The sequence below is a fragment of the Perissodus microlepis genome, chromosome 22 (assembly GCF_051167445.1).
Source record: "Perissodus microlepis isolate ML-2025 ecotype Zambia chromosome 22, ASM5116744v1, whole genome shotgun sequence".
NCBI lineage: Eukaryota > Metazoa > Chordata > Actinopteri > Cichliformes > Cichlidae > Perissodus > Perissodus microlepis.
The window spans coordinates 17,047,859-17,119,947 of NC_140481.1; the positions used below are offsets into that span (position 1 = coordinate 17,047,859).

Here is a 72,089-nt window from a genome sequence, read left to right on the forward strand (position 1 = left end):
CTTATTTTTTGGTTTATTAAGCTACTTAACACTCACCTATGAATTGATCATAACAAAAAAAAACACCTTACTCAAAGGGCTGAATGACTGTTGTCTGTATTCAGGCACTTTGCTGCTAGATGCATGTTGCAAAAACTTTCCATTTCTTTAGTTTAATCTGTGAAAAATGGATAAGGTCACACAGTTTGACCGCCATTAGATTCTATTTTTTGCACAGATAAGGGGATTCCCCATGCGATATTAGCTGAAAATCTGATGTGTAGTGAGTTCTTCAAAAAAGGGAGGAAACTGAGGATAAAAGAAGAAGCAGTAAACCTAAAAAACTATCTATAGCAGATGAACATTATCTGGAAGTCATGTCCTTAAGAAATAGGAAAAAAATTCCAGCAAAGACCTGACACTGCATTTTGAAGATGTATCTGGCTCTTCAGCTGATCCAGCTACTGTATACTGAAACCTCATCAGAATTGGTCTCAGTGGGAGACTTACTGTCAAGAAGCCATTCTTATGGAAGTGAAACATGGAGAAAAGACTAAGGTATGCCAAATTACCTAAGAACTGGACTCCGTGGACAACATGTCTTTTCGGGAGTGATGAATCCAAATTTCCATCCAGGGGGCTGGAGCCTATCCTAGCTGTCCTAGCTGTCCTAACTTTCAGACCTGGACAAGTCACCAATTTCTTCCAATTTCAACACTGAAGAAGTGTGAGATCATGATGATAGAGAACAGAACAAAAGATAGCCAACATCCAAAGAAGTGGATGTCCTTCAGGAAGACTGAAGAACTATTCCTAAATCCTGTGCTGAAGAAACTGCAAGAAAGCATGTCTAATAGAGTTCATGCTGTGCTGCAAGAAAAGGGTGGTTATTTCAGCCTCACCAGTGTACAAACTGTTTTTGCCTTCATTGCTAGATCTCACTGTGCGTCTTTCCCATTAGCAAAATATAAAATACCATGAAATAAGGGGTGACTCAAAACTTTTGCCCAGTAATTTTAAGAATCTACAAGAATCGAAATCATTATTATGTAAAAAAAAAAAAAATGTTGAGCCTGCTCAGCAATGCCATTATTCAGTCATGTTTTGTGGCAACGCAGTGAAGAGGCGGGTGGTTGTGCATATTTGGGCACGTATCTGTATGCCTCTAATTGTTTACAATATGACCTTTTCTTGACTTTAATAAGCTGCCCCCACTTTCATGGTATGCTAATTGCAAGTAGCTCATCTCAACTCCGCGTTGCCCACCACATTTTCAGTTTATCAACATATGATGCAACATATTTCATATGTACCCCATTCCAACACCAAAACCCAAGGTCACATTTTAATTGGCTGCAGTGTAGCTCTGATACTCTCATGTTCCCAGTAATGATGGGTTTCCGAGCTGAGCGAATTTGTAACCACCCTCTTGTCACTTGAGTCATCGCGCCCTGTGCAATCCTTTGTCTGCTAGTCTGTACAAGGCATAACCAACAGACAGCAGAGCTTTTGAAATGCAGCAAATTTGAAATGTAAAAATGTTCCCTTTTTTTGTGTTTGATTAATGCCGCAGACCACACACTGTGTGGGGGAGCTGTGGAATTTTTTTTTTCCCTTAATAAGCACGTTTCAGGTCAAAACAGGCTGTTTTCTTTTCATACATATTCATGTTGCAGTGTCTGTGAAAACAGGCATGTCTGAATCATCATAGCACATCACAAGGCAAATGTGTGTGGATGGTTACTTCAAAGTGAATGTCATTTACTTCCCAACAGAAAATCACTGAAAATTATATTCATTATCTGACTCTAACAAGCTTTCGGTTTTCCAGTTCTTCATTACACTGCTGTGTGAAATCATTCCTTTTGGGTTTTTTATGCACAGTTCAAACAAATCTGTAGCTTGAAACTTTTTCAGAGTTACATTACGAACAGACACTTCATTGTCCACGTAGCTGAGTTAAAACTTCCCCATGAATAAAACAAGGTTTAGTCATAAATTCATGCATTTCAACAATAAGAGCGTCTGCTGTGCGCAGAGACTGAGGCACGCCATAGAGAGAACGTTTTTTATCTTTCTCCAGCAATGCTTCTGCCATGACTCTTGGACAATAAAGGAAGCACTGGAAAGTATGCTCCTGCTCCGGATTACACATTCCACTTTCACTTTGAGATATCTTATCTTGACAAATGTCTTTACAAACATGTTTCTGACTGCTCAAGCCTATATTAGGCATTGAATGCTGTCCTGTATACAGCAGATGAGACAAAGACACCAATCTTAAATACCTGGTACGCCACATTAAACAACAGATTAACACAGATGACCCACAGAACTGCTGAGTTATCACTGCAGGAGCTTCAGGACTTGTACAGAGTCCACATGTTAAAGCTTTCCTGACTAATATTTGTCTCATTCTCACCGCAGTCCCTGCTGTTTTTGGATTAACTGTATTTTCACTTTTTAAGTAGCAGTATAACTCTTGTCAAAATGTTTCTCTCGGTTATTTGTAGAGTGCTGTGTTGATGTTACATTAGATAACACCAGTCAGGAACTGAGGAAGAATATATATAGAGAGGGAGAGACAAATTTGGGTCCACTGTGTCTTCACATACACTAATACTTTAAATTCAGCTGTTTTCAGTCATATTGCCACAGGTGAGTAAATTCATCATCTAGCCGTGCAGTCTAACTTTACAAACAATGCTGTAAATGATGTAAATGGAGTGTGGTGCTGTAATTCGGTTTGTGAAATTTCTTCCCTCCCTTAGAATCCACAATCAGCTGTAAGTGGTGGTGCTGCAAAGTGGAAGTGTTCAGGAGCCACAGCAAGTCGCCCATGAAGTGGCAGACTACACAAAGTTACAGAACAGGGTCACCCCTGCTGCATTTTTAGTATTTTATTTGTTTATACAGCAGAGATGACACACAGTAATATTTAAACAAAATACAGCTGATGAAATATGCATGGGGCTTCTAGCCACAGCTAATTAGCAGATCTGAGGCGCAGTGTGTAAAAGTCACCACTGCATAATAACCCAATAACCGGGGACTTCTGGACCTCCTCTGGCATTAACACCAGGACAAAAACTTTTCACTGGAGCTTCACGACGTGGGTTTCTGTGGCTGAACAGCTCCCATGGGTGTAAAGTGTAGGTGGCCCAGTACTTTTCTGTATGAATAGGTTTCAGAGTAGGTGACCTGCTCTATATCATGACAAGTCACAGTCACCCTCCTTTTTTAGGTGCTTTCATGTACATATAGGTAAAATCTTCTGAAGTCAGAAGACTTTCCAGTGCACCAACATGTGTCAAAATAATAAAATGAAACCATCTGCTTGGCATTCCTCATGTACAAATAAAGAAACACCAAAGATGAATAATTAAAATAAGGAACAGCTGCAATGATTATAATCATCACCAGTTGTTATTCCCATTTTAAAGTATAGCACAACATATTTGCTTGTATAATAATATAATCAAATATACCATTTGTAGTTGATTTAACATTCATGACTAAGTTTAAATATGCACTTTTAATATCTGTATATAAATATATTTCCTATACAAAGGTCTCTAACTTCACCCCCCAAAACCTTACACCGTTTAAATTTGATCTCTTTTTGTATCTTTGCATCACTTACACTGCTCCTGCTGTTTGTAGGAAGCTCCCTGAAAGTCCCAATCTGCAGTCCCACATGCATGTGTGCAAGTCTTCAATTTGCTTTTTTAGGTATGAGGACACAGTCATGGGAAGACAAATTCTTAGTAAATAGTTCAGGTGATGAGGGACGATAGAGCTGGGTTGGTGAACATGCATTTTCAGTGCACTGTGAGTGTACAGTGGCACATGCTGAAACTCAGGTTCTTTTCACCACATGTATTCCCTCAGACTTATTATACAGGATATTGTAGTGGAACCCCACAGTGGCAGTCTGAACCTCTGTGCTCCGGTCACATTCCAGACATAATCTGTCACCATTGGCTTTGAACAGTTTCAGCTTTTTCTACTCAAAGCTGCTGTTTGGTCTCTGAGTCGTAGCTGAACACTTCACTTCTTGACACCGGTGATGATTTGTGGCACGAACGTTGGGCAAGTTTGACACAGACGTCAGTGTTTGCTCGGTGTGGAAGTTTGAGGTCTGTGGTAAAAACGCAATGCCAGCACTTCATGCCAGCTGAAGTTACAGAACTTATGAGTTGCACAGCATCTTCTCTCTTTTTTTGGCAGTTTAAAACAACTGTCAGACCAGTAACATATCACGGACCATCCAGTTTTAATAAATTGAGTGAAAAATTACTGTACATATTTATTGTAACATAAAACCGCTGTGCTGCTGACTCTGAAGGCAGATGTGTGCGTCTGATCTGTGGCTGCATGGAACATTACATCCCATCAATCATTTAGTGATGTAAACATCCCCTGAGCATAACACATTTCCAAATGCCCTTCACAGAACGAGCTAACGGAAGGAGGAGAGACAAGAGAGAATAAATGCAGGAGGAAGAGAAAAGACAGATGATAACCAGAGGACGGTCAAGAGACGGAGTGAAAAAGAGAGAGACACTGAGTCAGAATTAAATATCCTGACTGAGGAGTATACAGGGATTTGCCGAGTATCCTGCTCTCCCCGTGAGAGGATTTGTTTGGGCTGGACAGGATACATGGGGGTACATCTGGACAGATTCAGCTCAGATCTCACTTGTGGGTCATTTCCTTTAGGGACAGTTGATTTCTGAACTTCATCATGAGTCACTGTATGTGGCTGTAAATGTATAAGCTGATTTGTTATTTTCTAAGCGTGTAAAAACTTGAGCATCCTAATAGTCATTAGTAATATAATTGAGCTCAGTAAATTAATTACTCTTATCTGCTCAAACACAGCAGTAAAAGAATCATGCAGGTTATACATTGTCATAGTGACGACTCTATCACCAAACTGTCCATAACAGTGATACGCTTGAGGCCTAGATTTGATTTTCTGTTTATTAAGTGATTATTGAAAGTGTAGCCTAGTAAAATAAACTGATTCACAAAATTGTTATTTTTGTAAGTTTAATGGTCTAATATTAAGCTTTATTGAGCTTTTAGAACTGCATGATGTGACCACTGAAAGACTGATGACCTGTCCAGGATGTAACCCGCCTTTTACAGGTATTACTTGTGTAATTACTTGTATTTTATTATTATTTGTGACGTTGTGCTGTCAACATTCAGGCCTGTGTTACAGGCATTTTTTAACCACTTGTAGGTGCGGATTTACCTTTCAACTAGACCGCCATCGAAATGCTAGGTGCAATTCCATTAATGGCCACTTGATGCTGGCGAGTGAGTCCCCAGTAACTTCAAGACCCAACCTCAGCTGCCATATTAATAGATTCACTGACTGGTACAAAACAAAAGTTTTGGTCTCTTTAGCTAATTATATCCTTCATTACAACTGTACAGAGGCTAAATGTTTTTATACTCCAGGCATTTTCATTTTATTGAGGCTTAAAGCCACCTCTGTGTGTGAACACAGCAGCTGTAGCCGGGCGTTGTCAGCCAGACCTCACCTTGGACTGGGCCTCTTGATCTTGTAAGTGCTCTTCGTGCTTTTTGTAGCATTTTAATTAAATTTGTAATACAGCTCAGTGAAGCTCTAGCATTTTATTCATCTGTTGCTAAGCACTAATTGGACAGGTGATTCCCAAAAGAAAAAAAAAGAATATAAATAAACGACTTGAGGTAGCCAACAATGAAGCTTCAAAATGCGGCTTCACAATCTAATGGCTATGTCAAAGTTGTTAAGTCCATCTTTTATGTACAGTCTATGATCAACACTTCAGACTGGCAGCCAAGTAAAGAATAAATTCACATAGTTCAAATTCAGGTGTGCTGACATCCTTTTGACCTCTAAAACTGGTTTAAAAAACAAGGGCCTGTTTACACTCACATCGCACAGGTTGCAAACATCCTAACTCTTTACCGTTGACTAATTTAGAATGGTGAAACACAAAACACAGTAACATTGTTGCAATGACAGCTGGATGTCATCATAACAACGATGTTGAAATCAAATAAGATACAAAATGTAGACAACTGGAAATATAGTTTAAAACCCTCCAGGCACCATCGCAGTTCTTTGTTTATTTCTTTTATTGTGAAAATAATTTATTGTGTGCATCACATAAATCCATAACGTTGTCGAGGGAGCTTCACTATATGACTTCACTATATGGCTGTTTGAGTCTGAGTTGACTTGCACAGGACTGGACATGTCAAAGTGCTTGTAAAACTTGAGAGAATGAGGTGAGCGTTACACGAGCTGTGCCTGTGGAGGTAAGATCAGCCGATCATGGTGGTCCATTTTACAATCGGTGTCATTCTTTTATCACAAGTTTCGAGCAGGCAAGAAGGCGTTACATATCTTTTCTCGTATATTTATGTCTGAAGCACCTGGAAATTACAAGAAGAATGTAGTTTGTCTTTTAGTGTTTTGTTCCTTCTCCTCAGTCCGGCTGTTTCCAGTTACCTTTCAACCGGTGAATAATATTTACGCCTGAAAAAGACGAGGATAACTTTCCATCTCCGACAATGTTCCAGGAGCATCTGGCTTGTGTTAGAGGAACTTCATTGTGTGTGCATGTGTGTGTGTGCGTTGAGAATGATAATCCTAAGAGAAGTGTATTGTTTCACTGTCTGCGTTCTCCCACAGGGGAAGTCAGCTGCAGTGAGTTGCACATGCATACAAACCACAAACTATCCCAACCAAAATAGCAGAGAAACACCACATTTACACACACAATGGACCTCCCCAGTCTGTGTACTGTACGTGTAGGAAGGAGATTCTTGCTGTGCTTCCTCTTTTTCATGAATTCATATTCACAAACAAACACACACAGATCATTCAATGGAAAATTTGTCATTGATACATGCAGCATACCAGTACAGTCTGTGTGAATGTGTATATTCTCCTGCTTGTACTAGGAAGTTGGCCCTGATCTTCCCCTCATCGGGTCAGTGAACCTTTTGTGTTTTAAACCCAAGCACTGACTATGAGTCACCACATAGTATCACATTTATGAGTGAGTAAGGATTCTTGTTGATATCATTCAAACAAACAGAAAGTTTAGTGATGCCGCTGACCTGAACTTCTTCTCTAAGGATTCACATGACGTGTTTTTAACTGCCTTCTGTAGCAAGTGATATTTTCATTGACCTCTGACTATTAAAAAAGCAACAAATCAAGGTTACATTTCTAAGGTCATAATAAGACCTTGAAAATGGCATGATGTTGCATGTGAATATGCAGAATCTGTATGAAAGGAGCTTTCTGGGTTTTGTTTGTGGTATATTTGGTACTATTGACACAATTATTTTGTGCAAGCATTGGTTACACGCAATCAGTCCATGACAGGATGTGTACTAGTAAAACTAAGTTGAAGTTTTAGGTGCCTACTAGCATTTTCAAATGTGTTTGCGTCTAAATGGGTGAAAAATGAACCTAAGTGCCTGAAGCTTGCGTTCTATTTAATGGCCAGTAGGAGGCAACAGTACAGACACACAAAAAAAGTTTGATTGTGTGGAAATCTATGAGAAAATGATCTTTTGATTTCCTTGATCTGTGACCTCAGTAAACACTTCCCTGAGGAGTTTATGTTACCAGTTGAAGGTGTCAAGTCTTATTCATGATAAAATGATGTTTGCTTGTTTGTTTTTTCTTAAATTAAGGTCCAAAAGCAGGAAAAAGTGGGAAAACTTTGAGGGGCCTGCTTTTTAATTAACAAGTTGCATATATGGTAAATGGCCTGTATTTATATAGCGCTTTACTAGTCCCTAAGGACCCCAAAGCGCTTTACATATCCAGTCCTCCACCCATTCACACACTGGTGATGGCAAGCTACATTGTAGCCACAGCCACCCTGGGGCGCACTGACAGAGGTGAGGCTGCCAGACACTGGCGCTACCGGGCCCTCTGACCACCACCAGTAGGCAACGGGTTACGTGTCTTGCCCAACTGTCCAAGCCGGGGCTCGAACCGCCAACCTTCCGATTACAAGGTGAACTCCCAACGCTTGAGCCACGATCGCAGATCGCGAGTACGCAGCTTTTTTTCATTCAGATCCACCTGTCATCTATCCGGCTGTTTCAAAACACCAGGATGGCAATGGTAAAAATGCTGAGCTCAGTGGGGCTTTACTAGTCAATCGGCAATCTACCAGTAGGTACCGACTCTGGAGCAGGAAGTCTTCAACCAAATATCTCCTGAAGTAGCCCTAAAATATAGGCCCCTGCCACAAAGACTAAGACAGCACACTAGCCAAAAGCTCCCAAGCTTTTACAATACTAGTTAAAATTACAGGAGCTAGCAGGTTAATTAATTTAAAAAAAGAGAAAAAAATAAGGGAAAATAAGGGAGGCTTTTTATCTCTTTTCTCTGCTTTGTGCTTTAAGTTGACCAGCTGCTGGGGACACCTTCATATTTACTGCACAAACACGAGGATGGTATGTTATTTTACACAGATAACTCCCGGGCGAATAGATGACTAAACCTGTTTCCAGAGATGACACAATGTTGTTTTAAGCATCATGAAAGATTCCTTAGAACACAGTTCAAGTGAACATTCATTTACAAGCTGAAAAAAAAAAATATTGATTTCATTCCAGCATTTTTCGCTTTGGGTTTTTTTTTTGTTTCTTTGTTTGTTTTTTGTGCACGTGTGTAATCATCTCTTGTTTTTTCCAGTGATGGCACGGAAACCTGTCATAGCCATTGCTTCTACGTAACTGTTATTGTGAAGAAGCTCAGACAGCATGATGAACGTCAGCCCACCAAAGAAATCTTCTGCTGTTCATTGCTGCTTCAGAGTGTCAGCCCTGAAGGACTGCTAACACTGTCTACCCTCTGGATTTGTAAGGAGTAATTAGCATTGATAAATATTCATCGCAGATGTGAGATGATTTGTTTCATAATCTTCTTTGAGCTGTTTGATTTTCTTTGATTAAATGGTTAGCTTGAGTGATAGTTTTCAGCAGAATTTGAGCAGCTAGGTGAAGAGATCCCCGAGAAGCAGCTCTCTTTCCCTCCTCCTTCTCTCCACGCCATGAAAACTTCACCCTTTATTTCCAGGCAAACCTCCATGCAGGTTTGAGCTGTTCTCTTAGATATACAGCCAGGCGCGGTAAAGAATAATAACATGTCAAAGACGCTCACACCACCACAGACCACAGAAAATGGAACACGCCTCGGGGTGGATAAACGCTTCAAGATTTCTCGCACTTCTCTTGAATTTAATAAGTGCCCCAAACCCCCTGCCTACTGCTCAGGATCAGAGGACAAAAAGAGGAGAGAAAGAAAACAGTACTGAGACACTATTTTCATGTTGACCTTGCTAGAAGATAGCAGTACAGTTTTGTTATTTCAGCTACTATGAAATATATCCCATGGCTGCTTGAGACCACCAATGTAAAAACTTAAATTGCATTTGTAGGTTTTTTGTTTGTTTTTTTGTTCCTGATGAATCTCCTGGGACATGGAAAGTAAAAAGAAAGATTTGCTCAGATGGAAAATCACACAGTTGTTCGTGTTGATGTTGATTAGAAAATCAATTCCCAGGAATTCCCAGCCCAGCAGAACTAATATGGCTTTAATCTATTGCTTGGTGTACTACAGGGATTACAGTGGTGCTTCAGGACCAGGATTTAGTCTTTAAGTTATGTGCATGTCAATTTGCAAATGCATCACAGGAATGTGGTAGCTGCTTATTGCCAGTAAATACCTTCACTTACCTGAAGTAATTATATAATGTAGGTACAGTGATCTTAAAAAGAGCTTTTGGTTTTATTTTAAATTAAATTTTAAGACAAGATTCTTGTACCCCTTCTTTTCTTGCAGCTGTTGGCTTACTTTGTGATCTGTTAAAATAACTTTTGCTAAACCCTCACAAATCTCTTGTTCAGTTTGTTACACCGCTGCTCAACCAGGATTTAAAAGGACCAGATCAACCTAACCCCTTCAGAATTCACCCTGAGGGAAAATGACATAACACTAAACACTGAGGGAAAATCAACACTAAACACTGAGTCACAGCCTGGTAACTTGCCTAACACCTAAGCCCTGTCTCAACACTGCGGCGCAAACAAGCACAGCTCCTCTTCAGCTCGCTGAGCCACGAATAGAACATTTCTGTCCTAATTTGCGCGATGGCCCTGTCACGACTACATTCACCGAGTGCCCCATGCAGCCTGTTTTTGTTGCAAGCTTGAAAGGCAAAAATGAACTCGTGAACCAAAAACCAGTATCAGAAATGGGACACTTGCTGTTCGAAGCACTAAAGCCCAAAATTGGTTTTGCACTCTCACTGATGCACAGACTGAAGCACATTTTCAGACTGCAGTGCAAAGTAGTTGCAGATCCCATTCACAACATACGGTGTATTTCTGTAGTATTCTTTCTAACTCAGAGAAACCAGCTCGCACGACACGCACAAACCTCGGGGTTGTTAAAGCGGCAAGGCATGACAGATCACGCTGCCTCTCCATTATTACGTCGTGTTACGATTAATAATGCATGTTTCCTGACACCTTAATTACCTCCGCCCACACCCTATACACACACACACACACAAACACACACACACACGCACACACCAACCTTCAGTCAGCACGGGCTCTGTTAACATTAACGCGCACGCTCTTTCCCTGTGAAGCGAGCACATCAACAGCACCCATGATGAACAGTGGATGAGCTGCCTGAAGTATCTGCAGCTGTCTGTCCCTGAACACACACTGCAGGACATGCTGCTCACTCGGCTGTCACGCATCCATAGTGATCCCATCACACTGACTCAGTGCTCAGTGCAATGAAGACAAAACCTGTTTCCTGCAGGTCTAACTGACTGGTTTAAATTTGGTGCAGTGAATCACCATTCAACAGAACCTGTATGACTATAATCTCAATGGGGCCTCTTGACCTAGAGGCTGAGATCTGTAGAAAAAGGTTATGTCATGGAAGTGTGTACGATGTTGGCATTTACCCAGTCTGACACGCTTCAGTTTAGAGAGTTGGAAGAAAACTTTGTTAATTCTGCATTAATTGCATTTAAAATTGTAGTGATGACTCAGTTCCTGGAGCTCTGTATTAAGGTTGAGTCTTAATTTTTCCTGTTCCTGGTTTTACATCATGAAAATATGAAGAGCCATCAGCCTAAGAGGCAATCATATCAGACTGGATTGTGCTTTCATCCTTCAACAATTTTGTAGCCTTTACTTCCTCAGTGTTACAGTTTTTCTCAGTCGCTTTGGTGCGTTTCTCAGATCAGAATTGAAATTCTCATAACTATTAGTTCAACCTCCACAACACTCAGTCATTTGTGCACATCACAGTAGCAATTTCTCCTCTCTCTGAACAAACTGCAAATGATTTTGGACATGAATCAGTTGCTTCCATACATTTCCCTGCTGCTTTCTGACATTTCCATTTGCTTATGTCATGTCAGTCAAAAGTAATCATACCTATGGATGCTGAATAGTCGTTCCCAATAAAACTAATAGTCATACATCCATTGCTTGAGTCATCACACACAAAATTGTTGAACTAGTTATCACATGCCAAATATTGGCCATCTGTCAAGCAAATCCTATACCTTTCTGTATCATTTTTCCTGGAAATGTCTCCGAAATTGAACAATTGATCTCAGGTGAATCACAGCTGTCACTCATGAGGTGGCGTGTGAAAGTTTAGTTGTAACCAATGACAAACAACTTGTTCACTGTCAATTATGGATGAATCCTGTGAATCCCCAATTGGCAAGCATATATAAACTGCGCAGGAGCTAGTGTGTACCATTTGTACACTTCTGTGACACAAAATGGAAGGTCAGCACCGTGGAAGAGGGGTGAGGATGCGGGGAGGAAGGGGAAGGGGAAGAGGGAGAAGAGGCAGATATAGGCGGATTCCTAATGAAATAAGGGCTACAATTGTGGACCATGTTGTCAATCACGGCCTCACCATGGAGGAGGCTGGTCGAAGGGTGCAACCCAATATTGGAAGAACTACTGTCAGTTCAATCATCCAAACATTCCGTAGGGAAAACAGGTATGCAAACAGTAATACACTGTACTGTACTGTGCCATCTCAGACACATCACATGTTACTGTACTGTATTTGCAATTTCACAAAAAGTTCACTCTGCACCACATAGGATTGTAAGACAACCTCGCGGAGGCGGAAGAGGGCCCCTTTTTACCCCACAGCAAGAAGAAGCCATTTGTGCAATGGTCATTGCAAACAATGCAATAAAGCTGAGAGAAATACAAAGCGCTGTCATAGAGAATCACACGGTATTTGGCAATATTGAATCTGTTTCAATTTCAACAATTGACAGAGTACTCAAGAAAAATGAAATCCACATGAAGCAATTGTATAAGGTGCCATTTGAACGAAACAGTGACAGGGTGAAGGAGATCTGTCACCAGTATGTGCAGATAAAGCTGGTCTTCTATGTTCTGCACTGCAAACTGTGTTACAGTATTTCGTAGTTTCATGCAGTACACTTGCAATTCCACAGCACATACTCTACAATGTGTTTTACCAAATGCATGCATTACTGTTTGTTACTGTACACAGGCATATTGTGACATTGCATTTCTGTCTCTCTCTAAAGCGTGTACTGGAGCTGGAAGCCAGGGAAACACTGCACACATTCATATATGTTGATGAGGCAGGTTTCAATCTGGCCAAAGGCAGAAGGCGTGGAAGAAATCGCATTGGACAGAGGGCAACCACTGAAGTCCCTGGTCAGCGCGGAGGGAATATTACCATGTGTGCAGCCATCTCAGACAACGGCGTCCTCACCCATATCCCCCTTCTTGGTCCATACAATACCCAACATCTCCTGACATTTTTAGACACTCTTTACAGGGACCTGGTCCCTGAGAATGAGAGAGGTGGAGGCCAACTCAGCAAGTATGTTGTTGTCTGGGATAATGTCCGTTTTCACCACTCCCATCAGGTCAGAGAGTGGTTTGCAGCACATGACAGACTTCTGGTTGAATATCTCCCTCCATATTCCCCATTCCTTAATCCAATAGAGGAGTTTTTCTCTGCCTGGAGGTGGAAAGTTTATGACCGGCATCCACATGAGCAAATGGCCCTGCTAGCAGCCATGGATGCAGCATGTGACGACATCACAGCAGGGTCCTGCAGAGGATGGATTCGCCACTCCAGGAGATACTTTCCTCGCTGCATTGCGAGGGATAACATCTGTTGTGATGTAGATGAAAATATGTGGCCAGACAGACAGGAACGTCTGGATGTGCCAGAATGATTTACTGTACTGTTACATGTGCTGTTTATTGTTCACATTAGTGCACAGCTCTACCAAATGGGTGATTTTATGTTTACATGTATTCTACAGTGAACAAGTGACTGTAGCATATTTTTCTTTTGCACAATTCTGTAGGATTACAAACACTTCTACACAATGGAAATGTGAAACGTACGTATTCAGTGTCTCAGTTACTCCCAAGACTCCCATAACATCTACAGTGACTTTACTGCACATTTCAGATGGCTGTACAGGTAGGCCATAGTGCTGTCGTCAGCATTTTCAGGTGTCACCAATTGTTTTTGCAATGGGAAACACTGAAATTATAAACTGTCATAGTGGAAACATGACAATGCCATTTGACTATCTTGTTCATAAAGATGGTGTCAAGACTTTTCATTTTGATGGCACTGACAGTTTCATTGACATGGATACTTGCTTTTGAGGTATGGATAATCAATTCTGTGCATGTGACGTGCTTTTGCAGGCTATCCACTAGGTTTTGCAGTTTGCACTAATTGTTTTGGGAAATGCACTAACTGCTGTGCAAATGTTAATGGTGTTCTGAGGAACGCACCAAAGCGACTGAGAAAAACTGTAAATGGTTGTTTTGTCCTGGAGACCAGTTACTCACTGGTTGAGTATTTCTTCATTAGTTGGCAGGTGGCTGCTTTTAGTTGCTAGGTAAAAACTGTTCACAAAGAGAAAGCTGTGGTGTCTGTCCGATTGCGCCTGTAACCCATTGTCCAACTTTGGTATGCTGACTTGTTTGCAAACACCAACTAACTAATGCTGGAGCAGTAGTGAAAACTGTGAACACTGTCAGCCATCTGCTAACCACTGGGCAACCAGTGAGGGCATATATACTATTCCCTAGTAACCAAACGCAGCTAGGGGTTCGCAAAACAGGTCTCTCGGCATGTGTAACTGAGGCCTTTTGCCTGTTTAGATAGATAGATAGATAGATAGATAGATAGATAGATAGATAGATAGATAGATAGATAGATAGATAGATAGATAGATAGATAGATAGATAGATAGACAGATAGATAGATAGATAGATAATGATGTAAAATATCATAATATACAAATTCATTCGCCTCTCAAGTATAGGGAGTTGTCCATACCCAGGGGCACAAGAAGCATACTCCTCTCTCTTCTGTTCTTACATACCATCCATTTTATGTCATACATTCATACATAGAACAGCATGTTCTACCCAGACAATTTAACCTCACCTGAATCTACTAAACTGACCCTTTATGTAGTGATTTTCTGCTAGAGAAATCTTGATTTGCATGTAGTAGACTAAAGAACCCTAAAAACCAGGTCAATTGACTCTGTTTCATACCCCCCACCCCCCCCCCCCCCACCCCCCACCCCTTCTGTGTTCACTTCAATTCAGTTCAGTCCAATTAATTTTATCAATCTAGTGCCAAATCACAGCAAAATACACCTCAATGTGCTTTATATTGTAAAGCAAAGACCATACAATAATACAGAAAAAAAAACATCATATGACCCTCTATGAACAAGCGACAGTGGGAAGGAAAAACTCCCAGGAAGAAACCTCCAGCTGAACCAGGCCCTGGGAGGGAAATCCCAGAGCCAGCATCTCCAACCAGACGTCTGCTGTGACTGGTTGGGGGTGAGGGCAGGGAGACAGGACAAAGCACGCTGTGGAAGAGAGCCAGAGATTAATAGTAACTAATGATTAAATGCAGAGAGGTGCAGTATAACTATGGGAGCATTCAGGGTCACCTGGCCCAGCCTTAGCTTTAGTTTGTTTTTTTTTTGTTTTGTTTTTTTTGTTTTTTTCGGTTGCTACAAACGGGACAGACGTGACTGGGGGATAGGACAGGGAGAAAGAATGAAAGAAAGAGAGGGAGAGAAAGAAAACCAAAGGGGAGAAGAGACGGTGAGAAGGGGGGGAAGAAAGGAAAAAACAAACAAACAAACAAACAAACAAAACGCCTGGATCACCTGTATGGAGAAAAAAAACAGAAGAGAAAGAAAACAACAAAGAGCAACATAATAAAAACAGCACCATCACAATAAACTAGCTAGCAGTAGATAACAGTAGATACTAAATAATAAACGATATTGTGCAGCACGCAAGATAGACAGCGCACAATGTGCTTTGAGGCAGCAGCCAAGAAAGGTGTAGTCCGCGTCTGTGAACACCCGTGTGTACACCTGTGTGCATACCTGTGTGGATCAGCATGCTTGTATTCCAAAGGTTTCTCCATGTAACGATCTGCTAGGGAGTGTGGGGAGCCATAGCCCCGTCCACCAGGGTATGAAGCAGGTATGGAGGAGATCCAGGCCCCAGATATCCAGAGGCCCCAGAGTACAAGGACCCGAGGAGGACCACCAAAGGGGGGGGGAACCGTGCCACCCTCCTGGGAAGAGCTGAGTAGAGCCCCAAACGAGAGGTCACCCCGCAGCTACGGAGCAGAGGCCAGAGGGGGTTGCAGTGGCGTGCCCGCGGGCTCTGCCGGCAGCCAGCTGTGCCAGAGAGGACCGAGCTTCAGGCCCAGAGGCCAGAGGCCTGAGGGCATCCCACCCCCCGGAAGGAGCCCAGCCGGGCCACAGGCGCCCGGCCCCGCCAATCGGCCACCAGGAGTGAGCCGGTACATGCATGAGCGCCCAGCCCCAGATGACAAGGACCACCAACACACCAACGTCTGAGGGCATCAGCCACCGGCAGGGAGTGTGGTGAGGGGAGATAGGCCTCCGTACTTTAGAGGGCCTGAGATGTACCCAGAGAGGTTGAGTCTAAGACCCAACCTGACATATAGACACAGACAAACAGGCACACGCGGACACAGACGTGCATTCCCACCCCCATATGCACAACCAAATACTCGGCACTCACCCAACGTGTAGACAGACACAAATAGACACTGCACAGACAGTCGCACTCCCCAAACATACTCTATATCCCAGGTCCAGGTACCCCCGCCCCCAGAGGGGCAAGCCGCACCTAGACCCAGGAGATGTAACCCTTCTCTCTGGGGTGGAGGCAAGCGGACCACCTCCTTATCTGCAGTAGCAGGGAGGCCCCGCATCCCAGACCCCAGTCTGACGGCCAGCACCTCCTCCCAGCCCCCCAGCCCTGACGGCTAACAGAACCGGGGTGAGTGAAGACCTCAAACCTCCCTACGCCCGCTCATATGTAATGTTGTTGTGTGCTGTTCTAAAGTGCATTTAAAACTCAGGAGAGCATGGTACTAGCTTCCTCTCAGAGAGCAGCACGGCTCCTCCCGAAAACCCTCAGTGTCTAAATGCATTTAAAATTGAGGGTAGGGCACCAGTGCCAGAGGTGGGTTGGAGTACAACGACCATCCTCTGGATGCTGTAAAACGTGCCCACCCCCAAGGCCCTATATGTATGTGTTATGTGAGAGTGTGAGTAATGTGGATGTCTAGGTTGCAGAATAAAATTGAGGCACAGGTGGCCAGAAGGGGACAGAGGGGGAGTGCCTCCCCTGCACCCTGGTGACATACCTGCACCCCAAGCCCTGCGTGTGTGGGTGGGTGTGGTAGAGCGGGAATAGGGAGGCAGCTGAGGATGGGGAGGGAAGAAAGGGAGGGGCAAGCGGCCCCTCCCTGGGGCCAGCTCCCCCGCTGACCCCAGTAGGCACCCCCACGCTCTGGAACCCACCAGGGCAAGGGGGCCCAGGCCCATCCGGACCAGGGCCCGCAGCAGCAGCACTGCCCAGCCCCACAGAGTCCGGGGCAGCCCACCCGACTCCACCCCAGAGAAAACTGCACCCACCCCATCATCCAATCATCTCCCAAACTACACAAGACAATAGACACCCAGGTTGAGTTCATTCTCCCCCTCTCCTATATCTCTCCCCCCACCTGCAGAGTGAGCTCCTGTAGTGAGGAGACCACCTGCAAAGATGTAACAACCTCCCCACCAGTTAGAGAGCCCCCTAGTTGGGCCGATGCACCAGAGGTCCCCTGCACTGGGGCTGAGTCCCCCTGCACCCACCCGCCCACTGCTCCGGCGACACAACAGCCAGGACCCAAGCCCCCAAGGCCCGGCCAGCACCCCAGACCGGGGGGCGGAGCACCCCCAGACCCCCAAGCCTCCACGCCCGTCCCGGACCCTCCCAGGGGCAGCCAGGCTACCAAGCCAGTAACCAACGTCCGCCAGCACAGACCCTCCCCCATCTCCGCTGTACGCAGCCACAAGGAAAACACCATCCAAGAGCCCCAGAGCTTCTAACCAGGTCATGGCCACAGCCCCCAGGTTAGGCCCTCCAGGGAAACGTCCCTAGGGACTCCCCAGACGCCCTAAGGCCGTCCCTACCCCCACATCAACCACAATAGCGAAGGCAGGACCAAACCATGACCCCCCACCCCCACTAGGTGATGAAGCCGATCAAAGGAGCCCAAAGGGATTGATCAAATGTGATGGCAGAGGTTGTATCAAGACTAATGTGATCTATTAGATGGTTTTTATATTGGTTAGAATTAAGATTATTTTTATTTTTCCAGTTAATGAGGACCATTTTCTTGGCAATGCATAGGGCCGTAAAAACAACGTGGGCTGTGTTTATTTCTGCAGTGACCTCATCCAAGTTGCCCAGCAAGCATACCAAAGGGGAGGCTGGAATGTTACATTTCAGACACTTTGATAAGTCTTCACATATCTCACGCCAAAATTTCTGAACTGGTGGACAGAACCAAAGAGCGTGGACGTAATTGTCCGGTGTATTTGCTGTGCAGTGTGAGCAGTTGTTGGAAGGCGTATAGCCCATCTTGAACATCCTATGACCAGTATAGTGCACTCTGTGTAATATTTTGTATTGTATTAATTGCAAACTGGGATTTCTGATCCATTGAAAGGTTTTTAAGCATATCTGAGACCAAAGGTTTGGGTCTAAGTTGATTGATAAATCTGCTTCCCATTTTGCAATAGGAAGGGATATTGATTCATCTATTTTAGAAAGTGTTCTGTATATTTTAGACAATAATTTGGGGGGTTTTAGACTAAGAAATTGTACCACACTTGGTGGTGTTTGTAATTCAGCTTCACTGGGATTAAATTTCTTTTTTACTATGGATTTAATTTGTTGATATTCCAAAAATCGTTTCTTGTTGATCCCATATTGTATAACTAGTCTGTCAAACGAAATAAAGTCTGTTCCTTCCAATATATGTTCCAAGTATTTAATTCCTTTGCAACTCCAATCTGAAAAGTTTATCATATTATTGTTTTGTAATATGTCCGGGTTGTTCCAGATAGGTGTACGTTTGCATGGGATTAATGAAGACTCTGTCATTTTTAGAAACTCCCACCATGCTGTCAGAGAAGAGCTAATATTGATGCTTTTAAAGCATTCATGTCGTTTGATGTTTGAGCTGATAAATGGTAGGTCTGAAATTTCTAGGTTATTACATAGTGCCTGTTCTACATCTATCCAAGGTTCATCTAAGAGGGTGTGTTTAAACCATCTAGAGATGAACTGAAGCCTGTTGGCTAAAAAATAGTGATTAAAGTTAGGCAGATCTAATCCTCCTTTATCCTTGGTCCTTTGTAGTGTTTTTAAGCTGATACGTGGGGGTTTATCTTTCCAAAGGAATTTAGAAATGTACGAGTCTAGAGATCTGAACCAATCTTGTGATGGCTTATTTGGGATCATTGAAAATAAATAGTTTATTTTTGGCAAGATCATCATTTTTATAGCGGCGACCCTTCCCATGAGTGATATGGGTAAAGATTTCCATCTAGCCAGGTCGCCTTCTACTGTCTTTAAAAGTGGGATGTGGTTTAATTTAGTTAATTCTGAAAGTTTAGGAGAGACATTAATACCTAAATATTTTATATTTCCACATTGCAGTGGGGAAGGAGAAGAATTACGGAAGGAGCAATTAATCGGAAGAACTGTTGATTTCGACCAGTTAATTGAATAATCTGAGACACTTGAGAAGGAATTTATCAATGCAATTACCCCAGAGATATTGGTTTGTGAGTTTTGGAGAAAAAGTAACACATCATCTGCATAAAGGCTGATTTTATGTTCTATATTCTTACATTTTATGCCCTTAATTGTTGTAGCCTGTCTAATTGCTGCTGCTAATGGCTCAATAAAAATTGCAAACAGTGAAGGGGAGAGTGGGCATCCCTGTCTGGTGCCCCTCAGAAGAGAGAAGCGGGAGGATGTTTGGTCATTTGTTCTGACACAAGCTGTTAGGGAGTTATATAATATTTTTAACCAGTTTATGAAACAGGGTCCAAAACCAAATTTATGTAAAGTTGCAAATAGAAATTTCCAGTTAACTCTGTCAAATGCTTTTTCTGCATCTAAAGAAAATATTATGGTTTCAGTGTTTTTACTGCATGAGTAGTCTATTAAATTAAGTAATCTACGTGTATTTGTTGATGAGTGCCTACCTTTTATAAAACCAGTTTGGTCAGGATGAATTAAAAGGGGGGTTATTTTCTCTAATCTCTTTGAGAGAGCTTTGCAGATTATTTTAAGGTCTACATTAATAAGGGATATTGGACGATAGCTTGAGGGATATACAGGGTCTTTGCCTGGTTTTTGTAAGAGACTGATATTTGCAGAGTTCATATTTGGTGGTAGTCTACCATTTTCTTTGATTTCCTGCAACATCCTGTGAAAAACTGGTGCCAGAATTGTCCAGAATTCTTTGTAAAAATCTGTTGGAAAACCATCTGGACCTGGAGCCTTATTATTGGGCATACTTATCAGAGCTTCCTGGAGTTCACCTGGCGTCAGTGGCGAATCCAGTGCCATTGCTTGGGTGTCTAATAATTTTGGAAGAGTTATGTTGTCGAGAAATTGATCAATTTCGTTTTTAGATGGGTTTATTTGTGGTGTATATAAAGTTTCATAGAAATCCCTAAAAATTTTATTTATTTTTTTAGGATCATATATTGTATTCCCAGATAAATCTTTAACAGCACATATAGTTGTTTTTTCTTTATTGATTTTTAACTGGTTAGCAAGAAATTGTCCGGATTTGTTACCGTGTTCATAATTTTGCAGGCGAAGTCTTTGTACTAAGAATTTAGTCTTTTTATTAATAATTTCATTTAATTCTAGTTTTGTCTTGCGTATTTTGTTTAATATTTCTTGATCTTGGTGTGACACATAGGCTTTTTCTAAGGATTTGATGTTTTTCTCTAGTTCCTGAATTTTTTTGTTTTCTTCTTTCTTCTTATGTGATGAGAAAGAGATTATTTTACCTCTCATCACGGCTTTCCCTGCTTCCCAGAGGACAGATGCTGATGTTCCAGGAATGTCATTAAAGCCTAAATATAGAGTCCATTCTTTTTTAAAGTATTTGATAAACTCTTCGTCTTTGAGCAGTGATGTATTAAATCTCCAGTTTTTTCTTGGTGTAGTATTATTCATCTGTATTAGTGTTAAAGATACAGGAGCATGATCGCTGACAGCTATAGGATGAATCTCAGTGTCTGTAATGTTACTCAGCAGTGAGCTGCTGACCAGAAAATAATCCAGACGAGAGTAGGAGTGATGGACATGTGAGAAGAAAGTATATTCCTTACTATTGGGGTGAAGGGAGAGCTTTAGTTAGTTTTAAGCCTAATCCTAAAAATAGCGAGAGTGTCTGTCTATGTAATCCAAACAGCAGGGAGCTGGTTCCACAGAAGAGGGGCCTGAAAGCTGAAGGCTCTGCCTCCCATTTTACTGTTAAATACCCTACAGGTAAACCAGCTGCCGGTGAGCAAAGTGCTCCACTGGGATGATGTGGTACTATGAGGTCTTTAAGATAAGATGGGGCCTTATTTAAGACCATGTATGTGAGGACAAGGATTATAAATTTGATTCTGGACTTAACAAAATCCAAAGTGTTGTAAGTTTGGAGTCATCTCACTAGAGTGCAAATTTCTAGGGAGGTTATCCACATCGCTAAAGTGTGCGGGCTGATGGATATCTAAAGCTGAGATTATTTCAGACTATTTACAACTTTATGCAAGTCAGCAGAGTCTATTTTTGAGAGCCACAGTTCACATCAGGAATAGCAAACTCCAAATGTCCATTTTCTGTCTGTGTTTTTTATGAACATAAACATAACCAACACCTCCAATCCTGTGTCACTGGCTGAAAATCTCTGACTGTTGCCAGGCTTTTTTTTCCTTCTCCTCTTCCTCCTCCTTCTGCCCCTTTATGACTGTTTGAATCATGCGTTCAATATAGAGAAGAAACATAACAAGGGAATGCTTTCATTCATCGTGTTATTTATAAATATAGATGAACGTCTGACCATGAAATGCTGAAATCACTGAGGAGCCTCAGATGCTCATGATAATATTTTAGCCTGGCTGACTACATGGTGCACTCCTTAAGTGTACTGTCCACCTTATCTGATATGTAACCGGTAGTGCTGCCAAGAAAAAAAGGAAACACATGCTAATGTAAACTGTTGCAGACTACTGTCCGCTGGTCACTTTTCATTTTCTGCAGCTTGAGTACATATATACATAAATATGTGTACGTGTGTTATATATTAGCAGAATTTTGCTGTACACATACGAAGAATAATGTCTACACCTCTTCTTCCAACTCTGTAATAAAAGCCTAATTTGCAGCATGCACATGCAAGTTTAAAAAAAAGACTTTATAAGACATTTTATAATTTACAGTAACAACAATATTAAGTAATAACATTTTGGCGCTTCCACGTTTGGTTATTTGAGTGAGCAGATCTCATAGATCAGGTCTCGTGCAGGTTCTGAATGAACTGTTTCAGGCTTTGTTCCGGATGTTTCTTGAGATTTAATTTGCCCCAGTCGGCTCTACAATCTCCCCTTAATTAGCAAGCTGTACCGCCACAATTCACCGGGGACGAACGCCTATGGATCCATTCCTTTGAAAGACTCGAGTGCCAGTTTCACTAACATCATGTGTACTCCTTTATGATGACATTCTGCCATTGAAACTCAAATACAAACTTCATGAATGTTAACCCACATTTTCAACATCCTTTAAAACTGATGAAATGCCAAGAAACGCGGGGCCTAATTTTCAGCAGCCACACAGTCTGCAGTTAATGGAGCAATGCTCGGCTTTCATCTCTCTCCCGTGAGTTGTAGCGCAATCATATCATTAAAGGCTCTGCGTTAGGTAATTTGTGGAGTGACAGGTTGTTGTAGCCTGCTGAATGGTAAGTGCGTTTGTATACTCCCAGACACTTTTGTCTTTTCCTCCTGAATGGTAAGCGCGTATGCGTACACACAAACAAACACTTTTGTCTCTCCCTCCTGCTCCTCGCTTCCTCTTTCTCCCGTTGGCCTGGCCCTCGTACAAGCAGTGTGTTCCAATGCATGGGAAATAATTGGCCATCCCTTTCATCATAGGATTATAAGAATAAATCTCCTTTTGGAGCAGAGAAGTGCTAACAGTCATTGAAATCCTGTTACATGGGGTATTATCCTGCAATTAATTGCTTTTTCCAAACGCTAAGCTCCTCTCTCCCCCTCGTGTTCACACACTTTGATAAATTCACCACTGGTTGACTCACTCTGGAAAGAGGTTGGGGGTTAAGGGACTTGTAGAGGGGATTGCTAACAAATACGAATCTTTTTTTTTCTGTAAATCTGTCTCACTCGTTCACTTGAAGTGTCATTAATGATGATCCAGCCTCTTATGTTTTGGCTGGAGGATGCGCTTTGCACCCTCGGTTATTGAAATGAAAAGAGACTTGAGGATTTGCTCACTTATGAATATAATTTTGTGCAGGTATGTTAAAAGCGAGCTACGTTTTTGAACAAAAGCCACGGCTTATCTTTCATCACGCCGCACAGAGGAGATTAATGATGGTTGACACTTTCATGTGCCATCTTCTGAGGTGGTGTTTGTAAAAGAATATTTTTAACACGGCCAATTTAATAAATCAAAGCGAGTGACACCATGGGGGAAAGGGTACGAGTGGGAACACTAAGAAAGGACAAGTGAAGAAAATAAGAGGCATTTACATATTTTTAGCTACAGTCTCTATGGTCTACCAGTGGGGCAGGCCACCTCAATCGTTGATGCAACCATAAAAAGAATCTTAATGGCTCTGCTGATCCCCTTAACTTTTCTCACCTCAGTCAATCACAGTGTAAAGCCGCTGTGACTTTATGGTAACACAGAGGCCGTCAAAGCAACTGGAGTGATAATTTTGACTGATCTGTAATCGGTCGCCTCTACTTCCCTACCTCTTTTTCCTTTTTCCTCAACTGAGCGGACAAATGACGCGATTCACTTCTTGTTTCCTTTCGCTGTGTTTTCTCATTCCACTGACAGTGACATCATGGACTCGGCCTGTCTGAGAAAAGGCTACTTGTGCAACCTCAATGATGGGCCGGTGACAGTATGGTGGTGACGTGTGTGTTTTGCAGCTACAGCACACACACACATGCATACACAACTGTCATTCACTTCCCATTAACAACAGGAAACCCCTTGAGTCATCCTGGAGTGGAACTCTGAGAGTAAGACGAGCTATTTCAGTGAAATCATGTGTTGAAGAGTGACTGATAAACACAGAGTTGTGAAATTTTTGTTCTTGGGACCTGAAGGGAAGTGAGTTGATCTTTTCAAATGAAATTCTGCTGATGTAGGGCTGAAGGAGGGTGCCTGATACATGTGAGTTTTCCAGTTAAATTGCGTTATGGAACCAAAAAAGGATAACTGCGCTGTTTCGCTTTGAGTTTAGTGGGTTACAGTGGGTGAACGTAATTCCCATCTTCTCACACAGTGCACTTCTTTCATCTTCAAAGTCATTTTAGCCTCTTATGTGTAAGATCTTAGGATGTTTAAGCTATTTTGTGTTTGTCTTGTGTCCTTATTAGTGCTGCTTATATAGTCACAATAGAAATTAATCAGCTAGTTACACCAGCCTGCTTTCAACTAGAAGCATGTGTTTATTGTGTTAGTAGAGGCTGGGTTACAAAGTTACTCATAAGGATTTTTAAACACCAATGCATGAGTTATCTTCTCAACCAGGTGAACTAGTTAATGGAAAAGGCTCAGAGGCCAATTAGCTGGTTAATAAACAAAAATTAATTAAAAATAATCAAAGAAAACCATACAAGGCAGAATGGATTAATGTTTCAGGTTGCTCACTCCTAGTTCTGACTCTACCATCTGCATGTTGCATTGGACCAGGTAATGCTTTTTCCAATCTTCTGTTGTCCACTTTAAGTAAGCCTGTGTGAATTATAGGCTGGTCATTTTCTTCTGACCTCTGATATTAACAAGACATTTTCATTCAGAGAACAGCTGCTTAGTGGCCTTTTTTGTACCATTCCCTGTAAACCCTAGAGTTGGCTATGTGGGAAAATCCCAGTAGTTCAGCAGTTTTTCAAATAACCAGGCACCAGCAATCTCACTTATACTCACTTTCTTCCTCATTCTGGTGCTCAGCTTGAACTTCATCAGGTTGTCTTGACCGTGTCTGAATACTTAAATGCATTGAGTTACTGCCATGTGATTGGCTGATTAGATATTTTCATTAACGAGCAGCTGCCAAGGTGTACCTAATTAAGTGGCAGGTCAGTGTACATATAGAATATAAATATATTTCACTGCATTCAAAAGTTACAAAGTTGTTGGGCTTTTTTGTCCAAAAGACTTCATACATCCTCAGTCACATCAAGAACGTCTTTACGATTACAAATTGATCAGCAGTCAAGACAAGAGCCTATAGTGGGCCATGATTCGGTCCACAGGCCATATGTTGATAAGTGATGGCCTACATGGTCACCAGATCTCAAACTGGTTAAACCAGAAAAAACTGTAGACCAACCATGCTATAGCTAGTGTATCTACCCATCATATAATAACCAAAAAACTTTCTTTGCTCAAAGCAGAACTCATATCAATAACCCCAGGTTATGTTTACTACACTGAAAGGTCTGAAGAAGCCATTCCCAAGTATGGTCAAATACTACACCTGTGCTTTGGACAACACACTGCCCTAAAAGTCATTTCTGGATTTACACTGTTGGAGATAACTCCATGCCCCACGAAACTGCTGACAGGTTATTGCCTCAACCTCTAAACATGCCTTTTGCACTGCACTTCTAGACCAAAGCCTACTTGATTCTTCTAAATATGTTTATAGCTTCTGTTCAGGAGGGTTACGCATCCATCTTGATAACAGGTCTTGCACTTACTGCAATTAACTCCTCTGAATGTAAAATAAATTTTAAACTAAAACAATGCCTTGCTCCTCTTAGTTTGTGCAGGTTATGAGTGCTTTGTGACAACATATCAGTACTATTTGGTTGGAAATTTGAAGAAGAAAAATCTTATAGGTTCTCAGTCAGGAAGATCATGGCAGTCTTGAGTGCTTGACTTGAAGGCCACTGAACTTGAAGACGTTTGTTTTCTCATCTGAGAGTCTTCTTTAGTTCTGAAGACTGATACAGAATACCTCTCATGGATCTGTCACCTTGGAGGTGGTCTTTTTATCAGACTATCAAATTTTCAAAAAGAAGTCACACCTTGGCTCTTGCAACCCTAACAACTCAGGTGAGGACATGGTTGGTGACTCTGAGAACACAGGGTTAAATCCTGGGACTCCCCATTCAGCTGGTAAAACTGAGGAAGCACCTTCATTTGCAAGGTCTTCAAAAACCTATAAACAAAACCCAGATGCCTTCAACTCAGGCTCTTAATATTATAAAATATACAAAGAAAAAGCATTTAAAGGAACTTCCTGCCTTCTGAACCACAATAAAGATGACAAAGCATGTAGGTTTGCTTTGCCAATCATTCATTTACAAGAACTGTCAGCCACAAAAGACATATTAACATTAGATAGCACTTCGTGTGAACGCTCTGTGGACAGCAGATGAAGAACTGAATTTTTCAGCTTAACTTTACAGCTTCTCAGAAGACCTTTGGGGAAGTATTTGTGCTGAGTATGTGCAAATATGACACCTCCCCTCTGTGAGAACAAATGTTTTCAATCACAGGGGAACAGTGTGTAGGGGTGTGTTCCAATGTAAAAACAATTAATGCTATAAAACCTGAGCTGAAAATATTGTAAAAATTAAAAGGATGCATGAAACCTAACCTGGGATTGAATAGCACAAATATCTGTGCTGCCAAGGAGCCAGTGAGTCTAAGCTAACCTACCGTGTCTCAGCCCAAAAGATCAAAGAAAACGTGATGGACAGATTGGGATAACTAACAAGGACGGCAGAAATGTTTGGCCAGACTACAGTCTGGAGTCCTTCCACATGAAACAATCTCCATCTCAGCTCCTGGTCTGATTGATTGTCCTTGAGGTCAGTCTAGGTTGTAAAAATATAGAGCATATTCAGTAGGAATGATTATTGCGGATTGATGGCTAATTTTGGTTGGGACCTCAAAACTTGAGTTCATGCAGTTCACAATCTGGGAGCTTATGTGAGAATATGCACTAGAAAAAAGGAGTACTGCATGCTTTTAGACCAATTTTTTTTTGTTTTAGAGGCAGAATTTTTATCTTGACAGAATAGAAAGGCAATAATTTTTTTTATTATAAGCATGCAGTTTAAAATCCATTGGCCCACTTCTATCTCCCACACTCTAATTCAGCATTCATAGCAAACTGTCAGCTGGCCAGAGAAACAATGGTAATGGCAGACAACCAGACATTTGGAGAAAACAAATTCTACTTTGCAAATGTCATAAAAGAAAACAGGCTGCATGATACCAACAGTGGAAATGATGGGCTTGTGAAAAGACTCATATAATGTCCCTACTTCCTTCTGCTTCTTCCAGATTTACAAGAATAGGATCCAAGTTCAGCTGTAATTATACTTAACTGATATCATGAAGTTTGTGAAGTTGTTACTTTGTCAGAGAAATACAGATCAGCTTTCCTTTGCTGCAGAAGAGTTTTTGGGGGGAGGAGTTTAAGATTTGCGGTGCAGTCACTAAAATCATTTGACTAATACTTAACAATGATAATAATTTTAACAATGTTAGCAAATAAATGCATACTACCAACAACAGATGAAAAAAAAAAATCTAAATTAAAAGTGAAAGTTTCACATTTGGGTCAGTTCCTGTCTCAAAATGTCAAACTTTACAGTTGAAATAAACATGCTGGGGAAAAAAGGTTTGGGGCTTTACATTAGATAAATATGCATAGAAGATTCAAAATATTTTTAAATCATAAAGCTTTGCAAAAAGCGGTGTATCACCTTTTAAGTGGGTGCTTATCCAGTCACTAGCTGTTTGCTAGCCTGCTAGCTTGACTGATCTGGAGCTCCCATTTTTTCACTGTCGGGATGCTTTTGGAGCAGTTTTCATGCAATTAACTGAAAAGGATGTGAATAGTTTTGTGTCAAGTTTAGTAACAGTGCTTCGGTGAATGTTCAGTCGAAGTTTGTTTGTTTCTCTGCAATGCATGAATGGACTCTACGGGTGCACCTGGCTAACCAAGTATGTGTTTGCTTGTCAGACATGGCCAAACATGCTCACATCTGTCTCCGAAAAAACCGAATAAAAAAGATTAATGCTAAATTACTTAACTGAACTCAACAAACGTGCGATAACGGGACAATTTCTGTGGTGTTACCATCAAGATAGCTAACAGATGTTTCTCCATCAATTGCATGAAGTCAGGTTATGTTAATAGACGCTAGCATTCAGTGCAGTGGGTAACACATAGCGCAGAGGTTCTTCATTCAGATCCTGGCTGCGGGGCCTTTCTGTGTGGAGTTTGCATGCTGTCCTTGTGTTAGTGTAGGTTACCTCCGGGTATTCTGGTTTCCTCCCACAGTCCAGAGAAATACATGTTAGGTCAACTGGTGATTCTAATTTGGCTATAGATGCGAGTAAAGTGCAGTGTGTAACGCTTTTTTGGGTCAAAAAAAGAAAGAAAAAACAGTTCTAAATAAAAACAAATCTTTAATCTTTTTTTAACATATTACAAAACTAAACTAAACTTAAAAAAAACACACATGAAAGAAGCATTCTCACTGTTTACTCATCATGTTTAACACAGAAACTGATAACATGTGGAAGATTTAACAGTTTTTTTAATTATTATAAAGCATCTAAAGTATCAACAGAAAGAGGTAGCCTAAAGCAGGCTGAGCTGATTCTGGTGACTATACATCTAACTTGAGTTACTGTCTCACATCTGCAGCTCTGTTAATTGCATGTGTCTGTGTACGTTGGTAAAACTGAGCATGAATGAAAAGTAACCCACAGTGATGCCTGGATGTCAGCCAGATCAGACTTGAACTATTCTCAGAGCAGATCAATTCACAGTCTCTCTTTATTTCTGCCAGTGGTGAGTGACTCAGCTAATTATAACAAGGAAGATCATTCCCTGAATAATGTTTTCACTTCTAGCTCACTGGCTACTCAGTAACACTCCTACTCAGGCACCGTATACATGCACATACCCACACACACCATGAGGCACACACTGGCTGACCGGCTATATATACTGCTACAACCTGCTGTTCGGCAATAAAATCTATATTGTGTAGTCCACAGCCCACATATCTTGATGTGACTTTGCGTGATGTGATTCCAGCGTGAACTCTCAGTTACACTGATACAAAATGTGACCTTACATGCGCACACAAGCTTTCTTTAATCACAGCCAACACAAATAAGTCAGCTTTTCCAGTATCCTCCTAAACACCGTGTCACGCACAAACAGACTCCAAACACACATAATCACTTTGATGTCACATAACAATAAACCTTCAGTACCTCTGCCTCCCATTCCCACAGTGACTGCTCATCCTGTTTGTTCAACTTCTTAAAAAGAAAAAGAGGGAAGGCAGAGAGAGAGGAAACCTGTTCCCGTGCCTGCTCAGCAGCATGACAAAGACACTTGCTCACAGAGACACGCATGCATCAATCAGTTGAGTGAGTCACCTTTTTCGTAGGACGACCACTGCGCAAAGAAAGAATGCAAGGCCTAAAAATAACAGCCATCATTCCTATGGAATCTGCAGCTCATCCATGTTTGGACAGCCTGCAGAAACAGGTTTGCATGACCTTTTTGAATCAAGCTGTGCCCAACCGCTGTGACCCGGTTAAGTGTGTGACATGTTGTGGAAGGAACCGTGTTAGAGATGTGAAAAGAAACGACTGGGAACGGCCTGCTTCTGATTGGCAGGATTGGCCGCACTAAAGAGGTTTGACGGTGCACACGCGTACACAGGCCAGCTGGTGCTCTGTGTTTTCAGTGAATGCTCAGTGAGCCTCTGCTGCAGCCACTGTGCTCATTCAACATAAAGCAGTGGAAAAAGAGAACTCTTGCGCAACACGCACATGGTCACGCGTGTGTACACACCCCGACGAACGCACACAAACATGCACATTTATAATTGCCCAACACGACTCGTCTCAGTGCTCATCACAGGAATGTTTTTCAAACTATATCCTGCACTTCACCCTTGAATTCTTGACGGTCCATCGTTCGCTTGATTATTATTTTTTTCAATATCATTGCATAATTCCCACAAAGAATTGCACAGCATTTGGCTCCTTTGGTAGGGGTGCTTGATGTACAAGTGGTTTCACCTTAGCCCGGCTGCTATGATGTTGTTTACAGAGCCAAGCTGGCATATTTTTCTGTGAGTTCTTATAGCCCAACAAAACTACAGCTTTACGGGGGTGAGTCATATCCACAGACCCAGCATGGGAAAATATCATGGTGTTGTTAAAGCCAGAGTTCAAGCTAGCACACTGAAGCTTTTTGTATGGGCTGGTTCACACCTGAAGCCCAGCGTTTAGAGAACAAACAGTTCCGGTGCCACGCAGAGGTCTGTGGAGAAAATGTTACAACTGGCAATAAAGGGCAATAAGAGCCGAACACTAAGGAACAACTGAGTCAGACAAGGTACTTCAAGGATTGTTAATTATTGCCTAAAACATGTGCATGCTTGATGTGGCAGCTGATAAGTAACAGATGATTTCTTCACTCCTCTCATCAGCTCCTCAAGTTCCTTTGGTATCAGCAAAAAAAACTCTTATGGGGGAATTTGAAGATTCATGATACACTGGTTAGGAAAAATAAATAAATAATGTTTGAAGCATATGCTCACGCAGTCGTCTGAGAAAGCTAATACAGTGGGTAGTGTCATCAGAGCCTCGCTGAGCAGGATTGCTCAATGGTTGTGTCACCAGGAGGCTGGACTGGTCGGGCGGAGTGTTTGAGCTCAGAGCTCAACATCACTGGAGCTCACTCACTCTCAGCCACTCTTTGAGTGTGAGGCGGTCTCTCTTTCTCTCTGTGTCCTCTCTCTTTTTTCCTCTCTCTCTCTTCTCTCTCTCTAACAAACACTGACTCTGGGCTATGAGGGATCGGGTTTTTTATCCTCTCACCAAAAGTACACAGACCTCAGAAGCCACGAGCACTCGCTCTACAGAAGGACGTCGATTTGGATTATTACCAAAATCCGCTGAAGTTTCTTTTATGTGTCACCAGTGCTGAGTCTTCTACGGAGAAATGGAGATCACAGTTTGTAGCTTATTTTAACCGTCAAAGGGAGCATCTAAAAGCAGACGGAACGGACCTCGCTTCTTTTCTTTTTTTTTTTTTTGCTTTCATGGTGAATCGGCCTATCAGGATGAACTTGCAGTGGAGCAGCCGGGCACCTTGCATCCGCGCGGGGAGACTCGCGCACAAGCGGCTTGATTCAGACGATCAGCCGCCGGCCAAATGCGCCCGGCTGAGCGCCGAGGCTGGGGACACGCAGGGACTCCTCGGCACCTCTCCCGGATCCCCGGTCAGCCCCGGCTTAACCTCTGTCCCACCGACTCACCAGGGACCGTCCAGCATAGGATCGTATCTACTTCTACCTCTGGCGGACCGGGAATGCATGCACAGCGCGATGAACACCGATACTGGCAATGAGCTACTGTGTAAGGTATGCGCAATCCAGTCATTGTGCAATTTCTTTGAATGAAGGATGTTTCAAGACATCCCATTGCCCAATACCCTGTCTGACATGTCATCCGTATTTGGCTGACTTTTTCACCAGATGTCATTCTCACGCGAAATGTGTCACGATTTCCGTAATAAAAGTCTTACTTCATTGTATATATTTTTTATGTTATTTTTTTAAATGTCTGAAACTGATAAGGCTCCTTTCATTTTTACACGTCGTGAAAGAGCAGCCAAACCCTGTGTTGCCTGTTTTGTACTGTGGAAATTCAGCCTACCATACTGAAGCCCACCAATCCTTGGCACCGGTGCTTCGCTCTGTGTCTGTCAACTGGGCTCATTTGCATACACGTCACCGCAGTACGCCACGCTGTGACACACAAAAATGCAAACATGTGAGGCAAAAAAGGCTCTCGTGATAAGGATCTTTCCCGATAAGGACAAGGTCCTCCACTGTTCCAGATCTCTGTTTATTTTGCATGATAGACCTGCAGGCGTTTGGCTTTGTTGATTAATAAAGTTAATCGCTTCACGCTTTGATGATTCATTTGTCACGCGCTTGCAAAAGCAATGTATTGAGCTGGAATCAAAGCATATCCCAAGCCTTTTTTATGTCGCTGCCAAATTTTCATGGTTGTTTACTTAGATGATCATTAAGAACACACTGACCTATTGCCTCGTCCTCCTCCTCACACTCACTCTCTCTCTTCTCCTCCTTACCCATCTCTCTAATTTCCATCCTGCATCCCTCCTTTTCCTCCCATCTTTCTTCCAGGTCTTTGATATGGGGGTATACCAGGAAAAGATCAGAGCCTATGGTATTCTACCAGCACACAAGAATGTGGCCGGCATCAGGGATATCATCCTCGGTGAGCGCAAGGCCTACGTGTTCCTGGATAAAGACTTTGGGGACATGCACACTTTGGTAAAGAGCTGTCGCCGACTAGACGAGGGACATGCCTGCAGGCTCTTCCGTCAGGTGGCCCTGGCCGTAGCCCACTGCCACCAGGCAGGCATTGTGCTGGGTGACCTGAAATTACGCAAGTTTGTCTTCACTGATGACAAAAGGTGAGGATTTAAAGTCCTGCTGCAGCGTCAGATTCACCTGTCACGATTCTCGAATTGCTCTCAGTCCTTAACACTGATCTCAGCTATACAGATTTATTTGAATGCTCTCAAACGTCTAGTGTAGTGGCACATGCCAGTGAAAACACAGAGCGAAGACAGCAACAGCTGATACACACACAGGCCATGTGTGCAGATATCAATGTGGGCACAGATAGAGTAGGAGGTTCTGTACTTGTGGAGGCAGACTGCTTAGCTTCCCAGATTTTCGCCCTCTCTGTCTGTCTCCCTATTTCACTCTCGATGTGTCTCTTTGTATGCAGTGTTGTGTGTTTGTTTTGCATGCTTGTGCACAGGCAAGCATGTGTGAATGTGGTGGGTGGTAGTTTGGCAGAGCTGCGAGACGAGGCTGCTGAATGAGAAAATCATACCTTCTGTGGTCTATATCTTAGAATGCATTTATTACTCATCATTTATTAATAAATTACATCATAGCAATGCTGCAGGATAACTGGTGTGTCCAGCAAGATTTCATTCACTTACATCCATGAAGTAGTATGCTTTGAACCTGCTCCCACACACACACACCTACACACACACACACACACACACACACACACACACACACACACACACACACATCTAAATGCCTGCATCTCCCAGTGCCAGATATAGTTCAGGAAGATACACAAAATCCATGCTTGCAAAACTGTTTGTTGCCTCTTTGCCCTTGCGTCACTCTCTTTTCTGTAAGCGTCCACTGATCCCCTCCACCCCCCCAATCCAGCTCTCCAAAGGGCCTTTTTCATGGAGACTTTTGAACAGTAACATTCTTCAGTCATGACCTCTGGGTTAGCTGGGTTACAGTCGATGAATGAGAGCAGACAGCCAGTGAGAGAAGTTGAAGTTAGTCGCGTCCCTCTGATAGCTATATGGCTGCAGAGCGATGAGTCACTGTGTATATGGGCAGAGGGGAAGAGGGGAGGGAGGGGGGTGTTGCACAGCTTTTTTCTTTTTTTCTTCGTGCGTGTGCATGTGTCCGTCCATGCATGTTCGCGCATTCAGAGCTGTAAAGCTGCGGTCCATTGCGAGTTCAAGTGGCTTGTTGCTGGCAATTCAGTATTTCGTCAACGGAGCGACGGCACTGCAACATTAATGTTGGTAGGCTGACCTGCTCGACCCGTGAAGATGTGTGGTGACGGCATCTTTTTTTTCTCATGCAGACTTCTCTGTGCACTTTTTGTGGTAACATTTCAAAGCGCCACTACAAAAACAAAAAAAAACTAAAAAGCATCCTGTCGTGACTTTGAAAAACTAACCTGCAGGCTTTGCTGATAACATTAAACGGCTCTGTGACATAATGGAATTTGGCGGTATTCGTTTCCAGAAAATCAGCTTTGTTCACCCTGAGATCACCTCTTTTGCTCTTTTGTCCAAACACAGACAGACAACAACTTAAGGCTCACTGAGCTCTTACGATTCTGCATGACCTCATTTATTCCGTCATCCATTCCTCCAAAATTCACAATCAGGCATCTTTCAAACCCCAGCGCACAAGCCGTGATGCAATGTCCTGGCCAACAATGCAGCGGCCGAGCCAGCGACAGAGAAAGTCACAACATTTTGACAAATGCTAGCTGCATTCGCATACACACTCGCACACACACACAGACATACACAGTGCAGTTGGGAGAGCCAGTTTAGGAAAGGTGACTAGCACTCTGAAGCATGCAGAGCTTCACAGTCAGGCCAGCCTTCCCGTGCGTCACTGATGTGGCAACAGCCATTTGAGGGTAATTATGGGATGGCTGGCGCCGCAAGTGTGGGACCCAGGTGCAGATAGCCTCGGCTCGAGAAAGAGAGAGAGAGCGAGAGAGAGAGAGGAGGAGGAGGAGAGGAGATATGTACTCTCAACAGTAGGATGAGTCATTCTCTCCACCCCTCTAACTCTCTCTGTTCTGTTTCCTTTTCTGTCTCCATCTCCTTTCTCCTCTCCTGACATATCTCCTCCACTATCTCGCTGTTTAAATATCATTTGCTTTTCCGTCTTGGTCCTTCTGGCTGTCACTCTTTTCATCCTGTCTCCGTGGCTTTTTCTTTGTCTGCAGTCAGTTCATCTGACATCTCAAGTGTCTCACTGGGGCTAACCCCCGAGACTGAGATACAACAGAACTCTTTATGTGCACTTCACGTGATAAAATCCCCTCCAGTCATTATACACAAATTAAATTAGAACTAAAAACAGTCTGTATCTGCTGCTGTAAAAAGAAAAAAAAAGTAGAAAAATGCATGACATATTTTTTTGCCCATGGAAATGGCAAAAGTTTCCCATCAAATGTTCTATCTTTGCGCAAGAGCGTTTCAGTGGTGAGTACCTCATCCTGAAAAAAAATGTGCTCTCACAGTCTTAGTTGCTCTGCTGCAGGACTAAATGTACGTCCTGTCATTAACTTGGCTAAATATAGCATTGTGTGTGTGTGAGAGTAAAGAAGGAGGAGGGGGGTGTTGGTGTAGTGTATTTATGTGTGTTTACATGACCATGTGAGTGCCAGGAAGTCATTGGAAATTTGCTTAGGCAGCTCTGCTTCTTAAACGGGAATCACAGTGGCGCACTTGGGTCGTAGTAAGTTCACTTCTGTGTGTGTGTGTGTGTGTGTGTGTGTGTTTGTGTGTGTGTGTGTGTGTGTGTGTGTGTGTGTGTGTGTGTAAAACTGTCTGTCCATCTGTCTGTTGCACAGATTAAAGCTAGAGGAAGGAAACACACTGTACTTATCCTGCTTTACAGTACAATTAAAGCCCTCTCTTGTGGTTATTTGGCTCAAACATACATATATTGACATTTTGTGCTATTGAAGTCCATTCCAGATATCTTGACCTTTTTTTTTCTTGCTTTACAGGACGCAGGTGAGACTAGAAAGCCTTGAGGACTGCCGCGTCCTGGAAGACCCCAAGGATGACTCTATGTCAGACACCCACGGCTGCCCTGCCTACGTCAGCCCAGAGATCCTCAGCGGTTCCACGCCTTACTCTGGCAAGATGGCCGACATGTGGAGCCTCGGGGTCATGCTGTACACCATGCTGGTCGGCCGCTACCCCTTCCACGACCCGGACCCGGCCACACTTTTTTCCAAAATTCGCAGAGGCCAGTGCTGTTTGCCTGAAGGTTTGTCTCCCAAGGCCAAGTGTCTGCTCCAGAGCCTGCTGAGGAAAGAACCCTCTGAGAGACTCACAGCAACTGAGCTGCTCGCTCACCCGTGGTTCCACGTGCCGCCATCGTCCCGAGAAGCGGCGCTGGGTGACCAGGAAGTAAGCTCGGCCGAACAAACGGTGCCATCCTTTGATGCGGAAGAGGACGACGACCTCTTCTGCTGACGGATTCGATTTGAGTCTGACTGAGGGACCAAAACAAACTATGAGGGATTCATTGTTGTTTTGTTTTTGTTGTTTTGTTTTTTTACATTGGCACTTTTTAGAAACCCATTTGTGTACTGTTGTGTGTACATACACCCTCAAGCTTTCTACAAAATCTTACTGTACTGTATTTTGTTGTCGTATACATGTTACTCGCTAAGGGCATTGTTCACAATGATCACTCATTGTGTTTCTGTATGTGTGATTTGGAAATTATTTGGTGCTAGAAGAATTAACCATGACAGAAATAAGCCAGATCGTGTTTTTTAAAAAAAAATCTCCACAGGCTTCTCCGAGCGTGTCACGGGAATTTAATACCCAGTCGGAGAGAAGTCATTGATGTTTGTTCTCAGCGTGAACTCATGAGGCTTCATAAAGCATTAGCTGAATCTCGAGCGGGAGGCGAGGAGACCAGGATGTTGTTCCTCTCACTCTCTGACCAGACTGCAGGCTTCACCAGCTGACTCACCGATCAGCTCGAGGACCGCCAAGCACGAGCTTGACGTCTTGAAGCAGACAGTGACATAAAGTGAGAAAGATGGATAGCAGAGGACTGATGTGTCATCCTCAGCGGGACACTACAAAGGTGTCTCACTGCCAATCTGGCACTGTCTCTGCGAATGGAGCGCATTTACAAATTTCACACCACGCACAGAAGGTTGAGACAGGCAGGGTGTTACTGGTGTAAGACTGGCAGAAAAATGGTAAGAGCTCGTCACACACACACGATGCTGACACACAGTCCTTGTTAATGGCTAACAGAGAAAAGTACATCTCGGTCATTTTATCATTTAGAACTGTTAAGACTGTTTAACATTTATGGCACAAGCTCAAAGCTGAATATCTTGCCTAAAGGTTGAACCCGAACACAAATATGAGCATCAGTCCATCCAGCATGTCTGAAATCCTGCATATGTGCAATTGCCATCAGCTAAAACCCAACACTAATGCTTCTAGTTTAACTACCTAAATGCTGGGCGCAACTCTGGTTTTAAACACTTGGCCACATGAATCAGCAGCATCAGAGATTACTGAATAATTCCTGAACCTGATGGCATCAGTGGGATTTCAATCAAAGAAAAAAAAAGGGAAAACAAGCACCGATGCAATCAAAAAAAAAAATCTGCATTTGTTCATGAAATGTGCCAAATATGCACTCAAATTAGAAACCGACGCATTGCAGAAAAATGAAGACTTTCCCAGCTGAGCAGTCGAGCCTGTTTTGTTCATTTCTGTCGGAACATTATGTGAACCTGTTTTGCTTTAACAAAAGCCGAGCTGTGTGCTGAGTGTTGTGCCCGTATCACTGTGTTTCATAAACTGAATGACTCTGAATCAGTCGCAGTCAGGCGATATTTGATGTTGGTTGTCTGTTGATGACTCAACACTTGAGCGTGTCTGCAGAGAATGGTGATGACCTTGGCTGGAAGAATCTGTTCAGACTGTTTCACCTCTTTAGTGGTACTTTTTTTTTTTATTTTTAATCTCCCCCCTTTCCTTTTTTCTTGTTTTGAAAGCTACGGATCCATGGAGACTAGTCTTCATAGTTGGTGACATTTTGTACCACGCTCTAAGATACACTATGTTCGTTTGTGAAAAGCAAATAGAGAGTTTCAGCCACATTCAAGCTATTATAGCCAGCTGTTTTGCTCTGGTACAATTTATTGACAATGGTACTAAATCTGGCACATCAGAGAAGCGTTGTGCATTAATTTTTCTTTCTTTTTAGTCACGCAGTAGGCTAATAGAGCATCTTGCGGTTCTTTCTTTCTTTCATCTGCTCGATAAGACAAGATGGAAGGAGACTCGTGACAATCGTAATTGTCCTTCATAGCGAAATTAATTTAAGAGGTTAACGATATTGTTTCTGTTTCATACATGTAGAGTGAGTCACGCCTTCATGTGACATGTAAACTGACACGGGTGCACAATCTTCATAATGCACTGTGAATTATGTATTTGTGACACAACCTAGAGGCTATTTTTAGTCCGGATAGGTTACACACAAGAGTTATATTCATTGTATAAAATATGTAAATATGTATATTTGAAATATGTGTGGAGTTGTTGAATAAAGATCACATTTTTCATATTCTCACAGCATGTTATTATTTATCACTGCCACTTGTCTTTCACACACACAGCCATGCTAACGCCTGCCCGGCTCTGATGCGCGCCTCAGAGGTTTTCCTGGAAGAATTCTCTCAGCGCCGCTCTTCATCACCGTGAGGGAGAACAATGCGATTTCCCTCAGCGCTTTCAATTTCATTTTTGCAAGAGAAAAGAACCGAGGAAAAGAAAACTGCCTCTCCCGCTTTCTCCATCTCTGCCTCTAGCCGTTTACTCTTCTCTGACCTTTGTGTAATGTAACATTTAACTCCTCAAACACACAAATGTCAATAGTGGGTCAGTGTTTCTTTCCTGGAACACACAAGGGGGAGCATAAGCGCTGCTCTCGTTCTCTTTTTCTCCAGCTTCAGCAGTAACCAGGGGAACTCGAGGTCATCCCATCAAACAGTGAACAACAGCACTATTTGAAGTCAAATACTTACATGCTTTCATATCCAATCCTTGTTTGCCTGTGAATCATTTGACCTATAAGAGCTTGGCATATCTCCACCCTCTGTGTGTTATGACTACCTTAGGCATGGCTGGCCGGGGCTTGCGTAAGCGTTGTTCGTATGTGTGTGCTCATGTGCATACCTGCCTGCATGTCTGTGTGTGTGTGTGTGTGTGTGTGTGTGTGTGTGTGTGTGTGTGTGTGTGTGTGTGTGTGAGAGAGAGAGAGAGAGAGAGAGAGAGAGCAAAAGAGTCAGATTAAGTATCAACAGGGTAACTGGAGTGTCTCAGCTGCTGGGAAGCTGCCAAACGATTGCTTAACACATCAGAGCCGGGCTCCTCCAGGAATGACAACAGGGCCCCTGAAAAGTAGGCTAGTAGAAGGTCAAGTAATGAATATCTGGAGACGTGTGTTGGGGGACTGTGTGTTCGAGAGGGAATTTGATTGTGTGTAGCAAGCGACAACCTCTGGGGCTTAAAAATGAAGCCAACGCGGAAGTGCCGAGTGCTCTTCCTGCAAAGGCCACCTCAGGTTAGCTCCAAAAGAGAGTACATCCCTGTAGACTGCCATGCTACAACATCCCTTTTACAGCATTAAAAGGCATGTTTACAGTCTGGTGCAAACATAGACGGTATAAAAGATGGACGTAGCTACCATGATGTCATCCTCTGCTGTCTAAAATTCCATTTTGAAGCCTTGACGTAAGCGTTTCTTTTGCGTAGCCATTTGCAAAAGACATATGTGACTGACAAGTAAACTAAACAATGAGTGTTTAGTTTACAGGTAATCCTTCAAGTATGACCAAGATGTACTAAATAGACTTAATTTTTTGATTCAGTGTGACCTAAAACGAGTGTCTGAGCTCATAAACCCATCAGCAAAGTGTTTACAGAGGTTAAAACTGAAAGCTGTTTTCCCTTAGACTTCTATGAAAGTGGAAGTCTTTTTGGAGCCACGGCTTTTGTTATCTGTTGGCCTTAAGAATGCAGGTTTGAGGGAGTTCTAACTTAATTGTAATGACCCGTAAGATTCATTCTTGTTTTCTTCTGTCTATGAGTACAAAGGATTGCATACCAGTAAGGCTTAGAGCAATGCTGATTGACAGCTAGGGTTGAATGGCAGGATGTGCCAACACAGGGAGCTGTAGCCAGTGGCTACAATGTCAATATCAAGCATTGTCAAGAACATGTCAAAGTAACAAGTGACGATATAACCCCGATTATATAAAATGTTGCTTAATCAGAAGCTCACATAGTCTGACGTCTAAAAGGAAAATAAAGGCATATGCCTTATAATGCATAACAAAAATCTTTGTTTTCTGTATGCACTTCCATACAAAGACAATGAATTCCTGAAAATCTCCACCCTGGAAAGAGTTAGAAAAGGTCAATTTTCAGTGACCTAACAAGCCGTTTGCATGTTGCCAAAACACTAAAATGCATAGAAAAAGCTACGTTTACCAAAATACCCATACAGGTGTGGACAGAGCTTGGATTTTCCTAAGGTTAAAAGTTAGGGTCATGGCTACTTTGACAGATGTAGCAATTGTCTGCAGGTCATCAGCGCCATTGATTCAAACTCCAGAACTGGATTGGTAACTCCAGTTCGGTTGTCAGTGTCTTTTGGAGCACTTTAATGGATTTCTCTGTTAATATAGCTTCAATTATGGTGGGTGGAATTTTTATATTTTATTAGCATATTGTCTAATTAACAGCATCTGTGGCTGAACAACAGAGATTTCTCATGTCATGTTACGTGACCATCATGTGAGAGTTGTCCACTATATTGAAAGGGATACAACTAACAGTTGCCAGGGAAAAAATTGTTTTTCCTGACTGGTTACTAGAAGAAACTAGTGTCAATGAGAGTGTTCCACCAAAAACGACTTCTTTGGTTGCTAGCAGACCGAAGCTGTTACTGGTAGTTTGTATGGAAGACACATCTTGTCTTCAAATGCTCGCTACTAGCTCCGAGCCGCGCAGTTCGAAATGTACAATGTTCACCTTCAAAATGAAAGTTGTGCCTCAACTCAGCAACCACCACACTTCAAAACATGTAACTTTGTGTTACACTTTTCATAAACTATACATAGTTTGTTCTGGTTGCTAGCTCTGGTTGCTAGCTCTGATTACTAGCGAGCTGCTAGCAAACTGTTTTAAAGCCAAGAATGTCATAACCACCCATACCAGTCTCTGCAAAAAGCTCAGACTGTAAATTATTGGTGTATGTTAACTGTTCAGTTGGGACCCTGCTTATGTTACCCTAGTACCTTAGTGTCAGACAATCATTAGTTTCACTTTTAACAATGATTGTCTGATTTAAGAAGGCTATTTAGTGCATTTATTGAAATTAAAGTCATGGTTAACAAAAGTTTTTGTGGTAAATATTAACTTAAGGTGAGGTGTTTTGAAACGGACTAAGGCACACTGTGTGTCTGTGTGAGATCATCCTGCCACAAGTGTAAACTTTATCCTTCCTTTTATCCGGGATCATTAAAGTTTCCCAACCACCTAAATGTAAACAGCAGGCTTCACAAACTTCCCCAGAGCATTATAGCTGTCCTTGTTGGATATTACACTCACCAGGGCATTATCAGATACTTCCTTGATTATCTATGATGTCATTTCATAAAATAAAAATGACAACAGAGTAATTTATAGTATTTCAGTGGATTTTTAGAAATGATTTTAAGGTTTGTAAAATACATAAATGACAGAATAGCCTTCTCCAACATTATCTTTCATTTAAAAACTATATGCTTTGTTTTTCCACGTAGCTCATACGGGAAAAGGTGTAATTTAGGAGTCATTCTGATCTCCTTATTACAAAAATGCCACATGAGGAAGTGAAACGGCATATCTGAAATATAACAGTAAAGCACCTGCTCTGATGATAAAAGTGTTATGCCTCTTCCTGGAACTTGTTGGCTCGGTTGACCACTCTGGTGATGCAATGGAAAATAGCCTCCTCTGTTTAAATGACATGTTGACCTGATTTATTTCATAATACGAATCCCCAGAGGAATGCGGGGCATTGTGTTGAAGTCGTTCGGGAAGGAATGCTTTTAATAAGGCTGGTATTTTCGCCTTTTCATCTCAGATCACAAAGGCATACCTGGAATTTATGTGACAAGACAAAGCTGTGATCTCTGCTGCGATCTTGTGGAGAAACTGTAAACTGCAGCTTTGCGTCAGATCATCTCTGCTCAGTAGCCAGCTGAGTATTTCCTGCATTTTATGACACTGTTGGGTACAGAGGTGTGTACTTACTTACACAATAAGACATATTAGACTGACAATTTATTAGCATCACTATTCCAAATTTGATAAATAATATAAACAATTTCAAAAACAATTGTATGCTAATTGTATATGTTCATGATTCATGTTGTTACTTAGCAGACATACACATCTAATGTTAATATTAATAATATTAATACAAATTAACATAATAAATAATAATGAATAATATTACTAAAAGATTAGTATTGATCATTTATTTATTTAAAGACACCTCAGATTATGTAAAATGTATGACTTCACTTAAATCTTGCCTTTTAAATACAGAACTGACAAAAATGAATAAGAACTCTGTTCATAATAAGTATATTTTAAAGCATTAAACCCAATCATTCTCATTTGTTGTCTGCTTTTCTCTTGTTTATATTATAAGCGCATCGAAGCTGAAGAACCAAAAGTGTCATGGTTGGCTGTGTGGCAGGCAAGCAGAAGTGGTGGACCCAAAATTGCAGTACTCTTGGAGATGGGAATAAACTGAAAACACAGCTTTATTGCTGGAGGAATGATTCACAAAATAAAACTTACAAAAGCAAAACAAAACTCTAAACTGAGGTGCTGGAGGACAGGACAGGATATTACAAACACACAGCAAGTTGAGGGTACGACGCGACAGGGAGCACAGGAAAACACAGGGCTTAAATACACAGGGGAGTAATTAGGAAATGGGCAACAGGAGGGAGACACAAATTAGGCTAACGAGACAGGAGAAAGGTAAAACTGAACACATTGACAAGAGACATGAACTTTCAGAATAAAACAGGAAACTAACAGACACAGAGAACCAGAACGGACGCTGAACTTGGCAGGCAGACTCACGAGCAGACACAGTGACACCATGGACAGACAGAGGGAACACAGGCAGGCATGAAACAAACACACTAACACATAGCAAACCTAAACAAAAGACAAGGCAGAATAAACAAGAATATAGAAGAATATAAAGAAACACAAAACACCGAGTCCTCAGACTCAGGACCATGACAAAAAGTCTCAAGCCACAACAAGGCATCAATTCACAACAATCACTGCTCCCTCTACAGTGTTGCTTACAGTTAATAAATGAATAAATACATGAATAAATACAATTTACACCCAAAATGTTAACTTTAAGTAGCTTGATTACATGGAAATTTTCCATGTCATTTAGTTACAAAATGCAAAACATTACATTTAATGGAATCTGGTCAAATGACATTTACTGAATTGGTATACATTCAGTTTATACAAAGCATTTTTCCGTAATGATTAATTGTTTAAATAAATAAACCTCTGATTTTATATATTTCTGTTGCATTTTATTTAAAATTATTGCTTCATATGTATTTTATCAGAGCAAAAGAACTGTTTTGGTGTAAAATTTAATTCAAATTCATTAAACACAGTGATCACCTAATGGGTCTTCTCTGTAAAATAATGGAAAGGTCAAGGGCACATTTAACATTGTTCTGAGCTAGGTTAGGGCCAGCCAAGATCTGGGGTCAAACCTTTGTTAGATTAAGATTCTTCATGTTGATTCCAACCTGTCTCCATATTTATCATGCACAGTATGAGAATTTTACCAAGTGATGTGATGGTTTAAAATGTCACTTTGCTGCACAACTTGCACATGTTAGTTGCGTTGCTGGCGGTAGTGGTCATATTAGCTGGTTCCCACATTAGGAGGGCATGTTTGGGGCCTTCCCGTCACCATTGCGCTAACATTACAGTCACTGCTACAGCATGCTGATGTGTTTCATGCTTTTTATGGACTTTGTTTACAACTGACCATGTACTCATAAAACTCCTGAACTCAAACACTTGTATTTGGTGTTGCAGGAGATTAATTTCTCCTTGATTTGATTGTGGTTTTCTGACAAGCAAACTTTCTTTCTGTGCTTTACACATTACAGTAACCTGTGTACTGTGATGGATCGTGAGCTGAATGGGCTACTAAATCATTGATGTTGTGGTTTTATTGCTTTGTTTGAGCAAAATGAGAAACTGTAAATCATCAAAACTGAAACTTGGGACTGTTTTCTGACCAGACCATAAATTTAGATCCAATTTATGTTTATTGTTCATGTTTCTAGCATTGTTTTTCCCATCCTATGCATCTTATGCAGTCTTCCTTGTACATATAATCATGTTTACTTGACATGAATCTTATTTATTCCCGTTATTGGAGCATTGCTGTCTCATCCTTGCATGCTACCATCATGAATGGTAAGAAATCAGCTGCAGAAATGTGGTTGTCACACACAAACTGGCAACCACCTCTTAAAAACACGGCTCCATAGCTGCTGGTGGTCAAAAGTACAGCAGGGTAATCACAAGAATAATCAGCAAATTAATCAGCAGCGACAAAACTCGTTATCCTTGGAAGTAAATTCATTTTTACAAGAAAACATGGAAAAGTGTAATTATCTTTTTCTGACAGCATGAACCTCCACTGGAGGTAAATGGAAGTGTTTGGGTGTTGTAAAACATGGAGGAGCAGGATCAGGGAACATCTTTCTGATGAGGTTATGCCCCCTGGGAGTGTGTGTTATGATCATGATTGTTTTCTATTCAGAATGAAACACATAAAAACATTATTAGGACATTAAAATATGCTGATGACATGGCAGTAGGAGGTCCGGTTTACACAATTGTTTTTATCGTGGCTGATCTACAAAAATAAATCAGTTCAAGTATCATGAATCTATCTCTCCTACTGATCAACAAGCTTGTTGTGAACTGTGTGAACCTGTTCTACTTTTCCTCATTATCTGTCATATATGCACTCCAGTGGCACATGCTCCTACTGAACATAGCCAAAGTTCAAAAAATGAAATCAGTGTATGTGCAAATAATAATAAAAGTTCAGGCTTCAGACAGCCAATCAGAAAAAAGTTGGCTTAAAGGGAGGGTGAGTTACAGTGTGCTGTTTGCACCAATTTCCAATATAAGACTTATATGCACCAAAATGATGAGTTTGATGTTAGTATGAAGTCATACATCTACAATACTCCCAACAAAAAAGGTTCTGATTCAGTGACGGGCAAGGTTAGGTGTTCCTGAGCTGCCTGCAAATTAACATGATACATAGTCAAAGGAGCTTGCAAAGAAAAGCGTCTGGACTTCTTTAAGTTGCTTGAAAGAAGTCCAGATGCTTTTCTTTACAAGCTCCTTTGACTACGATGACCTGGATAACTGAGAACCTTCACAGACAGATTATTGCCTCTTCCTGGCAGCAAATTAGGAAATTTTAAGTGTTAAGCAAATATATAAACTGCAACACTATGGAGCCACTAACTGTTCAACTCCTCATTACGACAAATATATAATCAGCCAATCACATGGCAGCAGCTCAGCGCATTTAGGCATGTAGACCTGGTCAAGACAATCTAGCGAAGCTCAAACTGAGCATCAAAATTAAGAAGAAAGGTGATTTAAGTGACTTTGAACATGGCGCAGTTGTTGATGCCAGACAGGTTGGTCGGAGTATTTCAGAAACTGTTGCTCTGCTTGGATTTTCCTACACAAACATCTCTAGAATTCATAGAGATTGGTCAGAAAAAGAGAAAATATCCAGTGAGCTGCAGTACTCTGGACACAAATACCTTCCCTGATAGATCGACTTTGACATGTGGTGGAAAATCGTAGATGTCCTGCCGACAAATCTGTGTGGTGCTCAGTACCTCAAAGATATCAATATTTATATATAAAACATTATTGAATCTGAATAATTCAGGCAGTTTTGAAGGGAAAAGGTGTCCAACCCAATACTAATGAAATATAACTAATGAAGTGGCCGATGAGTACTACATATCAGTAGTCAGGTGTAAAGACAGATAAGAACAGTATAAACTTGTTTTCATTGTTGTAATCTTTTATTTCTATACAATGTTACAAATTATCTGCAGGTTAAGTGAGTATGGACTTTGGCTTAACTGATATTGGGGTTATGATAACAGATCGTTCCACTGGGAACAATAGTTAATTACATTTTTCTTTATCTCCCTGTAGTTTGCATTCTTCAAAACCACAGTTTAGATAAACTGTTGATTGTTGTAGCACTAAGACCCTATATATGGGGAGTTGTTATTTAGCAGCAGAAAGTTTTAAAGAGATTATTAAGCTGTAGGTCTTGAGGCAGAAATATGTGTTTTAAAAAAAGAAAGAATGAAAGAACGAGAAAAGAAAGAAAAGAAAAAAGAGGGAGAGAGACATTTATTAACCAAAAATAATGAGAGCAATGAAAATTGCCCTAGGAAGCAAAACTAAATACAAGGAAACTTAAACAAAACTTCAGGGAAGCGCAGTCTCACTGCTCCCTCAGTGTCTATATGCATGCCCTAGATGTAAGAATATATATATGCACTGTGCATCCATATGTTTGCAGAATGTCACATGGTTATGTGCACTTGCTCACTGCTCTGAACCAAATCATGGGGTTTTCCCATGATGCACTGAGTGTTTCTTCCTTTTTCATTCACCTCTTTTCACTCTCTGTGTTTATACACCACTGTGATTTAGTTATTATTAACATTTGGCTCTCTTCCAGTGTTTCTTTTGTCTCCCCCCCTCCTTTGTGGCAGATGGCTGCCCCTCCCTGAGTGTGGTTCTGCCAGAGGTTTCTTCTTGTTAAAAGGGAGTTTTTCCTTCCCACTGTTGCCAAGTGCTTGCTCATAGAGGGTAATTTGATTGTTGGGGGGGTCAGCATTTTTGTAGGCTCTTTACCTTACACTATAAAACACCTTGTGGTGACTGTTTACCTTGATGCTTTAGAAATAACATTTAATTGAAGTTATTTGAATTAATTAACAGCTGATATTCAGAATCACAGGTGATCCACAAATAACGGACAGAAGTTAAAATATTCAGCTCAGTCTAATTAACAGATAAGCTCATACATCAGAATAACTACAAAAAGTCATTAAGTGCTCAGCGATCACTCACTCCACTGATAATATTTGGAAACAACATGTTGTGAGAAGAGGACAGAATCAAAATCCTTTTATGATCTTAAAAACCAAATTTGAAACATTATTCACTTTAATGCTGTGTCATTACAGTGAAAAGGCAAACATAATGTTAATGTTACATTAAGCATAGTTTACTAGGGATTAGAACCGGTTGGAACATTTCATATGTCAATTACAATCAAATTCCAGAAGAGGGTGGTGTTTTCATGTATCTGCCACATTGTCCCCTTTGGCTGGAGGAGTGTTAGGTTAGGATTAAGGTAAACAGCAATGTTAATGTTATAAAGAAAAACATTTCATTATGAATGAACATGTAAGTGTGCTGAAATCTACCAAACAGATGCATTTCTAATTTCCCACCACGATCATGAAACATCATGAAACAAGATCCGATCTGTGTTTCAGGGGGGTCTTAATGCACAGCAGACCAGAACTGTTTGGTTGCTAAAGTGATCAAGTCTGAATCAGTAACATTCAATGTGTCATCACATTAGTCATAAGGATGAAAAAACTCTTAAATTATTTACAGTGGCACCTTAAAGGCTTCTTCTCCTGCGCACGCCGCGGTTATTATCTTGAGAGCATCTGCATGTTATTTCGCAGTTTCATTAGCATTTGTTCCTCTTAGCCATAAAGAAGATTACTAAGTGTCACATGAACCTAATTTATGCTTCAAATACTGGCAGTGTATGATGAGTTCTTTCCAATAATCTTTGAGTTCACGCCAGAGAAGCGTGCTTGAATTAAAATAGTTGAAGACTATTGTTATTTTATGCGCTCTAAAAGACGTTGGAGAAACACAGGTGCAAAACAAAAATCAAAGTGTGGAAAGCAAATTGTCCCTTTATTCTCTGACTCCCTTCGAGATGCATCGCGTTTTTCAAGAGTGACAGGAACTTCAGCAAGAGGCCTCGAAACCTCTACAAATAACAGACAGAAAAGAACAAAACAACAAAGTGAAACAAGATGTTCAGCTACCTCTTAAATCCTCGAGTACAGTGGTGTCTTTGTCTTGTTGGAGATACTGAAATGAAGGGGTGCGCCGCTGTCATCCTGCAGAGTGTTTTTACTCAGAATCGCCCTCTCATGCATGTCACTCATGCTTCAAAGGGCACGTGGTATCTTGTGCTTTCAGGGCTGCCTTGTTCAGAAGCCACAGTGTCGACCACCCAATACCTGACTTTTTGTTTTCCCCCTGCAGACCCGAGAGCTTGAACACAATCACCGCCATAGACCCGCATCTGTGAGGAGAATAGAAATTAATCAACTTTGTGTTTTTCATCATTCATGGCATAAAATGTCATCTGGCCCGGTTAGGAGTTGATTATTTCTTATTGAAAGATACAAAACAGCTTCCAAAATGTGAAAGAATATAAATGAGAAATTAAACACTGAACAGTAAGAAACTTCTCGAGGATTAAAATATGTCCATTAAAATACGTAAGCAGTTCTCCTTGAAGCCCTGATATGTTTTTTTGTGTGTTGCATGAAGTTGTGTGTTGGACAAGCTGCTTCATTCCCACCCCCATGTAAAAAGAAAAATCGATAAATCAGCAGTTTCCCAACTAATGTGAGAGGAAAAAACATTGCACCGACCAAAGGAATTAGCTCAAAATGAAACAAAGAGCACAGTGTAGGGGGATTGGCCCGGGCCACACGGCCCCGTGTTAGCTGAATGAGTATACTGTGGCTGTAGCTGCAGCCTTTCATGTCACTGGGCTTTGTAATAACTCTTGTTCTCTAAAAATGCCCATTAGCCAACTTGCTGCTCATTTCATTTCCAGGATTAGAAGTGGAGCACATAGGTCCCTTTGTACTTTGGAGGAAAAACACAGATCAGCTGTACACAGCAGCGGCATTAACCTCTCCCCTGCTCCTGTACTTACACCCTAAACTGCACACTTGAGAGGACAGTAGCGAAATAAGAGGTCGGAAGTACATTTAGAGGAACTGGAGTATCTATCAACTTTATACTATTACACTAATTAGCAGCTACATTTCAGAGGATTGCACTGCTGTAATTCCAAAAATATAGAGTTAAATTACTTCTGTGTCACCATATGGCTAATTTGAATCCAATTTAAATGTAAATGTAAATGTTAATGGAATGATGATCATCAGTTAAAAGAAAAATCCAGTAATAAAATAAATATATTTGCAATTTTTTTAAAAGAGAAAGGGATTCCAAGCATACTACTTTTCTATAGAAAGTATAAATTACTTATATTTGCACACAATGACAGAATTATTTCAGAAAAAAATTTAAAAACTAGCAAGTTTCAATATTATTAGCCCCATTTTATTGAGCCATAGCACAACCACTGCTGTGCAATGATGCATTTTAACTTTGTGATGCTCAAGCCTTGTAAAACAAGTTAAAACTGACGGTTATCTACCAGTTTACACACAGTATAAAACATCAGCGAGGGTTTGTGCTGTCACTCAAGAAAGCATCGTGCCGAAAACAAAAGAAGTCAGTTTACACTTAAGAAAAAGAATTATTGATGCTCACAAAGCAGGAGATGGATATACAAAGTTATCGCTGCATTCCCAAGCGTCAACTGGAGTGAGGAGTATCATCAGAGAATACCACACAATAAACTGGTTAGAGATGTGGCCAAAGACCCCAGAACCACTGCCAAGAATCTACTGGATAACTTGATAGCATCACTGGAACACTGAACAGGATTGGACTGCGAGGTTGCAGACTGAGGAAAACTGCTTCAATCTAGATGGATGTATGGTAAGGACAACCTGGAGAAAGATTATGTATACTGTAACTGTTTCTGTTGCCTTTTGCTGTAATCTGCTTTGCTACCTTGTGTGAAGCACTTTGATGGACACTGTCCTTTTTAAATGTGCTATAGAAATAAATATTGATTGACTGATTGATACTGATTCATAAATATTTTGTGTTATTATTCCTGTGGGGATACTTCAGTGTGTCTGGAACTGGAAATCTCATCAAGACGGAAAGAATCGTGAAGAAAGAAGGAAATGTGAAGACTTTCAAAGAAAACTTCAACCAGCCAGTTGAAAAACTGGCTCTGAGTCATCTCTTTGTCTTCCAGCATGACAGCGATCCAAAACATATGTCACTCCTGGTGAAAAACTACTTCCAGAAAACCAAAGTGAACGTGAGTTCACATGACATGAGTGGGGCCCTGACACGAATCCCAATTAAAATCTGTGGGATGAAGGAAGACAAAGCTAAATGTCAGATGACCATCAAATCTGGAGAAGCTTGAGAGATCATCAAAGAAGAATAGATGGGGATCAGGAGACGTGTGTAAACGACTAGCATCAATAAAACTACCATGCTTAGAAAAGCTGAGCTAAAAATTCATTTGTCATATCCTTTTTGCGTTATTATGGCAAACAATTGCTTTTTCAATCAGCAGACACATAGCATTTATCATTTACTTGGATATCAATCAAATACTTACTCTCCTTTAGCTTTGTGTTTACCAAACCATGCACAACAATGCAGAAAATCTCTCTTCAGATGCTTCGCCAGCTTGTGGCCAGCTGTCTGCCTGTCGTTTGGTGCCAAACAGGTAAGGCACTGCAGGTTTTTAACACTTTTTTGACTTTTTCACTGAAAACACGTTTCTTGCTGCGTATAAAAGCCGCAAGAGTCATGAAGGAAGTTGAACTGAGACTTGAGCAACTAAGAATGAAACTTGCACACTTGAATTTACTGTGCAGAAATGTGGGGCATAAAATCGGTCCTTAAAAACAATAATAAAAAAAAAAACAGTCAGCCATACAAGGATTGTGGAATTAAAAAAGAAGGAGTGATATTTTGTTACACCATGAGTAGCTTTAGGGTTATTAAGCAGGAACTGAAAGCTTGTTGTATAGCAGTTGTAGGCTTTAGTAGTGTGTGAGTGGTGAAGATTACGTTTTTGAGCTGTATGTTATATGTGAAAAACTGTGGAAAGCTGCATGATAACAGAGTTGTATTAAAAAAATACATATTTTTACTTCTAATGTTATTAATTTAACAAAAATGCAGAAGTGAGCAGCAGTAAGTGCACCTCGTGATTCAGCAGCTTGCAAAACCACCATTAGCAGCAATAACTTTAAGTAATCCTTTTCTGAATAACTTTATCAGTCTTTCAGAGCATTGTGAAGAAATTCCTTCACGCTCAGCTGTCTTAAGGTCCCGCTACAGCATTTCAATCAGGTTGAGGTCTGGACTTTGACTGGCTCATTGCAATATTTTGAATCTTTTGTTTTTCAGTCATTCTGTAGTACGTTTTCTGCTGCGCTTGGGATTGTTTTCTGTTTGGGCCAAGCTTTAGCTGTCAAAGAGATGGTATACAGAGGAGTTCTCTCAGTGATTCTAAGACTCTCAGGCCCTGCGATTACACAGCAAGCCCAAGTATGCTGTGTTTAATTTTCACTAAACATGGTGCTTTACATTATTACCAGACATATCCACTTTGGTCTAATCTGGCCAAAGGACATTATTTCAGAAGTCATGTGGTTTGTTCTGATGCTGTTCTGCCATTTTCTTCTGAAGACGCTGTCTCTTGGCAACCCTTCAGTCCTTTTTGCAGTTTCTCTGATGCACAGTCTGACTTTAGGGTAAATTTCCCGGGGCATTCACTCCTGGAAAGAATGGAAACTATTTTCAGTGTTTTCCAATTGCGAATAATCGTTCTCACTGCAGAATAATGGACTTCTAATTGTTTGGAAAAGGCAATATAACCCTTCCCAAACTTGATAGGCAGCAGCAATTACTTCATTTTACTAAAATCACTGCTGATGTCTTTCCTCCTTGGCATTGTGTTAACACACATTTGAATGCTCTAAACCAGCAAACTGGCAAAACTTCAAGATCCAAGTCTTGCCACTTGGCAGCCATCATGGCAACACTAATGTTTTTTTGGCTGAACCCTCCCCCTTTTTTTTTTTTTTTTTAACTTTTCTCAGCATCATTAAGTATATTGGTTTGCCAACAGCACAAACAGGCCCAACAATACTGTACCATGGGCATGCACTGCAGTAATGATTTGGTATGCCTGCCAGCACACAGCTGAAAGTGTTATCAACCTCAAAGGTCCATGCGCTTCATGTTTCCAGGTTTCATTGTTGATGGGTAGAGCGGGGCAGGTGCTATCAAAAGCATTTAGGAATTCTCCTTTATTTTTCTGCTTGGGATTCTTTGAGTGCCCCGGCTCTCTCATATAATTTGCCTGATGGGAATTTATTGGAAGGTTAAAATACACACATTTCTTGACCTTTATTCAGGATTGTCCTTTAATCCAGTAGTTGTTCCATAATCAGTGGGTGGATAGCTTGGAGAAAGTGAAAACATTTAATTGAGTAATAATACTGTTCACATTCTGTGATTAGTTCCATTGCCAGGAGAGACTGAAGGCCACATACGGTGCCTGAACTGTGCCAAAAAAGGGGGGAGAAGGAGAAGGAACCAATCCACATACTTGCACGATGGCCTACATCTCCGTTTCTCCATTTATTCTGAGCTCCTCATCGGTGAGCCAGGGGGCTATGAACGGGGGAGCAGTACGCGAGGTAATCTTTCACTCCTTTGCATAGCACAAAGACTTAGATGGAGATAAGCTGCACGCCGCAGCATGAAAATAATATGAAACACTGCGTGCTTGACAAAAAAGTTTGAGAGATTTTAGAAGATGTAGACGAGCTTATACACATTCAGGTATGCAGGATCGAACATAAAGAGAAAATATGTATGCATACATTACTTTTAAATGTAGCAGCACTATGACTTAGGCTGTAAAATAAAAGCTTCGGGTAAATTCAGCGTTGGAACGTGTGGGTGGTACATGGTTGATGGGATCCTGTGGTTCATTTACTCACTTCTTTTTGCACATAACAGGTAGCTGCTACATTCATGAATCAGCAGGTGATGGATGGAGAGGCACTTTAAAGCACTCAAAGGCTGGAGGAATGATGGACACATAAAGAGAAAAGCGAGACAGGAGTCGAGAGGAAGACGGCAGAGCGTTAGGAGGGAGACAAAGGGAAGGAATGGAGCGGCGGGATGTGAGAGAAAATAAAGCAAGACTGAAGATGGAAAAGGAGAGGGAGAATAATAGAACAGCAAGAAGTCAAGAAGGGGTGTTGCAGCAAGCTGGGAGCGCAGTTTGCATGGCTCCACTCTATGGGGGACTTTAATTACTTTTCAGCGTCACTGCTTCTCCTGGTCATGAGCTACATGCTCCGATCACCAGCCTCTGATTATCAAGCCTTTGTGAGGGCCTCCACCCGCTGTCAGGCTGTAATTACGTTTGCGCTGGAGAGCGTCTCAGCATGTCAGAAAGCTTACAAAGCCATTATCCAAGTGCTCTCTTTTTCTGCAGGCGTGAACTCCTCTGTGCCGAGGAACTCAAAGGTGAAGGCCTTTACATACATCGAGTGTGTTAAATGTTATTTGCAGATTTTTCTTTTTTTTTAAGGGGAATTACTTCAGTTTCCATTTGTTAGCACAGTGTTGAGGTTAAAGAAAGTACGTTTTCAAGGCTAACTTTGAAAGAGTAGAGTAAAAATGGGAACTGATTGCGAGAATAAGTGAGATGATTCATAATGAGACTGCATCGTTGTGAAACTCTTAACTATGCTCAGTCACTCTTCTAAAAAAGGGAATTGCTGCCTCACGCAACCACCTTTCTTCACTGTGTAGTTTAAAAAATGCCTTAAATATAAGAATAAAGTCATTTCAAACACACCTGTCCCCGTGGTCACGATGTGTGGATACATTTGCAGAAGGCCTTGATCGGTCCAACACACTACACTGTGATTCACCAACTTTCCTCTCTTATCACCATTTACACATTTTTTAACTTTATTTTTATTTGCGCTCTTAGACTTTTCTCGTTTCTGTCCTCATTCAAGCATGCTGTTTTTCATCCTCCAGCTATACTCAATGAAGTGTAACACCTACTGCACTTAGTACTGTCTTTAGAGTTTGAAGCAGAAAAAAAAAGCTATTTTCATTTTGTTGCACCTCTGCAATGCATTTAAAAAAAGTCAGCCTTCCTCTACTCCAGGATCATCTGAAACATAAAGTGAGAATTCAGGAAGGGTTTTATGTTTCAATCAGTGAGTTAATGGCATTGTTTTGTTATGTGGCATACCCCAAGTATCAGCAGCAGGTCCTATTTAATTTGCTGTGAAAAGGCATCTAATGCACTGTGATATATTTTAGAACATGCATCTGTAATCTACGCTGAAAACGCACAACTATGTTTCTCCTTAAAACTGGGGGAGCACATAAACCTCTCTTTTATTCTCTTTCGTGACCTCATTACTCAAATTGGGGTGTAACCACAGACTGTATATAAAAGATGGATGGCTTCGGGCAACATCACCGCTTGCTTTGTGGACTCCTCAAACTGAAGTCTCAATGGTAGCTTTAAGGCCACCTAGATGTTGACTTTTTGTAGCCAAATTTTGCCATATTTGAATGTGAAGGTGTTACGTTGAGGTACGGTGAAAAACAAAGCACACGCCTCTTCGGATCTAAGGTTATTATATATCAGGACATAATAAAACAATGCATAGCAGGCCTGAAAATTGGGTAAATGCAACCTCAGATAAACAGCAGCATGACATATTACACCATGAAATCATTTTTTAAACAGCAATTAAGGTAAAATGCAGGGGAAGTAACAGCCAGGTGCTGAAACTCAAACCCACTTGGTTAATACATCATCACCAAGTGTGAGCACTTCAATAAAAACAGAAGTTTTGATCATTTGTTGGCCTGGAGCATTCGGGCGTGTTAACACAAAGCCAATGAGAAAAGTCATCCACAGTGATCTTAGAGAATCATCCGGGAAAAAGGTCAGTTTAAATTCACTGTGTATCCCTGTCATATAAACAAACACCATCCAGATGTATGAATATAAAAAACTAAATCCACCCACACACATCCATTTTCTTGACTGATTATCCAATGCAGAGTCATGGGGGTGGCACTGGAGCTGCTCCAGTGGTCACTGGGCTAGTGCTGTGGTAGACCCTGGACAGGGCACCACTCTACAGTAGACATAATATACTCACTGTACAGTTATTATGAAGGGGGAAACTATCCTCAGAGGTCCTAACTTATTTTGTACGAAGCTGTACACGTGCCTTGAAATGCTATGAAGTTGGGCGAATTCACATGCGAGTCTACTGAGTCTGACTCACTTAAGTAGCGACTGGAGGAACTGCAGGAGGTTTCATTTTTCAACCTAAGAGGTTGATACTTGACTGTAACCCATGAGCCTTCTTCTAATTTCCGACAAAGAGATAAACCTTGCTCGACACCTCACAAGTGTGCTGTTACCTGCACTTGTCTGAAGGGCACACCTCTCTCAGCCATGTCATAAATCTGCACAGGGTCTCTGAGCCCCGTCCTTACCTTACAGTCCAGGGTCTGCATGCAGAGGAAAATTAAAAGTGCCGGACACTGCGCTCCATCCCACCAGAGTCAAAACGTTTAAGCTTGTTGCTCTTCTCAAGATTAGACAGATATGCATTATTTAAAGTAAAGTTACATCACGTGACTCACTGAACTTACTGTGAAAGGAAAGCACAATGCCACAGTTCACTTTTAATGCTTTTATGCCAATTGTATTCACTTCAGGTCAGATTAAACCAGTTCAGAAACTGATAGACAAATGATGACAACATCTACATTTAATTCTAAAGGCCAAAAGCCCTTCCTATGAGACAAAGTTGTGACATACCTTTAATTAAACAAGTTATGACACTAGCAGGGTTTAGGACAGCGTGTCTTTTAGGGTCAGTCACTGGCACATTATAAATCCCAAATGCCAGTCTCTTTACAGGAGATTTAAAGTGGAGAAATGAACTTAAGTCTCACAGCGGACCTTGAGGTAATTTTACCACTGAGCACACACCGCTGTGAGGATTAAAAGGTGCAGGTCTGAGAGCCATACAAGCTAGGCTGTATGCGGAGAACAAAACTTGGCAACCCAGACAAAAACTGTGTCAGTGTTCAAGACGAAACAAAACAATGCAGTAAAACAGCCCACGTCACAAAACTGCAAAACACATTATGATCCTAGAGAATTATTTTAAATAAAATATTTATTTGAAGCGTTAGAAATGTCACAGTTGTGGTTACGGCATCCTGCGATGGGGATTACAGCACAGGGTGGGTTCAGATTGTTAAGCTGCGCATTTTTTATGGATTACATGTGGAAAAAGAAATTAAAGAATTTCTGCAGCAGGTCCAGAGAGGAAATAAGTATCTTAAGGCTCTGTGTCAATACAGCAGGAAGAGGCGCTTTGTTTCTGCAATTGCATATTTGAACAGCGATTCACTAAAACAGACCAGTCTGCAACACATTACATGATGATATTCATCTGAGATTATATCTGCCTAATTTTAATACCTCCTAAGGGCTTGATGATTTTTATTAGGTCCTGACACCTTAGAATTGATAAAACGTTGGATACTGACAGACCCTTACTCAGACATTAGACATGGATCTATGCTCTCGCACAACACACTGACATTAAACTTCTCACATTTGCTTCTTGCCTTATGGTTGGTGAGCTGTATTATCTGCACTTAACAGTTTTTAACCCAGTAACATGTGCAGTGCCTCCCCGACAAAGGTTAGTCTGCTTTGCTGACTCACTGTTTTGTTCAAAACGAGCATACAAAATAATACAAATAAGGAAATGACGAAGAACTTCTACCGAGTGTTTCACCATCACTGTCATATTAGACCAAGACCATAATCTAAAAGTTCCTAAAATGCTTAGTAAAAATTAAATAAAGAGGTAGTAGGGGTTACAATTTTCTCTCATTTTGAACCAAGAGATAAAGTAACTGTCTTCGTTAATGCCAGTGTCCTCGCCAAGTTTCAGCTCACCACTTATCAAATCTCCTTTGGCCAGTATAGTCCAACTTTCAGCTGAGCGTCACTGTCTTCTAAAATATCCTGCTAATCGTGAAGGAAACAGACAAAGGGGGCAGGAACATAGCTTCCTTGGCACAGTTAACACAGGAGCTTTAGAAGGAAGACGGTTAACTAGCTCCCTGATTTCCACTACTTGGCTCAGCTGTCTGTTCGTAAAGCCTGACTGGAACTACTGCTTATGTGAAGCTCTGTATCCTGGCAACCATAGAAATGGCCAGGAGATGTGATTGGGACTTATCTCTGGCCTGAAGCTAAAACATCTCTGGGGGTGATTTCTAAGGCACAAATATGTCACATTTCAAACCACCTCTTCGGTCAAACACGTCCATTGTTAAGAGCAGTAAAACTCCAGGCCTGGAGTTCCTTTAAATACGCTTCATTACACCCACAATTTACATAGCATGTAATATCTTCTCTGGGTGGCAGATATATTAAAGGCTCCTCGTATGAACTGTTTTCTGGTTTGTTTTTTCTTTTCCCATCAAGAGCGAAGTGTGTCAGCCACCTTTGGTTGCTCTCATGCGTGATAGTGGCCACGTGCCTCTTTGTCGCGTTCAGCTTGTGTGCTTGCGTCTCAGCAAAGGCAACAATCCGATCAAACCTCCCTGACACATGGCAAGATTTTTGTCAAGCTTCTCTTATAAGGCAGCAATGCTACCAATTACCTTCGTCCAGCCAGCCAGCCATCTCGACAGTCTGACAGATGACTTTGACCGCAGCAAACACAGAAGGCTTCTTGTGGTTGACACATGCGGAGGTTGATGGGTTGCAGCGCGGGTATGGAGGATGTGAAACTTATTCTCACACCGAATCCAGTACAGTACAAGCCTCCAGGCAGGCAGGCAAGGACAGGTGACTTACCTTGATGCCGGTTCCGTTCGACCCCCTAGAACAAATGCACCCCCTATGTAGTCTTTTCACAAACACGCACAAATACACACACAGTGACATGTTCCCTCTAATGATAGGGTTCATAACGTTCTTCCTGCTGAGGCTTGAGAGCTCAGCCATACTGTTACAGAGCCGTGAGCCATGAAGTCTCCTGTGGGAAGAAGTGTTGAATGTGACGACTGCCTCGAGGTAGAAATGTCAATGTGAGGGCAATATTAACAAAGTTCATTCATAGAGCTACCCTTAGCAAAAACACACTGCAAACCACCTCACATAAAGCTGAAATAAAAAACAAATTGCATCAATAAAATGCTCAACACCAACAAAGAAAACAATAGCAGGACGTTTCCTTCTGGCGGACTGTTTAGCTCTGGCTCCCTTGTGTTTTTTGATAAGTGCATACCCACTCATTGTGCTTCAATGACTGGCTAACAGTTAAGATTTTAATCTCCATTCCACTAAAAAGCACCAGTATTCACTTGACTGTGTATCTTGTATGAACTGTGAGTTTTGGAAAGCATATGTCCCAAATCCTGACTCCAAACATTGTTATTAACACTTCCTCCGATGGCACACGCTGTTAAAACACCCTCGTGTTAATCAGAATAAGGCTCTCCAGCGTTAAGCTCCCCATGCAAAGACTTTATCCTTTGTTTTTTGTTGTTGATGTTATTATCATAATCAACCCTCTTGCAGCAGTGGAATTTCCTCTCCTTTGGCTGACCCACCACCGGGCAGAGTGATGAAAATGCACCTCATGAGGGTGAGCTCATTATTCTGAGCTTTAACCACACTGTGAATACAAAAACAGAGTGAACTTACCTGGGTAGGAAACATCATGCTCAATAAATAACAAAAGAGAATTATTTATGAAGAGGGTGGTTTGGTTTTGTTCTAGCTCTTTCCAGTTAATGACTATGTGTTCACTGCCACACTTCTTAAAATCTGCATCAGACTGGATGCTTAAACATCTAAAATTAGCTAAATATTTTCCTTCAGCAATTAGCAGGATTACTGTGTGTTAAATATTTGGCTCTAATTTTCTTTTTTCTTGAGCTGCACAGATGAATAAAGAAAACAATGCAGTCATCGCTCACTAACATTTTGCAATGATTGTCTTTAAATACTTCTAACTTGAAGTTGTAGCTCATAAAATATTTTCCTAAAATATGTTATATCAGCAGGGACCTGTGGATATCAATTAAAGCCTGATGCTCACTAGTGTTCTCCATCATGCCGGCCTTGGGTTAGTATTGTGTTTCAAGGTTAGAATTTGAAAGTGGCTCTTGCATTTGCCTGGCAACACCTGCAGCACAGGAGGTGGACCACATGGTGAGTACCTGACACACACCTTTTCACTAATATGCTTCAGGAGGCAGAGCAGGTCAGCCATAAATTGGAAGGTCAGCGGTTCAATTCTGCCTCCTCCAGTCAGCATCTCAACATGCTTTGGGGCAAAATACTGGAGTCCAAAAAGGGATTAAAGTGGTCAAAGAGATACAAAAGCATGTTGTAAATTTTCAATTACCATCTCTTGACTCAGTTTAGATTAGGTTAGGGAAAGTATATATATATTATATTTTGGTGTTTTCCCTGCCGTTTGAATTTTGGACGAAATGGATTCTGGGATATTGCATTTTGTCATTTCGAGCTGGTTGGAGACCAGAATAGCCAATCAGATATTTTTGCATCCAAGTCTGTGATTGGCTGGTTTTGTGGTACAAATATAACGGCGTACACAAAGAGTTGAGCGCACACGGGCAGAAATGTTGAGAGCACAAGCAACACATTGCAGCTAGCACAAATACAAAAACTGAGCGAGAGGGGCTGCTATTGTGTGTGTGTGTATGGATAATAGCAAACACGGAAATACATTTTTTGCACGCAGCAATGAATTTTGTTCACTCAAATTCAGCTTTTCTTCGCTCAAAATAAATTTCTCCTCAAAATGCAACACTTGCACCTGCAAACTTTTTTTTACTTGTGCTCAAATTTTTTTTACGTGCGCTCAGAATAGTGGCACAAAAATAATGCCATAGAGGGGCGGTAGTTACACTCGCAGTAGCACAGGAACAGAGCGGGAGGGAGAGACAGAGAAAGAGAGCCAGGGACAACAACGTCACATTAGAAAGGTATAGTAATCATCCACAACTATTTTCAGTTGCAGATGATAAAGGATTCAGAAAGTTTATTCATGCAGGCCCATATGACAGAGAATGTGCATCTTCTTTTTGTTTTCATATTTTAATTTATATTTAATTGTGTTGTGGTTTGGAGTGTTTTGTGTTGTTTCACTTTGAATTTGTTTAAAAGGAAAAAGCTGAAAATTTAAATAGTTAAAAGTTGAACTGTGACTAGTTGGTTTTTGTATTATATGATTTATTTATTACATTTTATGTGGAGTGAATAAATAAAAGTATATTTACGGTGGCTCCTACAGACAAAGCAGCACGTAAAAACTCCAAAACACGTAAAAACTCCAAAACACCTACAAAACACAACAGAAGTTCTCCAGGATGCTAGGCGCAGTGTTGAGCATTTGTTATCTAGAGGCTACACAAGCCAGGAAGTACCAACGGGTAACAGGTAAATGAACTTTTTTTTTTTAATTATTTGAATATATATGAGCGCTTGTGTATAAATACACAAACAATACACATATAGGGCTGGGTATCGTCACTGATTTCTAGAATCGATTCTATTCCGATTCACAAGGTCCTGAATCGATTCGATCCATGATTCGATTCAATTCAATTCGATTTGAATCTGGGAAATTTTGCCTCAGACAGTCAGAAATATTATAATTCAGATCAGTACATTTACATATTTTTGTATCTATAAAAAGTAAGCTGACACTTTCCACACTTTATCAAAGGTGTGAGCATCACAGCAGATGCCTTTGTGTCAAAGTAGCTGAAGATAAAACACAGAAAAACATGAAGGTGATTTTCCTGGCCTGGGATTTTATAAAAATATTCTGCAGTAGATCACAAACGAAAGAAAACCATTAATCAACACATGAACATTACCTCTGAAGTTACAGCGGTTTTATTAGAGGTACAGCTAAGCGTTTTGCATTTTGTATAATTTTAAAAAGTTTAAATTTGTTCAGAAGCCTGTTGAACGGCAGAAATTAGGTTTTCTTTTCGGAAGTAAAAGGAAAAAAAAAAAATCAGCCGACAGCGCTGTAAATAACGGTAGACTTGTGCGTAACAAACAAGCGAATAATGCAGAAAACAGATTTCGGGGATAGACGGGAAACTGTTCTTGAAGTACACTGAGAAAGAGAGAGAGAGAGAGAGCTGTGCATGATGTGTGATTTTATTGTGGTGGAAGCAAAACAGCAAAAGTAAGAGGAAGTCCATGACGATGTTTATGTGAAGCTTAGATTGGATCTTCTTTTGGTCAGTATTGTTTGGAGAGAGATAAAACTAACAGCTTTAGAATCAGCGCAGAAGCCGTGTACCTGCTCTCATTTACTGTTTTAAATGTTTGGTGGTTGTCAAAATTTTGTGACGTTTCACCTGAGATTCTGGAATTTTGGGCAAAATACATTTATATTAAAAAATCAATTCAGGATTTTAATGAATCGATATCACGTTATCCAAGCCAGAATCGATTTTAATTGATGAATCGATTATTAAAACCCACCCCTATACACATATGCTTTCAATTGTGTAATTTAAGTGATCTAGGTAGCTCTGTTTTGAAGTTCAGTTAACGCTAGAAATGTGTTTTGGAGTTTGTACGTGCTTTTTGGAGTTTGTACCTGTTTTGTCTCTAGGGGCCACCGCATATATTTATATATAAACATATATAAATAAAACCACTTTTTTTACATTAGTAATTCCTTTTGTGCATAATTTTATATTATTGTTAATAATAAATTAATTAAAGCAACAAAACAACCTAAAGAGTCGGTTCGGAGCCGAAAGAGCCGGCTCTTTTTAGTGAGCCAATCCAAAAGAGCCGGTTCTCTAAAAAGAGCCGGAAATCCCATCACTAGTTTTTAGCTTTTATGTGCACATTGCTCTCACAGAGCTAGCCGCCATATTTAACGTGATACAACCTCCTGGAAACTGTTGCCTCTGAATCTGGATTAAAAGAAAGCACTGCACCAAAAGCAAAAGCCTCCTTCTGTTTTGCCTACAGTTTTTCATGTTTGTCTACAAATACTTGCTAATTACTGGCCAAGCAGTAGCACAACTTGCGACGCAAACAGGAAATGAAGAGAGTTCACTTTCAAAGTTAAAGTTGTGTCTCAGAACTGCAGCCAACGTGGTTTGTTTTGAAAGCAAATCCCAATTTAACCCTTTAGAGCCAAGCGTATCGTACATGATACATGTTTTTGTGAGTTTTTGAGACGTCTACATCATCAGCGTGACTTTTTTACCCTCAAAAAAATGATATAAATTGCATGACACATTTTTAATGACTAAATTGCAAAAATATGGCAAATGTAGAAAATGTGATACAAATTAAAACTCATATATGCAGATTAAAATTTGATATATTTTTTATATATTTTGTCTAAAGGTTCAACAAACACTCCATTGTCAAAAAACGGCGGTCATGTTAATGACATATGGTTTGTGGTCATGTGTCCGCAAAACGTCAGTAGTTTTTACCTGCGTTTCTGTATGCAGCAATAAACAGTTTTCACTTGAGCTCATTCAACATACATACCCAGGATATTTTTGCTTTGCCTGCAATCCAGCTGAGCTGTTACACAAAGGCAGTTATTAGCTCAATAAGTGATACAAAGGTTTTCCAACATAACAATAAGTGTGTTCACATGAAAGGGGTCACATTGGTCCATGTGGCTAATCACAAAGTTGTACAGACCCACTGGCAACAGAAAAGCTGATTCTGTAATAATAAAACTGTTTTACTAGGAAAACATGAAGAGGGTTAAACAGAAAACCCAGACTGAATGCAACACAGCTGCTGCAGACACATCAGTATAAATATGATCACCCTATAAAAAAAAACACTGAATTATTTAAAAATTGCTTGCAGCCTGAAAAAAGCAGGAATATAATAATTTATATTTGGCACCAAATTATGCTGTTTAGTGGAAGACATAAACTTTAGACCCTCTAAAACTTTAGCTCATCCTAATTTCCATGTATTGAGGTCTAAGAGATCTTCCAGGAGTGCTGACACTCTGCTCAAGAGTATTGATTAGTTGGTGATTGGTTTCATACATGTTGAGCTCTAAACTTGAATATAGTCTGCTCTAATGAAAGGATTTTACCTTATAATATAAAGTGCCTTCAAGTGATTGTTGTTGTGGCACAATATAAATAAATTGAACTGAACTGAATTGTTAAATGTTCAACATAAGTTACAGTGATGATGTATCTCAGTTAGAATCCAACCACCTTCATAATACTGTAAGTGTAGAAGTGAATTCATATGTCATTTGATAAATAGAGATGTGTTTATGATGTAATAATATGTACATTTCCATTTATATTTACATCAGGGGTCTCCAACTCCAGGCCTCGACGATCACACCTGATCCAAAGTAAAAAAAAAAAAAAATGGTTCTAGAGACCCAGAATGTAACAACGGACAATAACACAAACTGAACTGTGGTGATTCTTAAAGCCCTTTGATAGAGTTATTATCAACAATAATCTTGATTCAGAGAGCTGATGTGGCTCTGTGGTTTTCAAACAAGAACAACAACTAATTTTGAAGCAACTTTTATAACAGCAGAGGTCAGCTGTGGGTTTGACAGCCTGTTGTTAAAAAAAAAAAACATTCAACATTCAAAACATATTAGTAGGTTATGGCCTGGAAATGGAATACGTACAATTATTTTAGACTTACATGATTTGCCACCTGCCAGTTATCCAGATTTTTTTTTTTATCTCCATCAGCAAAAACAATGGAAACACTGAAGCACCCTTCTTTAGTATTTAGAGAATCTGACTAGCTCTTATTACGGTCGCTTCACTCAGTTAGGAAGCTTTCTAAACAAATCTGACGACACTAACACAGCCTTACTCCAGTCGTGTTATTCACCTGTTTGCAGATGAAACTAATTAGTTGTGAGCTGTTCCAACAGGTGTTTATTATTTATTTTTATTAATTTATTTGCCCTTGTTGTCCTTTTCTGAAATGTTTAGTTGGAGTTAAAATCCATATAAACATATTTCAGTTGTTGTACTTTAATAATTCGTTTTTCTTTCCTTTTTTTTCATATCACTGTATCCTGTATTTATTTCCACTTTACATGCTGTCACAAGATTGTAATTTGAAGTATATATATAAAGTAATAAATATCCACCTGAAGTAAAATAACTTTTCCAAAGTGACATTTCTGAAAAGAGTGACGCAGAATTAGAGCCATGATAAAGGTCAGAGTTCACCCTCACATGTTGGGGAGGTGACTCAGCCAGCTGTTATCCTTGCATTTGACACTCTTGGCATCTGGAAGCCACAAATTTATGCAAATGAGCAGCAATTAGTTTGTGGATGCTCATTTGGCCTAATGTACTCCCCAGACACGACTAGAGATCAAAGACGAAATAGCCGAGGGATTTCCAGGATAGGCTAAAATTATATGAATACTGATATGTCGTGTAACATCCTGGCTGACCTCCCTGCAGTCAGAATTCTGTAGAATTATGTACCATACCAGAGGAGTCAATTTTCTCTTTTGGCAAAGCTGTTAGTGACAGCACCTCAACCGCCTGTGGAATCATTAGCAGAGGAAGCTCACCATACTGACACTATCTGAACAAATAGCCTCTCAGAAGAGACAGGTAAGCTAAAGCCTCAGACCCTGTGGAGAGAAATGTGAGTGGCTACCTCCTGAATGCTGATTAAGTCACAGGGGAGGGCATTCACGCCCCAGCTGAATATCAACGATAAAATTAAAATGTCCCTACTTTCTTCAGTTTTCTCCTCAGTTTCCCTGAACCCCTGACCTCAGCTGCTGAAGTGAAAAATGAACAACAACCTAAGATCAGATTCTGAGAGTGATCGATTGCTATTCCGCTCCCATTTCACAATGAAAATGATAATGACACGCACTTGGAGCAACACCTTGGTCCCCAGATCTCCAGACAGATGGCATGTGGCAGTTAGAGCATGTCCTCAGCTGCGTGCAGCTGCCCAGCAGAGAGAGACTGTCGCTCAACCATCTACTCGTCCCCTACACTCCGTCGGCCATCAAAATTATATGACCAATATGCTCCCTTTCAGCGGAGGCTCGGGAGAACATGCCATTATGGCCCATTTACATGATGTGCTCCATCCAATATAACAGAAAGTGTGAATGTTTTGAGTTTATTTAGGCCATAAACCTTAAAAAACACCAGATCGAAGTGGAACAGACTCATTAAGAGCGTATATTTTCCTTCATATTCATAATTGAATCTTTTCATGCAAACTTGCATCTCTGAAAAGGGCCAAAAATCAGCTGATGGAACCGAAAAGATTGAGCAAAGTCGGAAAATGATTTTTTTTTTGCAAGTAGATGACAGTCAAGACGCCCATACATTCATAATTAATGTGAAAATTGGCATTTTGGTGCAGTGCAATTTTCTATGCTTTCAAGAGCATTGCACTTTGAACAAGTAATTACTCAGGCAGCTTCGTGAAAGTTGCTGTTAATTTGTTTGTTGAGCGAAAGCTGCAGACACACGAGGAGGAGAGACAGAATTCAAACCAGTTTTGGAGTACCACTTTACTGCCTGCTACTCCTTTTTCTTGTCAGCCTTTTGTGCTTTAAACAGCCTCTCAAGACTTTAAAACAGACTAATTATTTTAGACAGTGGCACTCCTGTGGCCTGGAGGGATCCAGCCCGATGCGGTCTGCATGGAGACTTTCCCATAATGAGGGCACAAATGTCGGGATGCAGGCAGGGGAGCAGACCTGTTAGACACATGCACACCGATGGCAACACAATCTTTTCAGTGTTTGCAGAGCATTTCATGATAACACCTAATCTTTGATTCTATGTAACATGCTCATCTTTGTTTAGCATTTGTTGAAAATGCATTAGACCCTTACATTAGTTTATCTAATGTTGTGTTTCTCTTGTTTTGCTGGTGCTGGGGGGGCGTCTGTCAACTGCTGAAGTTTCATCATTTCATGGTGTGATGACAGGAAATATTTACTCTGAATTTGAGTTGTTATTTCAGTTTGATTCATTTGATTTGAGTTATTTTGGATGGTGTGACAGCTCAGACAGGCTCCATCCCTCCAACAACCCTGAGCTGGGTGGTTGGATGATGTTAAGTTCAAGCAAGTGTTAAATAAAATGCTTTGTTTCTGCATAGTTAGTTATTTTGTCTGTTTGCTGGTCCCGTGTTCCAGTTCCTCTTTGTGCTCTGTTTGTTTATTCCATTTTCTGGCACTTTAATTTGGTCTTGTTTAAAGATTTGCTGTGTTGCGTTTGTGCGTTACTTTATCATCCAGCCTGATGCAGCTTCTGTTTATTTCACGTCTTATAATCTGGCATTTTTGTACAGTGCCTGTCTTCCTCGCGCCTGATCAGCACACATTCCATGTTCGTATTAGATCTTTGATAAATATAGTCCACTCTCTGGGCTGTTTAAAGCAATGTGGAGTTTGAATCTTCTCTTCATGCTTCCTCCAGTTTCTTTCCACATGCATGCATGTTAACTGTTTGGTTATCTGCCTTGTTAGCCCTGTGACGGATCAATGATCTGCCCCGTGTCCACTGGGATAGGCTCCAGTACCCACTACTCCCACAACCCCATTTGGATAGTTGGAAAAAGCAAGACGGAAAATGAATACATGTTTAACTATGAAAAAAAAACTGCTAGCTAATGGCAGAATTATTTTTGATGACTTGATTTTTCTAGTTAATGGATACTCAATGGTGACAACGGCAACTGCAAAGCAGTTAAACCTTAAATATGGAACTAGTGCCAGATTAAATAAAGTTAGCATCCAGATGTTTAGATATGCCTTCTAATTAAACTTTGTCATCATTCGTAGATGAAATAAAAGCATAAAGTATTCATTTGTGTAATTTGTTGAGGTATGTTTGTTCCTCCCTTTGAAAGCTGCCTGTATATGCAGCTGTTTAAACAGATAAAGGAGCAATAAAGAAGAAATGTTAGGCTACCACATCCTTTGACTCACAGAGCCCGCCCTTGTGTCCTCCAATTTAGCGGCTTAATGGTGCGTTAACACCACAGAGAAAGGACTGTTTGGTTACAGTGTGCAAATTTGCGTTTGGTTTCCAAACCTCACATCTCACTGTGAAGTGACTTTGAGAACAAAGTATTGTTCTGCAAGGTGAGCTAGTCTTCTGGTGTACAGTAAACTGTAGTGAGACACGACATGCGACACGTCAGGCCGTTAAACACCGCGGATCGTTTTACTCAAAGGAGTCAAGCTTTAACGAACCTGTTCGCCGAAAGCTTTCTGTGAACAAGAGTTTAATAATTGTGTTTACTTAGCTGATGCAAATTGTCCTGGCTCCAGTTGGGGGACATTAAAAACAACAATTAATTTGACTTCAGTACCCCCAGTAAACACAAGGCCCTCTCCTCCCAAAATGACCAGTTCAAAGAGCCACTGCCAGCAAGCGTTGCCATGGGAAAGACCAGTATAACGGCGGCTATAAACAAAGCACACACAGACAATGAAGCCACCTGTCTCTTCTGCATCTTAGCCCGCTCGGCTGAGCCTCTCATGTGTGGATCTCAAGCAAAAGACTTCCGCTTCAGGCAACGCTTTGGGAGAAATGCTCTGGCAGCCTTCCCGGTAAAGGGATACGTGCAAACTTAGTGAGATAAGCACAAAGTGAGTCCAACAAAGTGTATTCTGTCATGTCATGATTGCAAGACTTTAAATTTTAAAAGAACAATTCTTGGAATGAAATCATGATCCATGAAAAATACAGAACTCAGTGTAGTTTTGCTGCTTCTTCGTGACTTTCTTGGTCTCATCCGACCATAAACTGTCTAGATAAGAGACGCTGTCATTGTGATGTCATGTGCTGATTAGTTTGCTTAGCCCTCTAGAAGTCTCACGACTCAGCAGTAATCTTGAAAGGCCAGTAGGAAATTATTGTGGCTGGGTGGTTAAGGCTAGAAAAGTTAGCTGACTTTAGCAGTTACACTTGCTGTTGTGAAAATTTCCCATAAATTCCACTTTAAGGTGATGTGAGGGCCAGCCTCTGTTTTATGCCCTCTGTCAGTCATTGCAGACAGGCAGCTGTCCGCTAATTAGTCTGGCCATGCCCTAAATAATGCATAATTTGCAATTAAGTTCTGGAAAAATGGACCAAAATGTTTTTTTATACCATTCTATAAGCATATTTCTTTCTTCTTTGCTGTGAAAATTGGTATTTTAACAACTAGAAGGAGCCCCGTCCCGTGGCAGACTGAGTCTACCCTGCCTCTCGCCACGCGACAGAAACAGTCCAACGGATCTTTTGGGAAAACAAGAAAAACCACATGATAGTGGTTTTTCCACTATGAGTTCAAAGACAGCCTAGCAATGGGCAGGCACAAAACAGGAGACTTCAAATCTGATTGGCTAAAGGGAACAGGTATAACAGTTTAAACACAGGTGATACTAATAAGTGCAGGGCAGACGTTTAAAAGCAGACAGGTGGACAGGAATAAGGAACAAATTAAAACAGGAAAGTAAACAAGAAGTATCCTAAAACCCTTTCAAAATAAAATACATCAAATATCGCTGATAAATAGGAACGCATCAGGCTAGACAACACAACAAGTCAAACCACTGATGCTCACCCTGCTTTCTTCTACATTTATGCTACTGTCACTCTCTATGTTCGCTTTTGATATTATCCACTAATTGCTGCTCCATATTGGCTGCTCTTCAGCAAAGGTCACACAGTCTTGCTTTCAAATGAATTTTGAAATTTTCCTGGAATGACTCAAAAGACACAGAGAGTGGTGGCTGCGTTGCACCCGTGGCTGTGTTATTCACTATCAAAAAAGGCAGGCGCAATCAACAAAAGCCTTTCCCAGCATCCCCTCCCGTTTGTCTAGACAGGTCACGCCACAAAAACAACAGGGCTCGAATATTAAAACGTTCACATTCCTTTAGTGCTCACAAACTTTTTAATCAACTTTTGGGGGGGAATGAAACCGCGGTGGCCTTCAGTGTGGGGGCAGTTTGTTGATCTTTTTAGTTTATTTTCTCATTTCTAGTAAAAGCTGTGTGTTCGTGCGCCCTTGTAAATCTGTATGTTGCTGTCCTGAAGTGGATTAAACAAGGTTGTTTATTTGAGGACACTGATCTGCAGATATTTTCACTGCTGTAAAAAGATACATTTTAATGGAATCAAGTGGACTTGTTACTTTTTTGTTGCATGATAAGAACAAAAAAACGCAGGAATTCAAAAAGCTATTATGTGCTGTAGATGATAATTTTGTTATTGTACTCTAGTGTTATCATCATAGAAGTAGTTGAGCGTCACTTGCTTATAAAGACTTGGATGAAAAGATTCTTACTTATGCTACATTAAGCTACATTAAAAAAAGACACGGGGGTGTGGATGGGGGAGGGGGGTTAGATTGGCTCTTCCCAGTCCCCAGATGTCAGTCTACTCCTTTAAATGAGATGTTTTGCCTGAAAACAGTGAGCGTAATGAATATTTGCCCTCGGGCCTTTGGTTATAGACTTTAAAGGAGTACATTGCAGTGCCTCATAATCCAAAACCAAGGACAATGATCTTACCAGCCATAACATTAAACAAGTGCTGCGAGTGTCTAACATCGCCATAAAAGTAACGAGCAGCAGTTGCATTGCAAAATGAGATATTTTTGTGGGAAATGTGAAATATTTTACGATGAGCATTTTACTGATAGATGCTTTTTCAGTATCCAGGTGGTAATTCATGCTTTCCGAAGCATATATGTTGTTGCACAGTGGTATAAATGGGCTGACAAAGATGTTCCACTAAAAGAAAGAAAGACATACTTACACAGTCTCATCCTTGAGTTCAAAGCTTTCTTGGTCTATTTATGAGGAAAATAATCTTGTTAGTAACTCTTTAAGTGTCTTTAAATGAAAGTTAATCATCCCCCTTTTTTAATCTGTGTTCTCACAAAAGGAGTAAAGAAGCCTTCATGTGAGCCTCACAAAGAAGGACTTAAAGGGGAACTGATCTTCTGATGTATGCTGACGTTAGACATGGCAAAATGTCACAGTATGTGGAAGAAATGTCCATGAGCCAAAAGCTTCAGACTGCTCTAAACAGTAGTGTCGGTTGGAGTTTTTTCTACTCTTGATTCTCTATAATGTCAGTGAGAGTGGATATCCAGCTCTGGCTGTCAGCAGAGCAGCCCCACCTGACCTGGTTTAAAAACCTTTTGTTTGTGTGGGGTAGCCAATCAGGGAGGGAGGCCTTTTTTGTCCCCCAGATAGAGGAACTGAGTCACACTAAGGTCCAATATGATGAATAAGTATTATTCTGAACTGTGACTCATGCAAAGCAACTCTAAAAGAGTTCAAGAATAAAATATGGAGCTGGGAATAAGTATAAGATTTGTCTTTTGGGCTGTTAACGTGTTTATGTGAGTTCAACTAATCTCAACAGCTCATCAGCATCCTGTTGAAACAAAGCCTACACAGCAGTGGAAGCAGGCAGAGCTGCTAGCACTGACAGTTCTAATTGGGTTGCCTTGGCAATATCCGAACTTTCACATCCCATCAGGTGAAAGGACGGAGGAGACCGTTAACTCTGGATGACTTCTGCTTCCCAGTAAGAGCAGTCAGACTGTCCTTTCATCTACCATAAGAAGAAGAAGCAAGATGAAAATAACACACACTTGGTGATAAGAGTAAAGGTTCCACATTGGCTACCAGGAACATCACAGGAACACCGGAGTAAATCGTTTACAATATACTGGCTCACATGTTGCTTAAGAACAGAATTTTTTGAAAATGGAATCTTTATATAACTTTTTGACAATTTTTATATTAATTAAATATTCATTTGCATATCTGAGTTTGTGTTCTGCTATTTATTTAGGTTTTTCAGGATTTTTCGTGTCCACAGTGAGGCCACAATCTAGGAATTTTCTCCTTTTCAGGGGTCACGAGCTAAAAACCTCAGCCGACTCTAAACGAACCATCTTCAAACCTCAGTGAGGAAACAAACTAAAAGTACAGATAGATAAAAACAGGGTCTCAACTGTCTCTCAGTCATTTTTGAGTTCATGCCCTGTAATATTGACCTAATCTGTCTGCAGTGCCACTCACATGGAGGCTGTTCCATCATTTTCACATGAGAGGATATTAGCTCTTTGCAGCCACGGCAGTAACATCTGCGCAGATGCACTCCTGTCTTTTTAAACGACTCCTGGCTCACTACAAAAGTGTCTAATATACTCTGGAAAGACTGAGCTCAACAAGACTCCAAGGATGGTTTACCGTGTCCTAATTTGATTAGAGTGCTGCAAAGAATGTGAAAGCAACCTCTGGGAAAATGAAACACAAAGTAGCTTTAAGAGCCCAGATATCTCTCACAGTGGTGAACCATGTGAACCAAGCTATTTTAGCATGTTAGTTCCTCTGATAGGTTTGACAGGATGTCACATTTAAGTACAAGTTAAAAACATCAGAAAGCCGTGGTTTCAGTTTTACTGTATACTTGACATGTCAATGCAACCTGCAGTCATTTTGCATTTCAGTTGAAGTAAATGAAATGTGAAGGACATGAGGTGTAGGTATTTGTTAGAAGTCCCCCAGTATTCTTAATTTTTGTGGGTGAAGTAAAAATCTATTTATGTGACGCCTTTCTTTTTAGTGCTCAGATTGCAACCTATATATATGACACTCTGATGAATATTTGCCTTGCAGCAACATCTGAGTTCTTTCACGAATAATAAACTGCACAAATAAATTAATATGTTCAAAACAGTTTGGAGTAATTGTTTGTTATGCACGGGCTTCAAGAGAAAACTGCACAATGCAGACTACTAAAATTCTAACTACTTACGCTTATCACTGCCATCAGTGAGGAACAATGTGCAGTCTTTCTGCCGATGTAAAGCTGTATCATCCCACTGGGGCTTTTAAAAACTCAATAACCATGTTCCATCGTGTTCTTAAGAGCTTCAGTGGAAACGGTTTACTGTCTGGAACACTGCAAAACTGAAAAGTGGGTTTATATGCAAAAACCAATGCAGCTTTTTGTATGATGGTCCTTTTGCCACCTGCTATTTGTTTGGAGTGCTAGTTAAATAGGAAAGTGGACAGATGGTCTAAAAAACACTGTAAACACTCGTTGTAGTTTGAGGAGGAGGGATTCTTCATTCTATGAGAAGTTTTTCATCCAAACTTTCCTCCAGTTTGTTCACTGGGCCAAATCTTCACCTTATGACCTGTTGCTTCTGGCTGAATACAGTGCATATCTCACTTATGCAAGCAGGAACGCAGGCATGACGTCAGGGTCCCCTGAACAAATATTACTTAAGGCGCTTTTTGTTAATTATTCATTCTGATCTACTTCCGGCTCCCTCTCTCTGGCTCCTGGAATCATCTCAGATTGTGGCTCTGTGTTTTTTCAGAGTTGATTAATGCAGGCATTTTACTTTCTGATAGTCTAAACCAGGAGAGAGCAGATTATCCAAGCAGCTTAGGTTACTATGGTGACACCTCTAATAAAGGTGAGCCCAGATGAAATGCAAAGCTACCTCATAATAACAGGTAAATCGTGCACATTTCCACTAAAGAGCACAGATTTCAGCTTGTGCCTTTAAAACCGTGTGGTCAAATCAAAGTTGGAACTTCATGTTGTACTGAATGCCACTTTA

General features: G+C 41.0%; 1 protein-coding gene across 1 annotated transcript; it reads left to right on the top strand.

Moving 5' to 3' along the window:
* Positions 1-30,420: 30,420 nt before the first annotated feature.
* On the top strand, positions 30,421-37,761 carry trib1 (tribbles pseudokinase 1). The gene is made up of 3 exons (XM_084919701.1): positions 30,421-31,178; positions 31,971-32,263; positions 35,158-37,761. The coding sequence occupies exons 1-3, from the start codon at positions 30,858-30,860 to the stop codon at positions 35,630-35,632; spliced, it is 1,089 nt and encodes a 362-aa protein (XP_084775827.1). The 5' UTR covers positions 30,421-30,857; the 3' UTR covers positions 35,633-37,761.
* Positions 37,762-72,089: the final 34,328 nt, after the last annotated feature.

Bases quoted from the DNA above. Each gene is read 5' to 3' on its own strand.
- trib1 (XM_084919701.1), top strand. From the start codon at position 30,858: ATGGTGAATCGGCCTATCAGGATGAACTTGCAGTGGAGCAGCCGGGCA. The intron at 31,179-31,970 runs GTATGCGCAATC...TCTTTCTTCCAG, and splicing joins GCAATGAGCTACTGTGTAAG to GTCTTTGATATGGGGGTATA. The intron at 32,264-35,157 runs GTGAGGATTTAA...CTTGCTTTACAG, and splicing joins GTCTTCACTGATGACAAAAG to GACGCAGGTGAGACTAGAAA.